Here is a 72,089-nt window from a genome sequence, read left to right on the forward strand (position 1 = left end):
GAGAGCATATCTTTAGCTACGAAAGAAGTGGACATTAAAATTTCCTAATGTGCATTATAATATGATTCCAATAAGACAATACCACATAATTTTTTACAGTACAAATCGAAACTCACCTGTTGGTAGGAAAGAGTATGGATTACTGCACCACTTACTTCCAAGAAGGAATTCGGGGTTATGGAATGCAAATCTTGAACCTAGACAACCAACACAAAACACATCACGGAAATAAGTATTTTTTTTATCAAATAATCGCATTAACTTTTTAGCATTTCACATATAATAATTACCGGCAGATAAGACTTTTGGACATAAATGAATAACCTATTAGTATTTTCTGGTATTAAACGAATGCAGATGTCCAATTTGAGGTTTATGTCTCAGAAGCTCACAAAACTAACATAAGTAAGACAACACTTCTGCCAAATTACCAGTAAATTTACAGTTACTGAAATGTCACCCCTTTGAATGGACAAATCGATCTTCTGGTCCACGCTATCATCGAGTATGGTTTCCAAATTCAAGAATCGAGTAATGACCTGTACCAAGTAAAGATGATTCTGTAAGTAATTGCAAGCTCGGTTTATATTGCTTTTAGAATTCTGATTTTCTTGTTTGTATTTTACTGTTTCTAATCAAACACAATATAAATCATCTAAGTTACAAATTCTCATGCTAGTGATATGAATGATTATACGAGATATTTCAACATTACCTCTCCATTCACTCGAACAAGAATATCACCCGGCTCCAACTGTTTATGGGCCGGGCCATCCGGTACCTGGAACATATAATCACATCGCCTTAGAAACCTCTATCTACGAACTTCATCATTAAGCATGTCAAGTCAAATAGGTAACAAAAAACCATATGCGCGAAGTCAAAAATGAAGTTCTCACCAAAGACTCAACAACAAGCATTCCTGTCTCACCAGCTGGTGATGCATGCCTAACCATCTAGTCAAGTCAGGGCAGAATTAAGTAAGTTTGCCTAACAAGAAAAATCACAGAAAAAACTCCAAGTAGTGTTTAATTATTAGAATTATTGAAACTACCTGAAGCTTCCAACAACAAACAGAAACCACACAACAAAATTGATGAAAAGAAAAGAAAGGGCACCTGTTCGGTTTCACTTTTGAGTCCAAATTTACGTGTCTCATTAAAGCCCTTATGAAGAAATGTCACCTACAAAGTAAATGAGAAAATAACTGTTTGAATAGGAAAGAATAGTATTTTGCATAGTCAATCATTTCTTCCGCTGAAGTAAAGAAAATTGTTTGCAAAAACGATATCCCAGTCCACCCATACAATAATGTAGAAATTTAGATTATAACAATAACCAGGGACGTGGTGATTGAAGTTGAACCAACTGACCTGAAGCGTACCACGAGGAATAGTTACAGCCTTCCATCCACATCCAGACGAGTCTTTACTCTTCTGGATAAAACTTAATGCCCTAACAACCTGTTACGTAATATAAACGATCGAAACACATTAGGCACAGTAAGGTAATTCATGTCGTGTAATCTATAACATCCCTAGCTATAATATATACATATTTTTTGAGATCTTCTACAACCAATCTTTCAACAATACAAGACCTGTAGGGCCTCATTGTACTTTTATGTTTCTCTTTCAGTAGAGATCTTGTTATATTCGGTTGAGGTCTGAAAACACGTGACCCCTCAAAACCCTCTACCACAAAATAAAGAAGTTGCGTTGCTAATGGAGAATTCAATAACAAGTCCCTAAATATATTAATTTGACATATGATAAAACAAGCTTTAAAACATACTCGCTCTAAAGGAAGAAAATATGCCGTAGCAGATTCGTTTTTCATTCCTCCAGCATTCATAGCCACTGCTCTTCCTTGCAAATCGATGATTGGGGAACCACTCGAACCACTCTTTGTCCCAGATGCAGCCTGTAAAGTAAAGAGGAACAACCAAAACGTAACAACTGATAAGCAAAAATTCAGCTCGACAAATAATGGCTTTTGGCATGTCCTAAAACCACAATACAATGCATAAGCCTTAATATCAAGTTGCTTACTTGCATGTAGAACGTATTGAAGTCATTATAACCATCACTGCACAGAAGTACAATTTCCACGGCATGTTAACAATAATATAAGATAAATTTTTCTAACTTCAAGTTTCATTTATTAATACGGGGCAACTATAACAACGAACCACATACCTTGTGTACTTAGGTGCATCCCTATCCAAACGAGCTATTGTTCCTGCCTGAATTGAAACCTAAAAATGTATTCAATTACTCATTAATTAATTGCCAAATTGGTTGTATAAGCAGCATATGACATTTGTAAGGAAAAGGTGTTATGTAGGAATCTCTTGAGCTATGAGCAGTCACTGCAATAATGCTAAAGACTCAACCATGAAGATAGATAAAGAGAATGAACTATAATACAAAAACATTCAACTTTTCAACTTCTGCTAATTTTGCCAAGATGCAGACAAATACACCTTCACTTTCCTGTAGTCCAAAGTTCCGAAAAGGTAGCTTACTCTCCCTAGTGATGCACACAAGAATGAGTGAAATACACAGACATTGACTTAGAGAGTACCTTTTCACCGCTATCATTACCCACAACCCTAATCTCTAGTCCTACAGAAGCAACTTCAGGTGCTAGAGGAATCTCCTCGTAGCTCAGAAATTTCACGGCTCCGGGATCATATCGAAAGAAACCAAAATCATGGACCTAAAAGAAAAATTATCTGCATTAGTCTAATGCAATTCCAACTTAGTCTCATAATCCAAAACCACCCAAGTATGATTACAAAACTAGAAAACTGTAAAGATAATAACAATTATAATAATAGGACACTTACGGGATCTCTATAAATAGGATAAACTGGAATCTCTTCCATGTTAACAAACATAGCTTCAACAACAACAGGGCCTACAAAGTTCAAACAAAAACAGCAGAATCTAATAAACAAGACATAAATGAACACCTGGAAGATTAACTAATAAACTTGGTGAAACAACTGAAATAAAAATAAATACAAATTTTGAAATCGAAAATGAACAAATTCAAGTAGTACCAGGTTTGACGACATGACGATTAGTAAGTATAATTCCTCGTTTCTTGTCAACAACAAACCCCGTTGCAGTCGACTCACCCTCACAATAAGTATCGAACGCTTTACAAGTTGTAACTCTTAAAACCACCACAGCTGGTATCACTTTCTCTACTGCTTTTTTCCAATCATCAGCACTTACAGAAGCTAAATTCTCTTCCAAACATGACCCCATTTTTACTCCTCTCAAGTCAGAAAATCAAGTTATCTATGTTCAAATCACAAACTGACCACCACAATGTTGAAATCAGCTCTCTGATTGTGGAATTGAGAGCAGCAGCAGTAACAAAGACAAAAAAAAACAAGTTGAAATTGAAGCAACAAAGAAGAGAGAGAGAAACAATTGGAGGTGGAGAGGGAAAAAAATGTATCATGAGATTTACATGTGAATTGAGCTTGTTGTTGATAACAATTGTTGTGTGGCTGCTGGAAAATTATGATAAAAAATCAGTACAAGATTCTTCGCAATAATAATTCAAATAATTTTGCAAGAAAAAGAGACAGAAATTTTGGAAAGAGAATAGGGGATTGTTTTAACTTCAATGTGAGTAGAAGAAGAAGAAGAAGAAGAAAAGATAAAAGTGGAAGCCATGACAAGGAGAGGAGACCGACCACCATGACAATGAAAGACATACTCGTATTATTTTGTTGTTGACGGAGACCGACTAGGATTGAAAGAAAGAAAGAAAATAAGAAGACGAAAGATGAATAAATGAATCAGAGGGGAAAAGATTTTTGTTTTGTTTCTTGGATTTTGGTTGGTGGGCTGGTGGCCCCATGTTGGACCGATAAACAACTACCCCCACTGTGTGTGTGGTGGGAACCGAACCGTGTTACTGGTTCTCAAAGTAATGCCAACACATCTCATTGTCTTTCTTATAGTACAAGATAAAAAGATCACAAAATGAAATTTAGCCCTTCCCATCAGAGTTTCGATTCAAAAGAAAATCATACGGGTTACTTGATTCAGGTGTTCATGTTAAGCAATAGACTAGCGAGAGTACAATATCTTATATCAAGCTTTGTCAAACAGAATATATTACTGGATACTTGCATCTAGTGTCTTGATTATCACAGGACGCCACGTTGATGTCTCTATGTCGAATAATGATGTTGATGTATTCAAATTATTTCAGAACGACTTTTAGAAGCAGAAAAGTAAACTTTTTGTGAAGTAAAATAATTTTACTTGTAACTTCTACTTCTACTTCTATTTCTGGAGAAGCAAAATCAGTTCTGCTTCTGATATTCAAACACGCTAGATGTGAAATAACTCAATTGTCTTATGTTAAAAAATCAGTATCCAACTAGTCCCCACACAATTAACTTGACTAGACACAACGGACAGTGTCTGAAAGTCCGCCCTAAAAGTTAAAAATTTTATTTTTATTTTTACTTTAGAAACGTTGGATGCTTGAAGTCACACCGAGCTATATTCAAATTGCTATCGTTATAGTGTTTGGCACTACACTACTGGAAATGGTTGATGAGCTGAAAGTCTTATTTTTGCTATATACATGTAAACCTCCTTGAATAAAAGTCCAAATAAGACATCTACACAATATTTTTAGCACCTATAGTCAGAAATGGTCTTATGAAATTTGCTATTAAAAGCAATATCATGTAGCTTCATCCATCGGGAGATCCCAAAATCTAATATTTCATGCTAGTGGCAATTCCATATTGGATAACCCCCCAACGTCACTGCTGATCACAAATTTAACAAGCTTCTCTTTGTTTTCACACGTTGATGTCTTCTTCACTCATGTCTTAATCTCATATAATTAGAAAGTACCAGAATCAAATAAGGAAAGCATACAACCAGAAGATGGGAGCAGTATCAGGTTAAGTGTTTTACTCTTTTTTATGTTAAGATCCATAGCATAGCAGAAAATCTGTCTGTACTCACCTTCCGGAAAATCGTGTGGCTCTCTTCAGACACATCTAATCCTTGGCAAGCCTTTTCTACGTCCCGGAAACAAGTAACGAGCTCTTTGTTGATTTTTAGGACCATGGCATGTCATTAGTTTCTAACTTTTTTGCAGCTTCTGATCCAGCCAAACAACCTTTAACACATAAAACTCGACGTCTTATTGGATCTAAGACAAACAAAACTGTGAATGAAGTAGTAGTCAGTATCGGAAAATGCATGAGATTTTATATGATTAGGATCTAGTCAATGTGGTAAAAAGATAGAAAGTACCAGAATCAAGTTCAATCACCTCCATATTGGTTGCCATGTACTCCGGCCAGTTTTTATACGAGTTCAATCAACAACATTTGATTTCCTTGATTTTGCTCGCAGACTTTTGGTCAAACCCACAAGGAACACTGAATCCCCTCGTAGTAAAGCAGGTTCTGTCACCGGGATGAAAAAAGAGCAATAGCTGATATATTAGAGATAAAAATACTATAAAGAAAAAAATAATCTTTGAATAATATATTGACAATTTATATCAAGAAAAAAATAATGTGCATGAAGGATACCTGTCACATGAATCAGATACAGGAGACGATAACTATCTACTATCGAGAATAATGTAAGTGCCTCACCTCACACATGACAAGTGTGGGCTCTAATACTCGTTCGGAAACTGAAGCATTAGCTGCTATACCCCCTCGATCACCTTTCCCGGTGATGTCTATCAACCTTCCTTCTGCAGGTTCGCGTATGGCGCAGTTCGACAACACAATGTCCTTAGTAGATGCATCATCCTCCGGATGTTGCTTCTTTGTTCCAGCATTAGATTCTCCTGGAGAGTCTATTTCTCCACCAACATGTTGATCAGTAGGCACACTCCTACGAAAACCATCTGTCATATCTTTGTTTGCAGCTTCAGCTCCAGGTTCTAACGTGCCAACCTCACGTGTAGTGAACAAATTAGTTTCAGATGGCGGGTCATTTCTGTAGCAGTGGCTTGAAGATAAAAACTTTGATGCAAGAGGCAATGCGGGCCTTACTGCGGCTTGTTGGTAATATACGACTTTCATATTAGCCATAAAATTAAAAATTCTAGAAAGTAGGAATGTTTGGTTCTAGAGAGAGTAATACTAAACTAGTTAGAGAAATTAAAGTAGAGTTAACCAATAATGCAACAGATTTCTTCCACACTATAAACATTCAAAATCAGGCAGAGGAGACGTAGATAAATTCAACAAATTAAATTAAAGATGACTTACCCTGGTTTAGCAACATACACAACACCACATTTGAATCGGAAATCAGATTACATATGAAAAGCAAGCATATATTACACAACTAAGATATTCATTTTTTTGATGCGGTCCTTGAGACACCGAATCAAACTTTGTATTGGAAAGCTACAACTTCTTTAGCTACAAAAGAAGTGGACATTAAAATTTCAAAATACGTGCACTTCAAAATGATCCCAGTGGGACAATACCATAATTATTACAAGTCCAAACTCACCTGTTGGTAAGAAAGCGCATGGATTACTGCATCACTTACTTCCAAGAAGGAATTCGGTGTTATGGAATGCAAATCTTGAACCTAGACAGCCACCACAAAAACACATCAACGGTTCTTGGCACGGAGTTCAGTATTTTTTTAATCAAATAGTCGCATCACAAGTTTTTTGCATTTCACACATCTAATTACTACGGGCAGAAGGGACTTTGGAGATAAATGAAAACCTATTAGTATTGTCTGGTACTAACGAATGCAAATGTCCAATTTGAAGTTCATGTGTAAGAAGCTCAAAAATAAAATGTGCCAAAGCACAACTGAACAAGCAAGGAAGCACTTCTGTCAAATTACCAATAAATTTACAGGTAGGGAAATGTCACCCCCTTGAATAAACAAATCGATCCTCTGGTCCACGCTATTATCAAGTATAGTCTCCAAATCCAGAAATCGAGTGATGACCTGTTCAGGAATAGATAGGTATCAAAATAAACATGATTCTTAAAAAAAATTGCAAGCTTGGGCTATGTTGCTTTTACAATTCTGAATTTCTTATGTTACTGTTTCTAACCAAACACAATTTAAATCGGGTCTAAGTTACAAATTGTGATACTAGTGGTTTGAATGATTACATAAGATATATGTTTTCAGCATTACCTCTCCATTCACTCGAACAAGAATATCACCCGGCTGCAACCATTTATCGGCTGGGCCATCTGGTACATCCTAGAAATATCAATCACCTCGCAATAACTTAACTATATAGTAGTAGTAGAAGTTATTGTGGAATTACAAAGAATGAGACGAAGAACTTTGTGATTACTTTTTATATCTTACCTATCGGAGATAAATCTCGAGCCAATCTTAGAGAATATAGTACTCAATACGATAGAACAAGTAAGATCAAAACATGCAACCACATAGAACATAGTTGGGTCCGGCTTCACAATCCCAATGAAGTCTTCGAGTCGTTAACCTATAATGCTTTTAGGAAAAAATTTGGTTAAAGGAAAATTGACTCTAGTACGCAACTAGTATCACAAAGAAGTGTGGGGATTAGGTTTTCCAGTTGCTAGAGTTCTCCCTTATATAGTTTTTCAAATCACGGTTTGCATTTTAAGTTAGCTTACTAATAAAGCAATCAATATTCACTGTTAGATGAAAACCTGATTTAAGATTCAAGCTAAGTTTGCTTTAAACCAAAGGAATATATCTCCACTGTTAGATGGTCTTAGCTTGTTACACACAAATGAAATGTACCTTAATTTAGATATGGGTAACCGTACCTAAACGTGTATATTGAGTTGGCTCAACAATAGTTAACCGAAGTTATCCATATGAACACTTTTGTATTAACCACATTCATCTAACACTTCTAGATCAAATGATAATCAAATGAATCTAATTGTGTTGCTCATAGAATTGTTCAATTGTTTATATTCTCATAGAAGTATATAAGACACAATTGAAGCAAAATCAGATTTGATTCAAGAGAATCAATTCATGAACATTTAGCCACGGTTTGCAAAGAATGCGTTCCTTAATATATAAATGTATTTGATCATGAGTATGAAATCATAATTACCGATTTTAGAACTTAACCAACTAAGTTTCCAAACGGGTACGCCAACTTAAGTTCCGGACTTTGGTCTTTTCCGATAGTTTGCGAACGGGTGCGCATACTGTCGTCCCGGACCTAACTCTGGTGAAATCGTTCACAAACGGGTATGCAAACTTGGTTCCCGGACTTTAACAGTTAAAACCGTTTGCATACTGGTATGCAAACTTGGTTCCCGGACCTGAATCATGCTACAACAGTTTGCATATTGTTATGCATATTGTGCTATATCCAGACAATGGTTAATTGTTCTAACTCCCGTTTCAATCATTGAAACATCCTTTGAAGACAACAATGGCCGTCTCACACATACCATTAGCTTATAAGTAATTTTCAAGTGATCGAATGATCAATAATAAACATTCCTAGTAGACATTAAATGATTGTCTCACACAAATCATGTAAGATGTTTCAAGGCAATTTTCACATTTTGACTCATTATTTAGTTTCCAACAAAAAAATTGTTTCTAACTAAACTCGTCAAGAATAATGATGATCGTAGCTAACGTAAAAAAGCTTTCTAACACATATTTCGAGAAAGATATAAGCGAGTTAAACTCAGCTCAAAATATCAAATGTGTATAATGTAAGAGTCTATATAGCTATACGACTTAGTCTCAATAGGAGATAGAATAGAATAAACTTCTGAGTGATAGATAAGTTTTAGTCTCCACATACCTTTTGTTGATGAAGTTCCTCCAAGTTCTCCTCAGTAGACCTTCGTCTTCAACCGATGAACGATGTGAAGTATAAAGCTCAACTACACGTTCTATCTTAATCCGAGACATAGCTATAAGTAGACTAGAAACCAAGACTTATGGTTTTGATCACCTAAACTTGACAAACAAGATTGAGATGGCAACAATTGCGAGTTCGACCGAGCAGTGGTCTAACCTTCTAGGATTAGAGTCTTTCCTCATGAATTGGAGTATTTTATCATCATCTCAAGAAGTGGATTCTTATTGTCTTTTATCGCTCGCATATAAATTCATATGAATCGGTTAAGTACTAACAGGCGATTAAGGGTTTTAAATCACTTATGTGGATTCTTCAATTGATGAAGTACTAAAAATTTCAAAGGGCTCGTTCTCTGTTAAATCTTTTTATTTGTGGTTGTGCTCATCAGCTCCTGACTCTCACAAGTTTTGTCACTCTAAAAAATTCTGGTCGCATTGGTGGCCTACCAGAGTGGGATTTTTTTATGTGTGGCAGGGTACAGTAAGATCTCGACTCAAGACAATATGTGCAAGAGAGGTTGGGCTCAATATTGGGTGAATCATTGTTACTTATTTTTGAGGGATAAAGAGTCTCCAAATCACCTCCTTATCCACTGCTCGGTATCCTGGAAGATTTGGAACGCGTTCTTAAAGGAGTGGTCTCTTTGTTGGGTGACTCCAATGGATGTTAGAACTTTGTTGAATGGTTGGTCCTTTAAGACGACTCCTGGTCGAAAAGCGACTGTTCTTAAGGTCCTTCTGGTTGCTATTATGTGGAGCTTATGGAAAGAATGAAACTTGCGAGCCTTCCAGAATATCAGAAAGACTGAAAAGGGTATCATAGACTCTATTAAGTGGACGGTAGCTTACTGGTTGCATGACAAATGTCCCTTTAAAAACGTGTCTTTGGATCACTTTATAATAAGGTGGAATGAGGTTATTTTCCACCCCCTTGAGGGAGCTGGCTCTCCATGGTGCTTGGAGCACTCCTGTCTGTTGGTCATTTTGTTTGTGTAGATTTTCTGTATGCAGTTGTTTTTATCTCGTTGTAGTGATGTTTTGGGTGGTCTTCCTGACCTTCCTTCTTTTATGTGAAAACTACGCCCACACCCATTTTTATATTTTTCTCTACTATGAAACCCACGAGCGCAAAACTTCATTCGCGCATCCATTTTTGAGAACGAAATTTATCTGGCACCCATATTATTTATAATTAGTTTTCTCCTCTCGCTTCTTCCTCTTCCTTCAGTCTTTTTTTTTCCGGATTTGTTTCTTCCTTCGTCTTTTATCTTTTAATCAAGAAAGAAGGCTTTTGTTCGATCAACATAAACCGATTTCGATCAGTCACTGAATAACATCGATTTTCATATTTATTTATTTTTTGAAATCCTTACTGTGATTAATATCATTTTTTTTATGTATATTCTTTTTGGATCTGATTGATGTGGATCGACAAGGAAACTAGATTCTGGTTCGCTCGGTGATTGATAACTAGGTTTTCCCTACCTGGAATTTTGAGGATTTTGTTCCTGATGCGTTAGATGTTTCTATATATGTAGATGATTGTCCTAGGGAATTCTTGATATGGATCTACTGTGTATTAGCGACTTCAACCAGGATGTGGGTTTTGTGCTGGTATTGATACCAATTTCAGGGTAAGCGACTGATTTTTTCCCCCTAATTTAATTGAAGTAGGATTACGACAACGACTACAATATCTTTTTGTGTATTCCCACTCATTATCTTAGCATTTCTTCGTACTTCATGTTGTGTTCACTCTGTAATTGCAAAATAAGCATGATGTCGATGATATTGTTTCGTTATTGCTTTCTGATGAATCGCTCCTTTCTTCTACACAGCGTGCACCTGTTGCCTACTTGGCTGTAGAACCTATTGGGACATCACCATCCTATTTTCCTGAACAGGGTTCCATCACAAGACAATGCGAACTAAAGGAATTCGGGAGATTACCAGTAAAGGTGTTGTAAGAAATGTCTAAAGCTTTGAGTGATTTGAGTGAACTTCGTTAAGGAAGAAGATTACCAGAGAATGAATTGTGTGTAAGAACTAGGGATTCAAGATTAACGAAAGAAGAAATGGAAGAAGGAATTGGCCCGTAAAATTAATTTTCAGCAAGACGAATGTGTGTGAGTTGAGTAAGTGATGAAATGAGAGGAGAAAGAGTTCCTGAATAACAAACATGGTCAAGAACGATTGAAGTGATACGAGTTAAATCGGAGCTACAAGTGATTTCACAAATGAAATGTGTTCCGCGACACAGTGCAATTGTTGTCCTATAGGGGGTAAGGTGTAAATTATTGTTCAGAATGGGTATTCCATTATGTTTCAGTGGTGTGTACAGTTAGGAGTTTCCTTGGTGTTCTGTTTTCATAGTAAAATTAATCAAAATGCCCGAAAACAGATTTTATCATCATCAAACATATTTATTAAGCTACCACTTTCTGGATTTTGTGATTTTCCATCTTCTTTCTATCATATGCTGGTGTAGGTGTTTGGTCGTAATGGTGAAATAATCTATCATGCATCCATGAAAATGGTGAAATAATCTGTTATGCATCCATGAAAATGGTTGCATAACCTGTTATGCATCTACAAAAGTTGTTGCATAATTTGTCATGCAGTCCATAAAATGGTTGCATAACACGTTACGCAGCAACCTTTTTGTTGGTATGGAATCCAACAAAAAAAAAGACTGCATAACTTGTCATGCACCTACAATAATATGTGCATAACTTGTCATGCATTCGTGAAAATGGATGTATAACCTATTATGCATCTGAAAATATGGTTGCATAATGCATTATGCATCAACTTTATTTGTGTGCACTAAAATCAACTAAAACAATGGCTGCATAACCTGTTATAGATGCATAACTTGCTATACAATCGACAAAATGGTTGCATAATTCGTTATGCGTCTGCTTTTTATGTTGGATTCAGGCATATACAACTTTTTAATGGCTGCATAACCAAAATAATTGATGCATGAAAAAAAAATGGTTGCATAACGTGTTATGCATCTTTTGTGGTGTATGCATATTGTGTTATGCATATTTTTTGGAGGCTGCATAACGAATTTGTAGTTAGTTTTCGAAATTTTTCCTAAAATGATGATCACCTCCGATTTTTTCGTGAAAAAACAAAAAAAAAATGATATTGTTGTTGGTACTCGTTGTGTAGCTTTCTTAAAAAGATTTCCAACGATATAAAATTTGTAAAATTCCAAGGCGCGGTTTTTTAGATATGTTATATCCAAGTTGCATTGCCAATTACACCCCTGAAAAAAATAATATGCATATGACTGAAAAAAATAGTATGCATAACAAGTTATGTATTGATTCTTAATAATTTCGGATAATTTTGGGTGTCACGGTATCTAAAATTAATTGTGGACCTGACAATAAAAATATTTTTTTTTTGGGCCTGCATCTAATTTTCCCACTTTTATTTGGTCGTGCAAAGTGAGGGTTCATTCTTCATGTATTTTTGACTTCTCTCTAAGGGTGCACACGGTACGGTTCGGCTCGGTTCTTGCCGAGACCGAGTACCTGTACCTTACACCCTTCGGTACCAAAAAAATGGACCGGTCCCGGTACCGAGTACCTCGGTTCCGGTTCCATTTTGGACCGGCCGGTTCCGGTCGGTACCAGTACCGGTTCCGGTTCCATTTCAGGGGGAAAAAAAAAAAACAGAAACCTACTGCCATGTTTTTTACTTTTTTACCTATTTTTCAATATCTCAAAGCAACAACTAATAAGTAGCAATATTAATGGCAAACCAAACAAACAATGTCTTGAAAATCTTAAAAAATAAGTAGCAGTAGTCACAGACACACACTAAGTCTTGAAAATGAGAAAATCTGATAAAAGAACAACTAGCAGTCTAGCAGTGCTGTAGTAGCCTTGAATATTGATCTTCTAATCCATGTCAGCAACACTTGTGGTGTCATCATTGTTGATAGGACCAAGTAACGCTGCAAAAAAAAAATAATAGCAGTTAGTAACCATTAGACTATATCTATTACTGCCAAACACAAGTAATAATGTAATATGTTACCTTCTTCAATTTCAACATCATCATCTGGTATGTAATCAGATAGAAGATCAAGTTGTATTGGCTTCCTTAGCCAGCTTTGTGTGCAAAGCAATGCCTCAACTGTCCTTGTAGATAAAGAGCTTCTACAAGGACTTAAGACTCGCTTTCCTGTGCTAAAAGCAGACTCAGAGGCAACAGAAGACACATGAATGGCTAATATGTCCTTAGCCATATGTCCAAGTATCTTATACTTTGTACTGTTGGTCTTCCACCAACCCAATAAGTCAAACTCCTCCTCATCATCTTCTCCTTCACCTTGTTCATACTCGTCAATGTAATATTTATCCAACTCTGTTTTTCCCTCATCATCATTTGGGCCTTTCTTGAACCTCTTACTCCTTGACATCAACTCTTTCATACGACTTGGCCCTGTCACTGGTTTACTTACCACTGCTTTGGCTTGTCCCTGGATAGAACTACTTGACTCCTCATGAACTGAATAAACATCCTTATATTCTTCAAATAGAATCTTAAAATCCAACTTAACAAGCTTCATAACAGATTCAACCTTAGAAGAACTCTTCCCATACAAGAGATCAAGAGAAAATTGTAGTCCTTTTTCTTTCTCTCTAGGATCTAACAACATGGCAAAAAAGATTGTAGGGTTCATCTTTGCATAATCACCCCAATATTTGTTATACTTCTTAAACATTTTTCCAGCCATAGTAGCAATAAAAGGATCTTCATCTACATTATCTCTAAACTCAACTAGTTGCTCATATATGATAACTAATTGCCATAAGAAAGTGTTTGTTGTTACCTTAGTCGAGGCTGAAAATGCGACAGTGGCATCAAAGAATACTTTCAAACATTTGACAAGTCCTCTGGCAAAGATCCAGTCCTCTTCACATGGAGCAGGTTTCCTCACTACTACCTTCTTCTTCTTCTTTTGTGCCTTCTTCTTCCCTGTCACCTCAACTTCTTCTTGTTCTTCTTCACTAAATTCTTCTTCTTCTTCACCAACATTAACATCAATATCAAAATCATTAGCATCAGGTAGATCTTTCTCACTCTGTTTTGGGTAATAAAACAACTGCCGATATTCCTTGTCATACCTTTCTAACCTAATAAATGCTTTTTCAAACACTTCTGCAGCCTGTAGCATCAAGAATGTGCTGTTCCACCTAGTCTTAACATCTAATATCAATGTTACCTTAGACTCTATTCCAACTAATTTTGCACAACGCTTAAGCTTAGCCAACCTAGATGGAGAACCTTTTATATACTTGACAACTGACCTGATTCTTGCAATTGATTTGTTGTAGACCCTCACAGCATCTTTTACCACAAGTGCAAGTACATGAGCTGCACACCTTACCTGAAAAGGTGAATTCAAACAAGTATTAGATATTTTAATAAATAAGTAGAAAGTAAAATAAATAAATAAGTCATATGACTCATATTCATATACATATACTTACATGCAAGTACTTAGCTCTCTCTTCTGCCCCTGTCTTTGAAACAATACTAGTCTTCAAATAATCCATTGCTACCTTGTTGGCACTCACATTATCCAAAGTGACAGTAAACACATCTTTAAGCTCCCAGTCTGACAAACACTTCTCTAACATATCACCAATGTCAATTCCTTTGTGACCACTAACCTCACAAAACATAATAATTCTCTTTTGATACTTCCACTGCTGATCAATAAAGTGAACTGTTACACAGATGTAGTTGAAATTGTTTGGTGAAGTCCATGTGTCTGTTGTCAAACTAACCCTCTGCTTGGTTGACTTGAAGTAATTTTTCAACTTTTCTTTCTCTAATACATACATGTATAATAAACATCTATAAATAGTCATTCTACTTGGCACAACAAATCTAGGCTCTAAGACATGCATCATTCTCCTAAAACCTTCACCCTCAACTGCTCTAAATGACATCTCATCAATTATAATAAATTCAACAACTGCCATTTTACATTTATCCTGACTGAAATTAGTACAGACTAACTGACCTTCATCCTCACCCAGTGCTGCAGGATTTAATGTCAGAGTTTGTTGTCCTTTTGGCTTTGGCTTGTTAGGATTCTGCTTGCATCTGTTGAAGTGCTTCCACATTCCAATTGTACCATTCTTTCCAGTATGAGCCAATATCACCTTCTTGCAGTAATTGCATGCAGCATCTTGAACATTTAACCTCTTGAAATAATTCCAAACGTTAGAAGTTATCTTACTACCACCCTTTTGAGTAGAAGTAGCTTCTACATCTACTGCTGCTGTCTCTGGCTGTGCTGCTTCATTTGTTGGTTGCATTGAGGATCCAACAACTGTATCTGTGGCAGTGGTAGGTGTAGCAGTTGTAGGTGTAGGAGTAGCTATTTCATGAGCTTGACTTGATGCATCCATGCCAGCTTATGACTGAAATGAAACAAGAAATGAAACAATAAATGAAACAAGAAATGAAATCAAACAAGAAATGAAATAAGAACTCAACTGAAGCATAAATGCATAAAACATTGTTCTAAGCATAACTGCATAAGCATAAGTGTTTCATTGTTTTGCAGACTTGGAGAAAAGATTGGAGAGTTAACTACAGTTCAGACTCTCTTTATTCAGGCCGAGTTATCACCTATGCGCAACAACATACACTAATCAACATGTATAATTTGAATGTATCCAAGTCAGTTGCACTTTTCAGTTAAAATAAGCCTGAAAATGTTTCTGCAAATTAACTGTCTATCGGATCTCAATGCTGACTATTAAGATCCGAATTTCAACAAAAATGGAAAGCTATACAGTATTACCTGGATGAAGAAAATGGATACAATTGCTTAGTCAAACTCCAAATCTCTAAGATAATCAAATGTATATAAGACTATATTATCCAAAGTGAGCCCAGTAGATCCTGTAAGAGAGTTTTTGGGAGATCCTTGTTACAATTCCAGTGGAATTAGAATTATAATAGAACTATTAGTCTATTACAGAAATTTTTAGGTAACCCTAGCTTTAGAATAGCATTTCCATCTTCACGGCTAAACTACTGCTCATGAATCAAAGATCTAAAAGCAAAAAAAATCATCCAAAAATGTGACAGAACATTAAAAGCATAGATTTAGTTTCAGAAGTGTAAAAGAAACAACATCCATATGAAGAAGAAAAAGATCTTACGGTGATTGCAGTGAATCCTTTAAGCCGCTACTCGCTATGAAGGTTTGGTGGGAGATGAAGAAAATCCTTTAAGCCGCTACTCGCTAGAGAAAACAACAATCCGTTAATATCAATCACAGATTCAGTGATTCACAGAAGAATTCTGTTCCATAAGAAAAAGGCATGTAAACTGCTATTTTGGTGTCAACTATAGACAATTGGGAAACACCCCTAACAGAAGGCATGTAAATCATATTTGTATGATATGATTTCATTGTTTTGAGAATAGGCATGCAAACTCACTTGATTTCACTTGAACAGAAGTGATATTTTTCTTGGAGAATTCTGTCATAAACTCACAATTGTACCAAATATTGGCGGAACCCTTGCAAGCCCTTGTCTGAGGCCTTGGGTTCAAGAAGATTACTTTGGCACTGTTTATAGTGTAAGGCTGCAAAAACATAAACAGTATCATTAGTCAAACACGAGACGGTTCAAGTCATCTTCACGGACTAATGAATTAAAGGACATCTCAAGATTCTCAAACCCTAAATAACCAGAAACACTGAATCGAACAGCTTTAGCAATAATAATCATTTTTGAGTAACACCCATATCTCAAAACAATAATTTTATATCAGACATAGTTAGAGATTTGAAAAAAACCCTAGAAATGAAAAATGAAACAAAAATGGTTTCAATCAAAAAAATAATAATTGAAAAGAAAAGAAAAAACACTTACCTAAATCTGGTTCCAGCAGGTTTGAGATCCACAAATTGAATAATGAGTTGCGGGATTTTAGAATCAGAACAAGAATCAATGGTAAATCTTTGGGGTTACTAATTTCTCCATTTCCATGGCTGGGTATATAATAGTTGGTAAGGAAATGAAATTGAACCTGTATGAGTGGATGAGAACGATGAGAAGAAACACAGTGAGGGAAAATACTACGAAGACAATCTCCAAGTTGTTTAGTCTTTTGAAGTGAAGGTTAACAGAGAAGATAGAAGAAGTTCTTCTCCTTCTCAGAACTCAGACACAGAAGAGGCGAAAAACAGAACTGAAACCCTAACCAAGTAACCAGTTAATGTTAGCTTATATACCCCCCTATAATCCAACGACTGACACGATCCCTTATCCCCTAAATCTAACGGTCATAATCATTCGGGAATTCGGTCCGGTACGGGACGGTTCTTGTATTGGACCGTGTACCTGTACCCCCAGAGCTCGGTTCCTATATTTTGGACCGGTACCTGTACCCTGTACCTCGGTTCGGTCCAAAATCAGGTACGGTTCCATCGGTTCCGGTTCGGTCCATCGGTCCGGCTCGGTTCCTGTGCACCCTTACTTCTCTCTATACCGATCAAAAAAAAATTTGATGAAGTACAAAAAAGGCTTCGAATTGTGCATAAGAATCACCAAGTGTTCGCAAAACGAATTAGAGTTCGTTTAAAAAGTTAAAGTTTGTTCTGCATGTTGCTTGATATCTAGCTTCATATGTATAAACTCCCATAAGAAAGATAGACGTGCCTCACAAAGTTTTGTAAATGGGTCGTCTTAGTGATAGGGAACAGATAAACCAACATCCATTGACATGAACCTAACATGCCACTGTGATGAGAAACACCAACCCCAAATGTACCTGGGAGTGGAGATAATTTGGACTCAGCTATACATCTCTTTATAGCACTATATCAGCAACTGCTGGCATTTTTTTGTTCAATTAATTGTTTCGGCAAACTTCCTTCATCTTTATAAATACTATCCATAACACAAGCAATCAGTATAGAATTCAAAATATTGAGAAAAACATGTTGACATAAATTTTTATAGACTTAAGGATTTTGGTTTGATTATGTGAAGATGAGCATAACGTGTTTGATAGAATTTCTGACAGAATTTCAGAAGAGATTTTTTTTTTAAAGGTTGTCAACTGTAATATTTCGATAATTTTGGTTTGAGTTATAATCGGTCTACATCGTTGTTGGTGTTGAGCTGCAGTTTGAAACAGGACTACACAAAAATGAAATTAATGAAATTTGAATTTTGAAATTATTTTAGTTTAGGAATTGGAATTTCAAAGTGTAAGGGTATATAAGCGATACTATAATTTGGACTACCATGCAATCCAATTATCCCAACCAAACACACGTTTTTTATTAAGTAATCCATTCTTTGGAATTCAATTCTAGGAATTGGATCACCCTATAATCCAATTCCTGGAATATGAAAATCTTGAACCGAATGCGCTGTTAATTTTATTCGGAAGGAAGCTTGACCAGACTCACATTCCTATACTTAAAGATGAAGGTTGCTGTTACTGATTCTCAAAGTAATGCTAACACATCTCATTGTCTTTCTTTAACAAGATAAAGATCACAAAATGAAATTTAGCCTTCCCCGTCACAGTTTCTATTCAAATTTTCATTGGAATATATGGCTGTGCAGTAAGCCATTGTACAAGAGAAAGTCAGTTGGTAATTTGATTCAGGTGAACATGTTTTCGAGGCATTATACTAGCGAAACTTGCAACATTTTCTATCGAACTTCATCAAAAAGTTTAGATTAGTCTACCCTTGCATTTAGACATTTAGTGCCTTGATTATTCCACGCCGCCACACTGCTGTCTCCATGTCGAATTTCAATTCCCATGCAGGCCAGTAATGAAGATCCTGCTTGAGGCTGTACATTTTAGAAGTCCCATTTAAGAGCACCGCTCTGACACGAACAAACTCCCCGTGCTCCAGCCCCTGTATGTTAGTATTAAAGTTACACAACTAAGAACATCTCGTGTAAAAGTGGGAAAATAAAAATAAATAACTATAAGTATAGGATCTGTTCATAAGGAAAATGAACACCAATCTAGATTCGTACTCGACAAACGGAATTCTGGAGATTAAGTCATGGTTAATACTTTTTGCAGTTGGTTTCTCAAACTGTTTAATAAAGGGGGCAGATATAAGGGACCAGGAGAAGAGTTTGGATAAGCGTCAATTAATTCTACATGAACATGAAGTCGAAATACATATTTCTGTGAAGTTGGTATGGATTTTGTAGATATCATATGCAGGATAGTAAACCAAAACGCACCTTTATCACTTCGACAAAAGAATCCAGATCAGGAGTGAGTTTCTCATTGACTTCAACTATCCACTTCCTCGCCTCGAGACCATATGTACGTGCTGGACTTCCACCAGAACTTCTGCAGAAAGAGGTGACAGTTTATTAGAAAAGGTAACAAAGCCTTACAGTTGACTAATAGAACCGATAAAATTAAGACGGGACAACTCTTACCTAGACACATATACACATCGCCCTTCTTCGGGATGAAATCCAAGTGCACGAACAGCGGGGTGAGGTTCCTGAACAATACACCCACACCAGCTCACTATTCGCGTGGTGCCGTTGCCATCTCTTACATCGGTCCCCACAATAACCTCCTTCACTTATCCCTGCCAGAAAATAGAAGCAAATTTATAAATAACTCATTTAACTATTCTTGCCTTGCACTTACCTCAAATAAGGAAAAGCATACAATCAGAAGACGGGGGCAGGACCAGCTTAAGTGTTTTACTCTTATTTGTGTTAAGATACATATGGCACAGCAGAAAATCCAACTACTCACCTTCCGGAAAATCGTCATACTAAGTGTGTCGTGGCCCTCCTCAGACTCGTGTTCAATTACTACTAAAATTCAAACTAACTAAAGCATTCAACAACAAGTAGAAACTACAAAACAAAATCAATGAAAAGAAAAGAACGAAAGGCACCTGTTCTGTTTCACTTTTGAGTCCCAGTTTGCGTGTCTCATTAAAACCTTCATGAAGAAAAGTTGCCTAAAAATTAAATTAGAAAGCAATTGCTTCAGTAGAAAAGAATAGGATACTGAATTGTCCTTTCTTTCTCCCGATGAAGTAAGCAAATCATTTGCAAAAATTATTTCCCAGTCCAGACATACAACAATGTAAAACTTTTCATCAATGCAGTAACCAGGGACGTGGTGATTGAAGTTCAACCGACTAACCTGAAGTGTACCTCGAGGAATAGTAACAGCCTCCCATCCACATCCAGACAAGTCTTTACTCTTCTGGATAAAATTTAATGCCCTAACAACCTGTTATGTAAAAAAAATGATTGAAATGCATGAGCACAACAAGCTAACTCTTATAGTCATATAGCTATAAAGAACTTCTGAGACCTTTTATCACCAATTGTCAATAACACAGGATGTACAGGGCCTCGTTATGCTTTTTTTTTTCTCTTCCAATAGAAATCTTGCGCTCTAAGAACATATGACGCAAAGAACACCGCCACAAAATAAATATAATGCATAACTAATGAATAATCCAATTACAAAACCATAAATGTTCAGGAGGCAACTTCATATGTCAAGCCAAAAGTAGTTCAAGATAAACAAGCAGCAAACTACGTTTCATTTACCACAAAGCTGGAATATGATAAAAAAAAAACTTCAAACATACTCGCTCTAATGGAAGAAAATATGCTCTAAGAGATTCGTCCAGACTTCCTCCAGCGTTCATAGCCACTGCTCTTCCTTGCCAATCCACGACCAGGGAACCGCTTGAGCCGCCCTTTGTCCCAGATGCAGTGTAAAGTAAAGAGAGAAACAACCAAATCATAATGACAGATAACCAAATTTCATCTCCGCAAATAATGGGTCTTGACAAGTCCTAAAACCATACTGCAATGTGTAAGTCTTAAATATTAAGCCGCTTACTTGCATGTAGAACGTGTTGAAGTCATTGTAACCATCACTGCACAAAAGTACAACGTCCACAACATGTTAAAAATATATAATACAGCTTTTTCTAACTACAAATTTCAGTAATCAACACAGCAACTATAACAACGAACCACATACTATGTGTACACAGGTGTGTTCCTATCCAAACGAGCTATTGTTCCTGCCAAAATTGAAACCTGAAAATGTATTAAATCACTCATCAACAGATTGCTAAATTGGTTATATACGCAGCATATAACTTCTGTAACGAAATGGTGCTATGTAGAAATCTCTTGTGCTGACTATAAGCAGTTGCAACAATGTGCAAGGCCCAACAAAAAGATAGAAGCATGTAAACAAAGAAATAGAGGATAAACTAGAATATAACAACATTCAACTTTCTCTCCCAACTTGTTAACGTGCAACTGCTGCTAATCTTCTTTCTTGAGACGAATACAAATATACCTAATTTTTCCAAAGCTTACTTTCTCCCTAGTGATGCACACAAGAAATAGACAGATGCACTGACTTAGAATGAGTACCTGTTCACCCCTATCATTACCCACAACCCTAATCTCTAGTCCTACAGAAGCAACTTCAGGTGCTAGAGGTATCTCCTCGTAGCTCAGAAATTGCACCGCTCCAGGATCATATCGAAAGAAACCAAAATCATGGACCTAAAAGAAAAATTATCTGCATTAGTCTGATGCAATGACAACTTGGTCTCATACTATAGTAACAGTTAGAATGATAAGACAACTCCTCACCGGATCTCTATAAAGAGGAAAAACTGGAATCTCTTCCATATTGTTAAACATAGCTTCAGCAACAACAGGGCCTACAATTACAAACAGAAACAGCATAATCTAATAAACAAGCTACGAAACAACATCAATGCAGGAAGATCAAATCTTAAGTAAAAATGGAAAACCAAGTAGTACCAGGTTGCACGACATGACGATTAGTAAGTATAATTCCTCGTTTCTTATCAACAATAAACCCTGTTGATGAACCTGAACCCTCACATTCAGTATCAAAGGCTTTACATCTTACAACTCTTAAAGCCACCACAGCTGGTATTACTTTAGCTAACGTTGTTCTCCAATCATCAGCACTTGCAGGAGCAGATGTCAAAATTTCTTTCCCCATTTACTTCTCTGAGTGTGCAATTCAAAGAAAAACAATTCCAATTAGGTTTAAATCAAAAAAAAAAAAAAAAAATGAAGTTAGAACACTTCATTCATGAGATTTACAAGTTTATATAACAACTGTTGTGGGTTAACTTTTCATGTATAGTTTCGTACAAGTGCAAGCAAAGCTGCCAAGCATCCATTTTCAGCAAAGATTCTTGTGCTGCCCCAATAAAAATTCAATTCTGCAATAAATAGAGACAGAAATTTGGTTTTGGAAACAGAATCGATTGACAACGAGATGAGAAGACCACCACCAGTAAGTAAGACATTGATTGTTGTAGTGGACATATTGATTTGTTGATAGTGATACTTAGTTGATGAAAAAGAAAGAGAGGAGGAGGATGAATAAATTTATTGAATTGATTTTCCCTCTCCCTATCGATTTTTTCCTTTTTGTTTACCAGTTTTGTTCCGTTGCCGGGATTTGAACCCGGGTCCTCTACTAGCCTGTTTTAGAAATAGAAACTGAATGTGACACTGCGCCTGCCAGTGACGTGGTGATGTAACCCAGTCGTAGTGGGATCCATCGGCACGGGCCATATACTAGCAAGACTGTGAATGGGGGTATCAATTTGCTTGGGGTGTACCAATCCAAGATAAATGTTATTTTGTCTTATTTGTATTTTGGTACATCCCAAGTACACCGCTCCCCCCTATTAGCAACCTTGATATACTAGTGGTAGACAGCTATACAAGTCGGTCAAAAAAGTAGTTTTAGAAATATTGCTTTCTTTAATGATACAAGTAGAGTGTACGATCGATGCACGTCATTGAATTAGGTGTTACACAATTGATAGTGGCATGAAAAATTTCATAACTAGTATGAAAGATAGAAAAGTAGAGAAAGAAGGGAAGAATTTTTATTCAATGTAAAGAACAAACAAATATTACAGCCTTTATTTATAGGGATAGATACAAGGATATCCCGGTAATAAATGGGATTTACCCTAGATACATAAATATACGTTTATAACACTCCTCCTGATGACAATTGTGTCTAAGTCACAAAATATATCAGGAAAGTCAAGAGAGAAAAAACCTGAAATGTGTGAGACTCAGAACGTGTTGGACACGCATATGGTGCCTCATTAAAACCTTGACAAGTAAACCCAATGGGACAAACCTTGACGAAGGAAAGAGTACAACGCGTTTAAGTCCTAATAATGCTCCCCTTGATGGATACTTCAGCGAAATCTTGGCCTACAAATCTTTAAGTCGACGCATTCCAATCTTGTGAACTAATTTCTTGAATAGAAGTTGGTAATGCCTTAGTGAAGAGGTCTGCTAGATTGTGATTTGAACGTACTTGTTGGATATCAATCATACCATCATTTTGTAGATCATGTGAGAAAAAAACTTCGGACTGATGTGCTTTATTCGATCACCTTTGATGAATCCTTCCTATAGTCGTAAAATGCAAGCAGTATTGTCTTCGTATAATATTGTTGGTGAATTTTTATTTGAAGGAATTCCACATGATTCTTGAGTATGATGTATTACTGACCTTAACCAGACGCTCTCACGGCTTGCTTCATGGATTGCTAGTAGTTCAGAATGATTTGTAGATGTGGCTGAAATTGTTTGCTTCACTGACCGCCAAGATATAGTTGTATATCCATAAGTAAACAAATACCCAGTTTGTGATCGTCCTTTGTGTGGATCTGAAAGATAACCTGCAGCTGCGTACCCAATTAGTTTTGACTTAGATTTATAAGGGTAAAATAGACCTAAATAAATAGTGCCACTAAGATAATGTAATAAGTGCTTGATTTCGTTCTAGTGTCTTTGAGTTGGAGCAGAACTGTATCTAGCTAACAGATTAACTGAAAATATAATATCTGGCCTTGTGCAATTTGCAAGATACATAAGAGCACCAATTACACTTAGATATGGCATTTCCGGACCAAGAAGTTATTCACCATCTTCTTTAGGTCGAAATGGGTCTTTATTCACGTCAAGTGATCTCGCAACCATAGGGGAACTCAGTGGATGAGCTTTGTCCATATAAAATCGTTTTAAGACCTTTTTTGTATGAGTAGACTGATGGACAAATATTCCATTTGGGACATGCTCAATTTGCAAACCAAGACAATACTTAGTTTTACAAAGATCTTTCATCTCAAAATCCTTTTGTAAGTAAGCAGCGGTTTCAGTGAGTTCATTTAGAGTTCCAACAAGATTTAGATCATCAACATGTACTGCAATAATAGCAAACCAAGGATTGGATTTCTTAATGACAACCCATGGACAAATAACATTATTAGTATATCCCTATTTCAGTAAATATTCACTGAGGCGATTATACCACATTCTTCCAGATTGCTTTAATCCATATAGAGCTCTTTGAAGTTTTATTGAGTATACACTACGATCTTTGGACTTGCCTGCTTCAGGCATACGAAATCCCTCGGAAATTTTCATATAAATGTCACTATCAAGTGACCCATAAAGATAAGTTGTAACTACATCCATAAGACGCATTTCAAGATTTTCTGAAGCTGCCAAACTAATAAAAAACTGGAATGCGATGGCATCCATCACTGGAGAATAAGTTTCTTGATAATCAATACCTTGTCTTTGTGAAAAACCTTGTGTAAAGAGTCGAGCTTTATATCTCACAATTTCATTTTTCTCGTTACGCTTTCATACAAATACCCATTTGTATCCGGCAGCTTTTACATTTTCAGGAGTTACAACAATAGGACCAAGAACTCCACGTTTTACTAATGAGTTGTACTCTGCTTGGATTACAACCTCCCACTTAGGCCAATCTTTTCTACGTCGACATTCTTGTGGTTTAGGATCATCAATATTTTCAATGACATCCAAATCAACTGTAAAAGAAAATTTACTATCAGAAATAATGGTATACATTTCCCAATTTTGTTTTGTACCGACATAGTTTATAGAGATCTCATTGTTTTGAGGTACATGTTGTTAGAGCATTGCTCGGTCGAACTCGCATGCGTTGTTATCTCAAGCATGTTTGTCAACGTTAGTGACCAAAACTATAAGTCTTGATTTCTAGCCTATTTATAGATGTCTCGGACTAGGATATAGATAGTGTGGTTGAGCTTAGATCTCTCGGCGTTCATCTCTTGAAGACGAAGAACTACTAATGGCGGCTTTTGGAACTTCTTCGACAAAAAGGTATGTGGATACTTGAACTCATCTATCACTTGGAAAGTCTATTTCTACTATCTCCTATATTGAGACATAAGTCGTGTTACGATATAGTTTTCTCTATACACATTTGAGATTTCGAGCTGAGTATATCTCGCTTACATATTTCTCGAAATATGTGTTGGTAAGCTTTCGCTTCGACCAAGTTCATCTTATATCATGAGAAAATTACCGAGTAACATCTTACATGGTTTGTATGAACAATCATTTGATGTAGGCTTGGAATGTTTCGATAATGATTATTTCAATATCTTGAAAATTGCTTTGTTGCTGATAATGTGTGAAAACGGATATTGTCATTATAGAAGAATGTTTAAATGATTGAAATAAAGAGTTGAGGATGTAACCATCTTTGGATATAATCATATATAGTGTGTTCGCACATTAGTGTATAAATCCATAAATCGGGAACCAAGAGTATGCATATGTGTGTATATGAAATTGGTGAAGGAGACAAGATAAGTATGCGTACCCGTACACATACTGGCGGAAGTTTTCGAATCGAAAATATCTGCTGAGTTTGGGAATTACAAACTTCTAAACTAGTCACCTTAAGTATGCGTACCCGTACGCATACTGGCGGAAGTTTTCAAACCGAAAATTTCTGCTGATTTTGGAAACTTAACAAACTCAAAATCCGGTTGCTTAAGTACGCATACCCGTAAGCATACTTAAGATGGTTACTTTTTCAAATCGGTCAGTTCATGGACTTAATCATTTAAATCATAAGGAATGCAATCTTTGCAAACCGTGGCTATAATATTCATGATTGATTCAAGTGAATCAAACCGATTTGGTTTCGATTGTGTTTTCTATGCAATTGAACAACTCTTTAACTAGTTTCATTTGAGTCATTTGAACTAGTTATGGTTAAGATGAATAAGGTTGATATGAGAGTAATCATATGGCTAACCTCGGTTAACTATCTGTGAACCAACATGGTGTACACGTTTAGATACGGTTACATAAACCTAAATGAGGGTACATTTCATTTGTGTGTAACAAGCTAAGTTCGATCTAACGCTTGAAAGATATTAGCTTGGTTGAATCAGGTTTTTCATCTAACAGTGAATATTGAATACTTTGTTACCTAGGTAACTTAGATTCCAAACCATGATTTGAAAACTATATAAAGGAGAACTCTAGCAACTGGGAAACCTAATCCCCACACCTCATGTGTGTTACTAGTTGCATAACTAGAGTCAATTCTCCTTTAACCTTAGGTTTCTTCTCGAGACCCTGTAGGTTAACGACTTGAAGACTTCATTGGGATTGTGAAGCCAGACCCAACTATTATCTTTGTAGTTGCATGATCTGATCTTGTTGTTTCTATCGTGTTGAGTGCAATTGAAATAATTGGCTCGAGATTTTATATCTCCTATAGGCAAGATAGAAAAGTAATCACAAACACTTCGTCTCATCGTTTGTGATTCCACAATAACTTGTTTCACAAATGATTAAGTTTATTGTGAGGTGATTGATAATTCTAGGTTGTTCTTCGGGAATATAAGTCCGGGTTATCAATTGGTTCATGTTCACCTTGATTTATCAAAAGATGGAACAAAAACTCTTGGGTATTTCTGTGGGAGACAGATTTATTCAATCCTATAGACTTTTCTGTGTGAGACATATTTGTCTATCAAGTCTTCGACTTTGGGTCGTAGCAACTCTTGGTTGTGGGTGAGATCAACTAAGGGAATCAAGTGTGTAGTATCCTGCTGGTATCAAATACGTAAGGAGCGCAGCTGTACCTTGAATCAGTGTGAGATTGATTAGGGTTTAACTACAGTACAGTCGGAAGTTAATTGGTAGTAGGCTAGTGTCTGTAGTGGCTTAATACAGTGTGGTATTCAATATAGACTAGGTCCTGGGGTTTTTCTGCATTTGCGACTTCCTCGTTAACAAAATTATGGTGTCTGTGTTATTTCTTTTCCGCATTATATTTTGTTATATAATTGAAATATCACAGGTTGTGCGTTAAGATCAATCAATTAGAATATCCAACCTTGGTTTGTTCATTTACATTGATAGACACTTGAACATTGGTCTTTGGTACCGTTCAAGTTACTCCTCTTATTCAATCGGGCTCGCAGAATTCTATTTGTTGATTGTGGATTGAATTAAGAGTTAGAGATATTAAACTCTTTGATATAATTTATTCTAGATTGAGTCAATTTGTCTAGTTGATTCTTTAGAAAGTGTATTGGAGTAAGTCCTCTCAGATTGCCAAATGAATTGTTGGGTGTGGTTGTTAGACCCCCGCATTTTCAATTGGTATCAGAGCATACAAACACATTAAATACCTAATAAGTTTGTGTTTGTAGCGATCTAAGGATGGACGATATAGTCTCTGATAAACGCATCACCAGAAATAAAAGTTTTGTTCCTATAAAGTCTATTAAAGAGAAAGATTTGTCAATCTCGAATATAGATGAACCTTGGGTTCCAATGAAACAGACGTACGTTGACAAGTGTTTCTATGACTACCTTACTGACGAGTCCTTCTCTGAAGTTGAAAGGAATGCAGCCAAAGAGAGTTCAACGATCCTAAAACTCTTTAGGATCCAGGCTGATAATTTCAATCGTTTGAAACACAAAATCAATGTCCTAGTTGGTATGGTAAGTGAGCATGACTCTCGTTTAAAGATTCTTCAAAAGGAAATTCTCAAAAAGGATGCTTTGAAAATTGAACATCTCTTAAGTGAAATCTCCATTCAAGAGTGTTCAAATGAGTCCACCATACCAATTGCTTCTAATTTAACTATAAAGGAATCAGTTTCAGAAGTAAAAACGAAAACCCTTCTTGAGAGATGTGCCTATGTCTTCCACATCACACAGAAGGAAGAATTCTCCAAATGATGTTAAGACTGTTTTATCTAATCACTCAAGTGATCAGAAAGTGTGTTTCTTTTGTGATTCAAAAGAACCAAGTAAACAAAAGAGGAATTCTAGGTTGAATGACAATTCTATTATTCGTCTTAAACACACCTTAGATTTAATTCTCAAAGGTATAACTGACATCCGTATGTCTAAACCAATTGGTTTTAGTACTCACCCTGTGTACCCCACCAGGAAAGTCAATTCAATGTGTTCCCCAAATGTTCAAACACATAACAGTCTTCCTAATCCATTCCGATCAAGAAGAACTCATGGTTTTTCTTCTTTCAAAAAGGGAGATTACGTTGTTCATGATGTGAGAAAGATACCAGGAAGAAAGCAAAAAGGGAGGTATGGAAGACAACTTAAAAGGGATAATTGAAAGATACAAAGATATCATCAACAAGCTGACTAGTCCCTCTGAAAACTCTCCAGGTAAGAATCAAAACTATGTGTCATACTTTGATGATAACGAGTTTTATGATAACTTTTCACATCATAATGGTTTTCCTCCAAAGATCAGGAAAAAGAGGCTTAACCATAAGCAACGTTCATTTGATTAGCTCAAGGCTCATACTTGTGCTAATTAATCACAAGGTTGAATTCTCACTCTCAATAAAAATCCTGACACAGTGAGATATTTTTTCAGGTATACTTGATGACAAAACGTGTTTCTGAATCTCCAGCTATCTTCTTATCGTTCTTAGCTGGTTATCAATTATAAACACTTTTTGCATAAGTATCCTTTTGTTGTTGTTGTTTTTAAAAAAAAGGGTGTCAAATTGTTGTGCTCTAAAATTTTTTCTTTTGAGAAATAAATTTATTTTAGAGGTGAGCTTCTTACTCATTAAGAAAATATGTGTTATATCTTCTTCGCAACCGTTTGGTATAAGGGTAAGTCTATGTACGTGCATGTATCTCTTTTCACACAGGCACGGACTAAACTTGGAAACCCTAAACTTTAGTTCTTATGTAACCTATAAATACCAAACCTTTTATAGAGCAGGCATACTTTTGTTATGCTCTCTTAAGAATGGGATCATCTTCAGGAACTTGTTATTTTCCAATAGGATTTCTCAACAAGAGGTTTGGTCTCACACTCAAGGAGAAAGAAGAAGGAAATCTTGTGGAAATTGATGACACATCTTCTCAATCTCTTAATATCTTGTCTGATATTGAGGATGATGAAGAGATTTCTAATGAAGTTGTTCAAAACTTTATCGAAAAGTTTAACGATGCAAAATTGTTGCTTGTTAACACTCTAAAAGAGCTAGATGGGTTAAGAACCGAATTGATAAAGGTCACCGTCGAACTCGCTCTAATAAAGACACGTCTTAAGGATCGTCTCAATGCCGTGTCTGATGATGGTGTCAATTCTGTCTGTCACAAACTTGAAGGTCTTGGAACCAGTGAAGCTTCCGTACCGGAACTCTGATTATCGCTTGTGATTTCTCTTTGTTTTAGAGTTATTTTTTATTATGTCTAGTAAATCTTCTTTTTTATGTTTTTAGAAGAATAACCATTATTGTGAGTACACATAGCTATGTCCAACGATTTTCATCTTCATGTTGTTAGATTTATTTATTTAAATTCCAAGTTTTTGGAAGATGATTTTTGCAATTTTAATCTTTGTGATTTTATATATTGCAAACTGTTATGGGATATGTTGTTTACGTCCGTGAACCTGTGACTGTCCCATACTTGTTCAAAAGTTATCTCTATTATGTCGGTATGAATGTATTGATAGAAGATAGAATAAACTTTTGACATTACAAAAGTTAAAGCCTTTTATGTCATTGTTTTGATGGAAGAAAGGATAAAACTTTTGTTTACAAGGATTAAGCCTATTGTATGTCATTGTGCAAATAGTGATGGAAAATATGATGAATCCTTATCCATTCTGCAGTATTTGGTCGATCTCCGATCCACATTCTTGTGCATATACTGTGTTGCTCCGTAAGTTCTCTTATGTTTGAGCATGACCAACTAAATTGATCATTCTATTATGGTTATTTTAGTTGTTGCTCTGTAATTTCTCTTATGTCGAGCATGACCAATTGAATTGATCACGTTGTGGTTAATTTAGTTGTATAATTCCGATTGAATTAATTATGAGTTTTCTTGTGGTTAATTTAATTGTGCATTTCGATTGGATTAAACATGAATTCTTTTATGGATAATTCAATTGAATACTTTGGATTCAAATTCATGTTTTCATGGGATTTGATTTTGTCCAAAGAAATCCTTCTTTTCTTGTGAAAGTAAGGTCGCCTTTGTTGTTCCTTCGGGGATGACATTTTATGGGGGAGAGTTCATATTGAAATTGTGCTTGATTGCTAAATCTTTGTGGGGAGTGCGGCTGTGGAATTTTAGGGGTTATCTTGTATATTTATTAACTCCTTGATGAATGCATTTAGTTTCGTCTTTATGATGGAATATAAATAAGTTGGTATGGTATTTGCTTTTAGTCATGAAGTATCTCCGTGGAAATTTCATGAGGATCCCACTAGTTTTCGTACCTTTGCCAATTTATATTGACAAAAAGGGGGAGAATTAATGTGTAGTGTGACACTACAAATACATATGGTTTACGGATCGTTATGTAAGAGGGAGTGGTTTTCATGTTAAGATAAAGTATTGACTAAGGGGGAGTGATGAATATCACCATAGTATTGTTGTCAAAGTTGTGATACAATTGGACTTTGATGATGTGTAATAATACTATGACATTGTATAACAATGATTGAGAGCATTTTATTTTCTCATTGTTATAGCTACGGATCTTCAACAACTATGATGCTGAACTTACAACCTTTAGGATCATGGAGTACTTGAAAGTAACGAAGATTTCGAGTCGCGTTGAAGATTCCAAGGAGATCAAGCATGTGGATGGGAAGCTACAATTTTTATCTATTTTGTAATCCATATGTATTGATAGTTTTGTCACTAAAATTGACAAAGGGGAAGATTATTAGAGCATTGCTCGGTCGAACGCGCATGCGTTTCTATCTCAAGCATGTTTGTCAATGTTAGTGATCAAAACTATAAGTCTTGATTTCTAGCCTATTTATAGATGTCTCGGACTAGGATATAGATAGTGTAGTTGAGCTTAGATCTCTCGGCGGTCATCTGTTGAAGACGTAGAATTACTAAGGGGAGCTTGTAGAACTTCTTCGACAAAAAGGTATGTGGAGGCTTGAACTCATCTATCACTTGAAAAGCCTATTTCTACTATCTCCTATATTGAGACATAAGTCGTGTTACGATATAGTTTTCTCTATACACATTTTAGATTTCGAGCTGAGTATATCTCTCTTACATATTTCTCGAAATATGTGTTGGTAAGCTTTCGCTTCGACCAAGTTCATCTTATATCATGAGAAAATTACCGAGTAACATCTTACATGGTTTGTGTGATACAATCATTTGATGTGGGCTTGGAATGTTTCGATAATGATTATTTCAATATCTTGAAAATTGCTTTGATGCTGATAGTGTGTGAAAACGGTTATTGTCATTATAGAAGAATGTTTCAATGATTGAAATAAATAGTTGAGGATGTAACCATCTTTGGATATAAGCATATATAGTGTGTTCGCACATTTAGTGTATAAATCCATAAACCGGGAACCAAGAGTATGCATATGTGTGTATACGAAATTGGTGAAGGAGACAAGATAAGTATGCGTACCCGTACGCATACTGGAGGAAGTTTTCGAACCGAAAATATCTGCTGAGTTTGGGAATTACAAACTCCTAAACTAGTCACCTTAAGTATGCGTACCCGTACGCATACTGGCGGAAGTTTTCGAACCGAAAATTTCTGTTGAGTTTGGAAACTTAACAAACTCAAAATCCGGTTGCTTAAGTACGCATACCCGTAAGCATACTTAAGCTGGTTACTTTGTCAAATCGGTCAGTTCATGGACTTAAACATTTAAATCATAAGGAATGCAATCTTTGCAAACCGTGGCTATAATGTTCATGATTGATTCAAGTGAATCAAACCTATTTGGTTTCGATTGTGTTTTCTATACAATTGAACAACTCTTTAACTAGTTTCATTTGAGTCATATGGCTAACCTCTGTTAACTATTTGTGAACTAACCCGGTGTACAGGTTTAGGTACGGTTACATAAACCTAAACGAGGGTACATTTCATTTGTGTTTAACAAGCTAAGTTCGATCTAACGGTTGAAAGATATTAGCTTGGTTGAATCAGGTTTTTCATCTAACGGCGAATATTGAATGCTTTGTTACCAAGGTAACTTGGATTGCAAACCCTGATTTGAAAATTATATAAAGGATAACTCTACCAAATGGGAAACCTAATCCCCACACCTCATGTGTGTTACTAGTTGCATAACTAGAGTCGATTCTCCTTTAACCTTAGGTTTCTTCTCGAGACCCTGTAGGTTAACAAATTGAAAACTTCATTGGGATTGTGAAGCCAGACCCAACTATTATCTTTGTAGTTGCGTGATATGATGTTGTTGTTTCTATCGTGTTGAGTGCAATTGAAATAATTGGCTCGAGATTTTATATCTCCTATAGGCAAGATAGAAAAGTAATCACAAGCACTTCGTCTCATCGTTTGTGATTCCACAATAACTTGTTTCGCTAGTCGATTAAGTTTATTGTGAGGTGATTGATAATTCTAGGCTGTTATTCGGGAATATAAGTCCGGGTTATCAATTGGTTCCTGTTCACCTTGATTTATCGAAAGACGGAACAAAAACTCTTGGGTATTTCTGTGGGAGACAGATTTATTCATTCCTATAGACTTTTCTGTGTGAGACAGATTTGTCTATCCAGTCTTCCACTTTGGGTCGTATGAACTCTTCGTTGTGGGTGAGATCAACTAAGGGAATCAATTGCGTAGTATCAGAGACGTAAGGAGCGCAACTGTACCTTGAATCAATGTGAGATTGATTAGGGTTCAACTACAGTATGGTAGGCTTTTAAAGATATTATATTTAAATGCAAAAAGATCCCCGGCAGCGGCGCCAAAAACTTGGTAGGCCCGGGAAAGCGTATAAAAAGGTCCTACAAATTATAACCGCAAGTGCACGGTCGTCGGTTGTAGCTCGTGCAAGTACGGGTCGATCCACAGAGATCGGGTGTGTTTCGGAAGTGTTTTAGCTAATTGGGTTTCTAGTTTGCTTTGGGCTTAGAAGCCTTTTGGAAACTGTTGGGCTTAAAGTACTAATGGGTTTGAATGCCCTTTGAATGAATTGGGCTTAGTGGGTTTGTTAAAAATAAAATGAACTGAGCTTGGGCTCAGTTATCTTTGAAGTGCAAATGGGCTTTGGGCCTTTGATTGAGCTTTGGGCTCAATTTCACCTTAACAGTGAAATGGTCTTTCACAGTAATTGGGCTTTGGTTATGGTCTTCTGATGAGCCCAATTTGTGCTCTGGGCTTTTGGTTTTAGAAACTGGGCTTGGTTACTGAGGATTGGGCCTTAGACTTCACTGAAGTGAATTTGGGCTCAGTTGAAGCAGTGGAAACCAGGTTGCAGCAGCAGGAGCAAGAGCTGCAGAGGAAAGTAGCAGTGAAGCTGCAGTAAGGAAAAGAAAGCAGCAACAGCAGCACCAGTAAACAAGAAAACAAGTAGCAAGTCTGCACAGCAGGGCAGCTGCAAGGGAAGGCAACAGCAACTGCTGACAACAGAAGCAGTGCAAAAGCAGTGGGTAGCAGGGAAAGCAGCAACACATGATAGTGAACTAAAGATGAACCAAAGTGGAAGCAAATCAGATAACAAGGAGCAACAACAATGGAACAAAGCAAATGAAAACTAAACAGCAATAATCAGTGAACAAAAACAAAACAAAGCAAAAGCAACAGTAAGCAAAACAAAATAAGATGAACCAAGGCTTAAGCCAAGGGCAAGGATGTGGTGAAGAAACTGAAAGGAAGCAATACTAGGCAGAACACAGGCATTCCTATAGAATGGGTTGAAAACTAGCTTGCTATAAGCACTAGCTTCTCCCAATACTCAATCAAAGTGCAACCTAAGCATACAACAAGAATGGCAAGAAAATCAGCTTGCTATAAGCACTGATTCCTTGCCATTGCACAATCAGCACAAAGCTTTTAAGATATCTAGCCTAGTATTCCATCATGTAACTGACAGTGACAGGAGCAACAACAATGAACATGTAACAAACATCAACAGGAATGGATAGCATTAACAGGATACAAGTATTAACAATGAACATTTAACTAACAACAAGTTTAACAACAGAACATGAACATTAACTATAAATAACTAACAATGAACATGACTGAATTTTGACTGAAACATGGAACTGAACATTAGCAGCAAATTGAACTGAACATTAACTGAAAAGTGAACTGAACTAAAGTTAACCGTTAACAGAACTGAAAGTTCTGGATGTGGGCTAGTCCCAACATAGTTTCAACACTCACCCAATGTCCCAATTTATAGTCAATTACATCATTAGGGCTTTCCCCCAATTTTCACCCAAAACAGTAGAACTAGGGTTTGGTGAAACTCACCTAATTCGTTGGAATTGATCGCCTGCATGCTAACCCAATCTTCTTCTGACTCTACTGCTGCTTTCTCACGCTCCAATTACTCTACTAACTCAACCTAATTCATCAATTTTTCTTCTAGGTTCTCAGAGAAAGATGAGAAGAGAAATTAGTGAATTAGATAGGTAGAGGGGTAGGGGATTGATGGGAGAAGGATGGGTGTAGTTGGTTTGGGCAGGTGAGGTGGTTGTTGCGAAGGTAGAGCAGGTGGAGAAGGTGGTGGTGGTGATGGTGGTTCGGCAGGGTATGGTGGTTGCAGAGAGGGGGGTGATGGTGGTATATGGGTTCGATAGAATGGGAGAAGGGGGTTGTTTGGTTGGGGTTAAATGGTTCGGTTGCTAGGGTGTTAGTCGGGTCCATCGAGTTCGATGTTTCGTGAGATGGGACGCGAGATGCGAAGCTGGTAAGTGGATCGGATGGTGATGCGGAGTGAAGCTTGTAGCGACCGTCAGATTATATGATACAACAAAATCAACGATGCCAGATGGAGTTAGGTGTTGTAGCGTTAAGCGGAGATATCAAACTTTGATGCACAGCAAGGGAGCGACCGTTGGATTCAACTACCATCTAATCTGAAGGCTTGGAATTTCAGCGCTGTGGTGCTCGGCAGAGACATCAGATTTTGATGCTCTACGAAGGAGCGACCGTCGGATGCTTCTGAGAAATGATCTGATGGCTGAGAACGGAGGCGCTTTTGTGTGTAGAAAATGAGGTTGTGCGCACCATTCTTCGTGGCTTCCTTGCGTAATTTCTCCCGGCTTTTCACTACTTTTCTGCTCTTTTCGCTCCGCGACTCATCCGAACTTTATTTATTACCTAAAAATGCAAAATTAATTAATAAAAATATTTATTCTTGAAAACAATGAAAATACAGAATATGGGATAAAATGTAGAATTAATGCCCAAAAGATGAGTTAAAATGCCAACAAAAAGGGATAAATATATACAATATTTGGCACTCATCAAATACCCCCAAACCTGAATTTTACTTGTCCTCAAGTAAAACAAAACTAAGGAAATCCTAACTATACCACTGTCGCTGGTCTCTCGAATGCATTTAGCGTATGCACTAAGCCTTTTAAACCACTAAGTGTCCATAGTGGACGAGTTGAAGTCTCGTGAAGGTTTACCAGAGGTGTGCCTACAAAACCTAAGGACAAAATATGAGCTCAGATTCCATCAAACGTGACATGTGCAAAACAGTTAAGCTCACAGCAAAATGGAGATGTCAATCTAGCTATCGAAGGCACAATCCTAGCACTGATAACAAATAAGGACATGTGATAAGAGTGTAAAGTGTATCTACACATGTGTAAAGAAAGATCTGAAGTCATGACTACTAATCACCAAGAGATAGTTTCTCAGGCTAAGAACTGAGGTCGAAATCTAGCTAGCTGTCCGGACTTTACGAGAATTGTGAATGAGTTGGAGGTATTTCACAATTACTCGCGTTGTACATCAATGGCATACACCCTCCTTGCTTATTACAACGAAACAACAAAAGATGACTATTTACATGACTCTTATTTACATTGACAATTCTCTTTTTATTTTTGGAACAAGAGAGATGATGGAATTGATAAATACTTGATTTTTTTTTGTATTTTCTGATATTTTTTTTTTTTTTTTTTTTTTTTTTTTTTTTTTTTTTTTTCTTTTTTTTTTTTTTCTTTTTTTTTTTTTTTTTTTTTTTTTTTTTTTTTTTTTTTTTTTTTTTTGAACAAGGAAACACTTTGATACATATACAAAAGGAAACAAAAATTACATGACACTTTGCAAGAGGTAGCCCTTTTTGATGCACCCAGTTAAATTCGATGGTTGTCTTTCTTAATGTAACCTCCACCTTCTATCCCAACCAACCAAAGAACAAGCTAGTCAAGTTTCGTTCAGTATTCTAAAGTGATTGGCAATCGTAACTTCCTATCAACACCTTGAAGATCGAGGCCATACATGTATTGGTAGATCGTGCGCGTGCAAATTTCTTATCACTATGTGAATTGTGCTAGAATCAGGGTGCCTAAATATCTAGACTAAGACTCCTAATAATACATATTTGCACAAGAGTCAACATTTCAAGGTAAATGAGCTCCATTTTTTTATGATTTTTCATTTTTAATTTTTTTTAATTTTGATTTTTTAATTTTGATTTTTTCAATTTTTTTTAATTTTTCAATTTTTTCAAAAAGAAGGAGTTCGTTTTCAATTATGCAAATTATCATGGTATCTACTCTATACCCCCAAACCTAAACTAAACATTGTCCTCAATGTTTCAAAATATGGAAAGAATTAAAATGCAACATATGGAAAGGGACATGCTGAGTAGAGTAAAAGGAGAGAGAATACCCGATTTCGGCGAAAGCAGAATTAAAACTCCGTTATTCAAGGCAAAAATCCAACATATTTCAGCCGAGATCATATTGGATTAGCAAATATATACAAAAGGAACAAAAGGGTTTTTAAAATTTTATCTACTGGATTATATACAAAAATTCACCATACACTAACAATCTAAAGAGTTGAGGATCAACCCAAAAGACGAAGTGTAGAGACAAAGGAAGTTTCAAAACACTAAAATTGGACTTAAATGGGAGTGAGAGTGAAAAACCGAATGAATTACCCCTAAACCTAAATTTTTCAACAGGTTTACTTTTAAGCACAAAATCTTTAATTTTAAGGGTTCAGGATTCAAAAGGTCTAACTCATAATGGACTGTTTTCGGGATGGGCAAACATGCAATTTCCAACTGTGGCTCTTTAAAAGTGTTATATTTTGAAGCAAAATAGTCCAAGAGGACTTGGGAAGCACACAGTTCCAATCCTAGATTAGGAATTTTCAGAAAAATGGTTTGACAATATGGGTACAAACCAAATCTAGGTTGGGTGGAAGGCCACCAATTGTGACTTAGGTAGAATAGGCATATCATTATCAATCAAATCAAAATCTCTAACTCATCTACACATGTCACATCATGCTCACAATCATCAATCAATTGCAAGATTACAATCAGAATTATCAACATCATCAACAGATTTATCTCATGTATCGGCACATCAGGGGAAACATCACATGGAATACTAGAAGAAATATCATGCATTAAGGTCGGGGCAGAGAAGCCTAATGTATTTGAACCCAAAGGTTCCATAACATTTTCAGTATAGACATGTTCTTCTAACATAACATCATAATCATCATCATCATCATGATAGGATTTTGCAATCTAGGATAATTTTCAATCCTAAGGTCGGAGCTATTACAAGAATAAAACTCTAATTCATGGGGATGACTCATATGTGGTGTTGTTCCTGTTTCCCTAACGGATTCCCATTGATGGGTTTTCTCTGCAATCTCGGCTAAAAAATTCCATGCATCATCCACAGATTTATCAATAAACTCACCATTACACATAGACTCAACCATGGTTCGAGATTTAAAGTCTAGTCCCTCATAGAGGATGACGACAAGTCTCCACTTCTCAATTCCATGGTGCGGACATTCACTCAACAAATCATTAAAACGTTCAAAATAGTGAAAAACAGTTTCCTCATCCAATTGGACAAAACAATTGATACTTTGACGAATAGCGATGGTCCTATGATGTGGAAAAATTTTTGGAAAAATTGATTAGTGAGTTGTTCCCAAGTGGTGATTGATTGTGGTCTCAAACCGTAAAACCATGTTTTGGCCCTTTCCTTTAAAGAAAATGTAAACAAACGCAATTTCAGAGAGTCTTCGGACAAATGATCAGGTTGCATAGTCCGACAAATTTGTTCAAACTCTCTTACATGAGTATAGGGGTTCTCAGAATCGAACCCTCGAAATATAGGAAGTATTTGTATCATGTTTGCATTTATTTTAAAAGGGTTATTGGTTTGAGGTAAGACAATACATGATAATGGAATTTGTATTGATGGATACATGTATTCATGGAGAGCACGAGGTTGGTCCATTTTGAAATGACAAAAGCCCACTATTTGGTTTTTAAAAGGGTTTTTGGATTTTTTTGGGAAAATTTGGTTTTGGTGGGAGATATTGATTTGGTTTGGGCGCCCGCTTTTTTTTTTTTTTTTTTTTTTTGCCGCCCTCCTTTGGTTTTTTGTGGGAGCAAGCCCCTGTGCAAGCCTCTGATGAAATGAAGGCTGCGGCCTACGAAAATCCAAGTTTTAATTTTGAAAGTTTAATTTGGCCCAGTTGGTTAAGGCCCGAAGTTTGTTTTAAAACTTTGGTTTCGAGGTCCACTCTTGAGTGGAAGCAAGTCCACAATCAGTTATAAGCTCAGCTGGGTTTAAACCCAGAGTCCAAAATATAAGTCCAATGGAAAAATTTAAACAAGCCCACACAAAAGAAATACAAGCCCACAAATTAAACAACAAGCCCAAAAATAAATTATTACAAACCCAAAATAGAAAAATAAAAAGCCCAAAAAATTGGGTTAATTATTACAAGCCCACAATTAAATAAATTTGGAAGCCCACAGGTTGGGTTCTCTCAATGAATGGGTTTAGGCTTACCTTTTTAGCACAGCCCAGCTGCTCTGATATTGTTGCAAAAACCCAGTTGGGTTTTGGTTCTTTTCCTTGATGGCGTCCCAGCAGAGGAAAAACAGGTTCAGAACAGCAGGTCCAACAGCAAATGAAGTGAAGCAGATGCAGATGCAAATGCTATGAAGTGAAATGCAAAAATAGCTAATAAAACAACAAGAAAAACACAGCACCAATCCCCGGCAGCGGCGCCAAAAACTTGGTAGGCTTTTAAAGATATTATATTTAAATGCAAAAAGATCCCCGGCAGCGGCGCCAAAAACTTGGTAGGCCCGGGAAAGCGTATAAAAAGGTCCTACAAATTATAACCGCAAGTGCACGGTCGTCGGTTGTAGCTCGTGCAAGTACGGGTCGATCCACAGAGATCGGGTGTGTTTCGGAAGTGTTTTAGCTAATTGGGTTTCTAGTTTGCTTTGGGCTTAGAAGCCTTTTGGAAACTGTTGGGCTTAAAGTACTAATGGGTTTGAATGCCCTTTGAATGAATTGGGCTTAGTGGGTTTGTTAAAAATAAAATGAACTGAGCTTGGGCTCAGTTATCTTTGAAGTGCAAATGGGCTTTGGGCCTTTGATTGAGCTTTGGGCTCAATTTCACCTTAACAGTGAAATGGTCTTTCACAGTAATTGGGCTTTGGTTATGGTCTTCTGATGAGCCCAATTTGTGCTCTGGGCTTTTGGTTTTAGAAACTGGGCTTGGTTACTGAGGATTGGGCCTTAGACTTCACTGAAGTGAATTTGGGCTCAGTTGAAGCAGTGGAAACCAGGTTGCAGCAGCAGGAGCAAGAGCTGCAGAGGAAAGTAGCAGTGAAGCTGCAGTAAGGAAAAGAAAGCAGCAACAGCAGCACCAGTAAACAAGAAAACAAGTAGCAAGTCTGCACAGCAGGGCAGCTGCAAGGGAAGGCAACAGCAACTGCTGACAACAGAAGCAGTGCAAAAGCAGTGGGTAGCAGGGAAAGCAGCAACACATGATAGTGAACTAAAGATGAACCAAAGTGGAAGCAAATCAGATAACAAGGAGCAACAACAATGGAACAAAGCAAATGAAAACTAAACAGCAATAATCAGTGAACAAAAACAAAACAAAGCAAAAGCAACAGTAAGCAAAACAAAATAAGATGAACCAAGGCTTAAGCCAAGGGCAAGGATGTGGTGAAGAAACTGAAAGGAAGCAATACTAGGCAGAACACAGGCATTCCTATAGAATGGGTTGAAAACTAGCTTGCTATAAGCACTAGCTTCTCCCAATACTCAATCAAAGTGCAACCTAAGCATACAACAAGAATGGCAAGAAAATCAGCTTGCTATAAGCACTGATTCCTTGCCATTGCACAATCAGCACAAAGCTTTTAAGATATCTAGCCTAGTATTCCATCATGTAACTGACAGTGACAGGAGCAACAACAATGAACATGTAACAAACATCAACAGGAATGGATAGCATTAACAGGACACAAGTATTAACAATGAACATTTAACTAACAACAAGTTTAACAACAGAACATGAACATTAACTATAAATAACTAACAATGAACATGACTGAATTTTGACTGAAACATGGAACTGAACATTAGCAGCAAATTGAACTGAACATTAACTGAAAAGTGAACTGAACTAAAGTTAACAGTTAACAGAACTGAAAGTTCTGGATGTGGGCTAGTCCCAACATAGTTTCAACACTCACCCAATGTCCCAATTTATAGTCAATTACATCATTAGGGCTTTCCCCCAATTTTCACCCAAAACAGTAGAACTAGGGTTTGGTGAAACTCACCTAATTCGTTGGAATTGATCGCCTGCATGCTAACCCAATCTTCTTCTGACTCTACTGCTGCTTTCTCACGCTCCAATTACTCTACTAACTCAACCTAATTCATCAATTTTTCTTCTAGGTTCTCAGAGAAAGATGAGAAGAGAAATTAGTGAATTAGATAGGTAGAGGGGTAGGGGATTGATGGGAGAAGGATGGGTGTAGTTGGTTTGGGCAGGTGAGGTGGTTGTTGCGAAGGTAGAGCAGGTGGAGAAGGTGGTGGTGGTGATGGTGGTTCGGCAGGGTATGGTGGTTGCAGAGAGGGGGGTGATGGTGGTAGATGGGTTCGATAGAATGGGAGAAGGGGGTTGTTTGGTTGGGGTTAAATGGTTCGGTTGCTAGGGTGTTAGTCGGGTCCATCGAGTTCGATGTTTCGTGAGATGGGACGCGAGATGCGAAGCTGGTAAGTGGATCGGATGGTGATGCGGAGTGAAGCTTGTAGCGACCGTCAGATTATATGATACAACAAAATCAACGATGCCAGATGGAGTTAGGTGTTGTAGCGTTAAGCGGAGATATCAAACTTTGATGCACAGCAAGGGAGCGACCGTTGGATTCAACTACCATCTAATCTGAAGGCTTGGAATTTCAGCGCTGTGGTGCTCGGCAGAGACATCAGATTTTGATGCTCTACAAAGGAGCGACCGTCGGATGCTTCTGAGAAATGATCTGATGGCTGAGAACGGAGGCGCTTTTGTGTGTAGAAAATGAGGTTGTGCGCACCATTCTTCGCGGCTTCCTTGCGTAATTTCTCCCGGCTTTTCACTACTTTTCTGCTCTTTTCGCTCCGCGACTCATCCGAACTTTATTTATTACCTAAAAATGCAAAATTAATTAATAAAAATATTTATTCTTGAAAACAATGAAAATACAGAATATGGGATAAAATGTAGAATTAATGCCCAAAAGATGAGTTAAAATGCCAACAAAAAGGGATAAATATATACAATATTTGGCACTCATCACAGTACATGATTAAAGATTTTTCGTGGGGGTTGTAGTTGTAGTGGTAAGGGGTATCGTTCAAACTCGAACTTGTGAATGTGATGGATTTTTAGATTTAAAAATATATATACAAAAATATAAACAAATTGGTAGAGAGTTGCTGGGACTAAGGACTTGGCCAATTCTCATGCATATGGTACATTTTATTTATCCTTAAAAATTATCGCTCAAAACATAAAATGTAAGGACTCTTATTTTGCCAATATAGATTCTCAGAATATTAGTTATAAATCGTAAGCATGGGACATCAAACATTTAAGCAAGCATGCCGCATCAAATAAAATGATAACTAATTAACCAAAATCATTTTTCAATTTTAAATCAATGCAAAAGTCATAAAAAGAATAAATTAAATTTTACCAGAATGACGAAAATCGCCTCCTCCGTTGTCCCAATGTTGGGTTTAGCTCATCATGGTGAAATACCTCTCAAAATATTTTATTAATCTCAATTGGTGTTTACAATAAAGAGAAGAAGAGAAAATGGTGTGAAACTGTAATCTGCGACGCACAAAAGGCGTCCAGAATAAACGATAAAACCTAACTGCTGTTGTCTCTATGGTTCTAGACCCACACCTACGACCCATGAGCCACTGTCGTTGTCACTGTTGAAGAACGACTGTTTCTGAGAGTCTGTTCTTCGTGTTCTTCATCTTCATCAGCAGCATAAAACAACAGCAGGAAGCTTTATGTTCATGGTGATTTCTTGCTCCTCAGTTCTCCTCAAGCCCCCAAACTCTATACAACCTCTCTAGTACTCCAAGGGAACATATTTATACACCTACAGCTCATTGAATCTCCCTCAATTACTCCATATAATCTTCATTACTCGGTGTTTAAAGAAAATATCTTCCGAATATTTTCTTCTCTGAAATGATTCTCCACGCGTTATAAGCTGTATTTATTTCCTTGTTTAACAACTACACACTCCTTCCTACTGCTCGGGACATCAATCATGCACTTAACACGCTAAAAATCTTCTCCAAATCACGTAATCCCGTGAATTGTTCTTATTATGCTCGTGCTGCCCTGATTTCTTCTTGTGAGTTATTTAGCCAAATTTGATCGATCTAAAGACCCATAACCTTCCTTTCTAGCTCATAAGAAGATACCCAATGAGTTTCAGCCATTGAATCGGCCTGCCACTACTTCATTTCTTCGATCGAAAATTCTCCTGTGCTGTGAACATTTTTCCCGCCAATATCGATATTCAAATGAAGAAGAGGGGTGTCCCCCTATCCTGAACTGGGGTGCGAATAGCATCTGCCTTGGGGTGACCTGGGGGTGCCCCTTAGTAATTAGGTTACCCCTTATCCAAAAGCGAGAGTCCGAATAACGCTTGTCCTCCGGGTGCCAAAATCAACTTTTCGAGCCGAATTTTCCAAAAATATTTATTTCCAAAAAATACCTACAAATACATAAAATAACAAAATTAGTACAAAATCGAGTGCCAACAATATATAGTATTGAGATCAAATTAGACACAAAATGTGTCTATCAAATACCCCCAAACTTATTATTTGCTAGTCCTCGAGCAAAATTTATTCTTGAAAAGTGACCGAGTTAATCTCGGGTGGGTTTATCAGAGGTGTACCCACAAAAACCAATACTCCAGACCCTAGCTATCTACGCAGAATCTTGGAAAGCACTAAAGAACCTCCTTGGTTGGCATACAATTATTCACTCTAAGAGGAAGAACCCTGATGCGAAATTCCAATTGTTGTACACGAGTTTGCACTCAAGCATACTAAAATTCATATAAGTGACAGAGCTCTACTAAGATAGTTTCACGATGGACATCATACTCGGAGTCAGACTAATCACATGAAAAGATTAAGAAGATGGAAAAAGAAATATGTAGATGGTTGAAAAGCAAACGGTGTTTCCCATATCTGTCTGAAGGCCTCTGCCAAGATGAACCTAACCTAAATGACTGAGATACCGGTCTGACTAATATTAACACACTGGCATATACAAGGGAACCAGTGGTAAATAACTTAAATCTAGATCAACAAACTGGCAAATACAAGGGAACCAGCAGTTGACTACACATAACAATAACCATTTTTTTTTAAAACTTAACGGCATGAATAGACCTTTTTGATCCAAGCGCATGCTTCTTTTCAGCAGATTACACGATAGTTCCCACGGGTCCTGCATTCCACGCTTGCTTAGGAGATGGAAACAGGGAGAACACACGCATATTGCTATCCAAGTGTTAATACTTATTCCGATTGGTCTAACTGGTCCGGTCTTTTTTTTTTGGAAAAGGTAACTCAGTCACTCTATTTCACTCTAGCAAAGGTAATAACTTGAATCGTGTGCCCCACCAAATCACTTGAAATAAAAGAAAACTAAAAATAGAAAGTGAAAAGGACTCTACGAGATATGGCGAAACTATCATGTTAATTCTAACACCTGAGCTCTGTGCTTTTATGAATAGACTCTATAGATGTTTCCATCTAGTCAGATTGGTTCCTCAGCTCCTAAAACAAAAATGCTTCCATCCACTTAGATTAGTTAGTGCCTCCTACCTCAATACGCATAAATTTCTAGGCTCTGGAGTTTATTTATTGCAACTAAAAAGTTTCTCCCATACCCCCAAACTTAAATCTAACATTGTCCTCAATGTTCTAAAGATGAAACTAAAAGCATGAACAAGGAGAAACTGTTACCACTTGAAGCAAAAGAGAGTTAAGGAAGGATATTACCGTGTTGCATGAGATTGGGTTACCTCCCAAGAAGTGCTAAGTTTAAAGTCTTCAGCCAGACTTAGGAAAGGATTAGTCAACTCGAACCATAAAGTAACAGTCGAAATAACTGCGGGTCTTTAAAACCAAAAAGAGCTGACCAAAAGAAACTGCAATGAACCAAGAAAGTGAACAAGACTAGCAAGCCCTTACCTAGTTTCCTGATTAAGAAATTTATATCTAATTGTGGTTCAGGTTCAGGTTCTATAAAAGGGTCTACATAGAAAATTTCCATTCGTTGCGCTTCTTCATAGGTGAGATCCGAATCATTAGGTCCTAGAGTATGGAAAAACTCAAATATGATCTTAGAATCACAAAATAATAATAACCTAAATAACTGAGGATCCTCTAAGTCAATCAGGTTTGACTTACATAATTGACCACGGTGAGAGTAGTGGTCATTCTTAAGCAAATGTGTCGATTCTAATTTCCTAAGGCATTTAGGTTTAGTCTTACAACTTAATATTCGACACATTTGGAATATAAACATTCCCACAGTTGGAAGAAAACTATTTGGTGGGAAAACAAAGTCAATCTGGGGATCATAGCCTGGGCAAACCACATCAACCAGAGGATGGGTTTCTAACGACTGAACTCCTTCATGAACATCATTAGGCTCGGGAAAACGAGTATGAAGGCAATCTTGTAAAATGGTCGAGGCACAAATATCAAGTCCTAAGTGTATGGACTTTCTGAGAGTTACAGGTAAGGCACTAGGGAAGTGATAATCACCCCCAAACTTAGAGTTTTCAGTGTCTCTAGATAGACCTCTAATTATTTCTTGAATTTCCGTATCTTCAGAGTCCTTAAAATATTCAAGAGATTCTTCTAAGTTATTATCAGGTAGTGCATCTTTACTCATCTCTACGGGTCTATCTTCTTCTTCCAAGACTATTGTTTCTAAGTCGTTAGACTCTAAAACAGTATTTTCGAAATGAACCCGTTCCTCTAAACCACTATCGGCTTCGTAATCAAAAGGAAAATCTACATCGTCTAAAGCGGTGGTATCCCTAATCAAATCCTCGTCCTTTTGAATAGGTGAATAATCATAAAAATTATTTGGATTTGAACTAGAAATAATATAATCACTATACAGCTCAATTGGATTACTAGACTCTTGATCACTATGCCTACATATTTCAGATTCTTCATTACTGCTATCCTCATCATCATAGTACGAAGATGATTGAACCTTATCTAAATAAGTAGTGTCTTTTATTCTAACCTCGTCCTCTAAATTAGGCAAATATTCACTATTTACATCAAGGGTAAAATTGGAAACACTATTTTGGAAATTTAGATCTTTTAGAGAAGTTCTATTCTGGGTCTCTAACAAAAGATTTTGGGCCGACTCACATGAATTCCTTATGGTATCGTGTATAGAAGGTTCACTCATGGGTGCATTTTGTTTATTCATTTCTAACACAAACCTATTTGTATTCTCAGTTAATTGTTTGAGAGACTCTTCTAGAGGAAGAATAGGTTCAGAAGGATCATAATAAGGACTAGTTTTCAATAGTTTGATTGTATCCTCTAGAGACGAAGAACTAGTACTATAATCTTCTTGCTCGTAAGACTGATGCATGTGTGGATAGTAATTGAGCTCACCAGGGTATGACCCATATCCTTCCAAAGGATGGCGTTCCCAACCACTATTCCCAACATGGTCATAAAAAGGATGATGTCCATATTCAAATTCAGGTCGATACTCATTGTATTGGCTTCTATCATACCAGTTCGACATTCTTAATTGCAAGGGAATTCTACACAACCACAAACAAGGCCGACTCGACTCCACCAAAACAAACCTAAAGATTTCTAGCAAACAAAAAGCATGATGGCTCCACTTAGATTGTTTCTAGACCAGCTTCTATCTTTCGAAAGGGAATTCGTTGCAATTTGAGAAAACCCCTCTGGAATCAATCCGAGTCAAAGTAAGTTGAACTGAGGCGAGGGAAGCTCAGTGGATCTTTGATACCCAAGGCCTCACCGCTATCACAAGGCGGCGCAGTCACGCATTCAACTCACAGAAACCATCATGAACTTTGGAGTGTGCTTATAGAGCAACCAATATTTTTCGAACGAGTTTCCTATTAAGCTCGTTACCCTATCGGTCTCGTTCTATTCCAAATTTTAAGCTTGGGTTCGCGTTAGGTTTCGTTTTCCTAAGGCGGGCAAGAAGGGAGCGGTGATGAAATCCGAACCCTTATCTTGTATTGGCCAGGCCTTGCCCTTTACTAGGAATTTAAAAACAGTCCAAATTCGTCCTCAATCAATGAATCACCTTAAGGAATACAGTAACTCGCTTACAGGAGATTCGCGAGTGTTTCGATGGACTTACCTCCCGTACCAGACGGGGGATGAACCGTTGAAGTCGACTCGGGCCACGACTCCTATGTCATGTACGAACCCGAGGGGCCGAGACGATATAGTAATCGTCGTCCTTCCCTGCACACAGTTTATATAATTATTATTATTTTTTTTAATAATAATACCCTTCCGTAGGGTTAAAAAAAAGAATAAAGTCCAATTGTCCAGAATAAAGTCCAAATAAAAAGTCCAAAAATTATGAAAAATAAAGCCTATTTACAAATTCTAAAAAAAATAAATAAAATCTATATACAAAAAAATAAAAATAAAAATTAAATCCTAAAAAAAAATTATGTCTTTTTTTCTTTTCCTTTAGATTTTAGCTTTTAGCTTTAAGCTTTTTGTTCCCAAGTCCTTAGTATTCCACTTCGAACCTGTAAATCAAAGACACAAAAAGAAACGTAAAAAGGAACAAATAAAATAATAAAAACCTAAAAATTCTACCTAAGCACAAATCCGCGTCGGCGGCGCCAAAATGATTAAAGATTTTTCGTGGGGGTTGTAGTTGTAGTGGTAAGGGGTATCGTTCAAACTCGAACTTGTGAATGTGATGGATTTTTAGATTTAAAAATATATATACAAAAATATAAACAAATTGGTAGAGAGTTGCTGGGACTAAGGACTTGGCCAATTCTCATGCATATGGTACATTTTATTTATCCTTAAAAATTATCGCTCAAAACATAAAATGTAAGGACTCTTATTTTGCCAATATAGATTCTCAGAATATTAGTTATAAATCGTAAGCATGGGACATCAAACATTTAAGCAAGCATGCCGCATCAAATAAAATGATAACTAATTAATCAAAATCATTTTTCAATTTTAAATCAATGCAAAAGTCATAAAAAGAATAAATTAAATTTACCAGAATGACGAAAATTGCCTCCTCCGTTGTCCCAATGTTGGGTTTAGCTCATCATGGTGAAATACCTCTCAAAATATTTTATTAAGCTCAATTGGTGTTCACAATAAAGAGAAGAAGAGAAAATGGTGTGAAACTGTAATCTGCGACGCACAAAAGGCGTCCAGAATAAACGATAAAACCTAACTTTTGTTGTCTCTAGGGTTCTAAGACCCACACCTACGACCCATGAGCCACTGTCGTTGTCACTGTTGAAGAACGACTGTTTCTGAGAGTCTGTTCTTCGTGTTCTTCATCTTCATCAGCAGCATAAAACAACAGCAGGAAGCTTGCTGTTCACGGTGATTTCTTGCTCCTCAGTTCTCCTCAAGCCCCCAAACTCTCGACAACCTCTCTAGTACTCCAAGGGAACATATTTATACACCTACAGCTCGTTGAATCTCCCTCAATTACTCCATATAATCTTCATTACTCGGTGTTTAAAGAAAATATCTTCCGAATATTTTCTTTTCTGAAATGATTCTCCACGCGTTATAAGATGTATTTCTTTCCTTGTTTAACAACTACACACTCCTTCCTACTGCTCGGGACATCAATCATGCACTTAACACGCTAAAAATCTTCTCCAAATCACGTAATCCCGTGAACTGTTCTTATTATGCTCGTGCTGCCCTGATTTCTTCTTGTGAGTTATTTAGCCAAATTTGATCGATCTAAAGACCCATAACCTTCCTTTCTAGCCCATAAGAAGATACCCAATGAGTTTCAGCCATTGAATCGGCCTGCCACTACTTCATTTCTTAGTAATTAGGTTACCCCTTATCCAAAAGCGAGAGTCCGAATAACACTTGTCCTCCGGGTGCCAAAATCAACTTTTCGAGCCGAATTTTCCAAAAATATTTATTTCCAAAAAATACCTACAAATACATAAAATAACAAAATTAGTACAAAATCGAGTGCCAACAATATATAATATTGAGATCAAATTAGACACAAAAATGTGTCTATCAGTACAGTCCGAAGTTAATTGGTAGTAGGCTAGTGTCTGTAGCGGCTTAATACATTGTGGTGTTCACTCTGTACTAGGTCCCGGGGGTTTTCTGCATTTGCGGTTTCCTCGTTAACAAAATTCTGGTGTCTGTGTTATTTTTTTTCCGCATTATATTTAGTTATATTGTTGAAATATCATAGGTTGTGCGTTAAAATCAATCAATTAGAATATCCTACTTTGGGTTGTTGATTTACATTGATTGACACTTGAACATCGGTCTTTGGTATCGTTCAAGTTACTCCTCTAATTCAATCGGGCTCGCGGATTTCTATTTGATGATTGCGGATTGAATTAAGAGTTAGAGATATTAAACTCTTTGATATACTTTATTCTAGATTGAGTCCAACTGTCTAGTTGATTCTCTAGAATGTGTATTGGAGTAAGTCCTCTCAGATTGCCAAACGAATTGTTGGATGTGGTTGTTAGACCCCCGTATTTTCACATGTGCCTCTTTAGGTGTAACTAGTTCATTAGTATTAGATTGATCAAAGATTTCAGATATAGTGACTTTTTCTGGAATGCCACATTTTGATTTATTTTTCTGTGGAACTGAATCTTTTGCACCAAGAGGTCTTCCAGGACGCTTTAAGCATGTTTTGGACTCATCATGATGTCCATCTGGGATATTGACTCTTGCTGGAGTATTTGCAACAGGTATATGTGATTTTGTTACCCTACTTGTATCAGTAAATGCATCAGGCATTTGATTTGCAATATTTTGCAAATGTATGATTCTTTGAACCTCAAGTTCACATTGTTTTGTACGAGGATCAAAGTTGGCTAATGATGGTGTATTCCATGAAATTTCACGGTTGTTCCTCAAGTTTTGGATTTTCTCCCCCTAACGACGGGAAATTTGATTTATCAAATTGGCAATCAACAAATCTTGCTTTTAAAACATCTCCTGTTTGAGGTTCTAAATACCGAATGATAGATGGAGAGTCACAACAGACATATATGCTGAGTCTACGTTGAGGAACCATTTTCGCTCTCTGTGGTGGAGAAATGGGAACATACACATCACAACCAAAAGTTCGAAGATGAGAGTATTTGGTTGATGCCCATATACGAGTTGTACAGGTGAGTTTTTTTGATAGCTGGTTGGTCTTATACGGACCAGTGCTACAACATGTAATATTGCATGCCCCCATGCTGAAAATGGAAAGTTAGACCTTAAGATTAATGGTCGGGCAATCATTTGTAAGCGCTTAATAATGATTCCGCTAAGCCATTTTGAGTGTGCACGGGAATGATGAAGTGTTCGACATCAATGCCAATTGACATACAATAATCATTAAATATTTTAAAGGTAAATTCACCAGCATTATCAAGACGAATAGTTTTAATAGGAAAATCTGGAAACCGAGCTCGTAGCTTAATAATTTGTGCAAGAAGTCTTGCAAATGCAACAATACGAGTCGAAAGTAAGCAAACATGTGACCATCATGTTGAAGCATCAATAAGAACCATAGAATAACGAAATGGTCCACACAAAGGGTGAATTGGTCCACATATATCACCTTGTATTCGTTGCAGAAAATTAGGTGATTCGATGCCTACTTTCATAAATGTTGGCTTAATAATCAATTTTCACTGATAACAAGCAATGCATGGACAATCATCAAATGATAAGACTTTTAGTCTATTTAGAGGATGCCCATGTGAGTTTTCAATAAATCGACGCATCATAGTTGATACCGGGTGACCCAAAAGGTCATGCCAAAGTTTAAAAACACTGGGATCAGAAGTGTTAGAACACTGCTCGGTCGAACTCGCAAGCATTGCTATCTCAAGCTTGTTGTCAAGTTTAGTTGCAAAACTATAAGTCTTGATTTCTAGTCTACTTATATCTAAGTCTCGGATTAGGATAAAAAGTGTAGTTGAGCATTAGACTTCACGGATTTCATCGATTGAAGACGAATAACTACTAAGGGGAGCTTGTGGAACTTCATCAACAAACGGTATTTGGATACTTGAAATTATCTATCACTCAAAAGTCTATCTACTTTATCTCCTATTTGAGACAAAAGTCGTATAGCTATATAGACTTCGATTATACGCATTTGATATTTCGAGCTGAGTTTAACTCGCATACATATTTCTCGAAATATGTGTTGGTAAGCTTTCGCTTTAACCAAGTCCATCTTGTATTCTTGACGAATGTCAAAAAATGATCATGTGAAAATCACCTTGTAACATCTTACATGATTTGTGTGAGACAATCATTTGATGTAGACTCGGAATGTTTCTTATTGATCATTCGATCACTTGAAAATTGCTTTGAAGCTAATAGTTTGCGTGAGAAAACTATTGTCGTCTTCCAAGAATGTTTCAATGATTGAAATGGGAGTTTAGAACAATTAACCATGATTAGATATAGCACAGTATGCGTACGTGTACGCTAACTGCTAACTGTTGCAGGTTATTCCAAGTCTGGGAACCATAGTATGCATACTCGTATGCGTATTGGTTGGTTAATGAAAGTCTGGGAACTTAGTATGCATACAGGTATGCGTACTGGCATGAGTCTCAAGTTCCAAAAATTCAACTGAGTTTTGGAAGGTATGCATACTCGTTCGCATACTGGAAAACCCAAAATTATTCCGACCACTTAGGTATGCGTACCCCTTTGAATACTTGAGTAGGTTATGTTCTAAAATCGATTTGTTCATGAACTAATACATTTATATAATAAAAAATGCAATCTTTTGCAAACCGTGGCTATAATGTTCATGAATTGATTCAAGTGAATGAAAATCGATTTTACTTCAATTGTGTCTTGTATACTTCTATGAGAATATATACAATTGAACAACTCTAGAACTAGTTTCATTTGAGTCATTTGAACTAGTTATGGTTAAGATGAATATGGTTGATATGGAAGTGTTCATATGGCTAACTTCAGTTAACTATTGTTGAGCCAACAGGGTGTACACGTTTAGGTACGGTTACTCATATATAAATAAAGCCACTTTTCATTTGTGTGTAACAAGCAAAGTTCGATCTAACGGTTGAAAGATATTAACTTGAGTCTAATCAGGATTTCATCTAGCGGTGAATATTGAATGCTTTGTTACCAAGGTAGCATTGAACCTTGATTTGAAGACTATATAAGGGAGAACTCTAGTAACTGGGAAACCTACTCCCCATACCTCCTGTGTGATACTAGCTGCGGCTAGAGTCGATTCTCCTTTAACCTTAGGTTTTTCCAAAACCTTGTAGGTTAACGACTTGAAGACTTCATTGGGATTGTGAAGCCAGACCCAACTATTTTCTCTGTAGTTGTGTGTTATGATCTTGATGTTTTCTATCGTGATTGAGTACTATCTTCTCTAAGATTTGCTCGAGATTTAATCTCCGATAGGCAAGATAAAAAGTAGTCACAAACATCTTCGTCTCATCGTTTGTGATTTCATAATATCTTGTTTCGCTACCTACGATTAAGATTATTGTGAGGTGATTGATATTTCTAGGTTGTTCTTCGGGAATGTAAGTCTGGTATATCAATTGTTCTTGTTCACCTTGATTTATCAAAAAGATGGAACAAAACTCATAGGTATATCTGTGGGAGACAAATTTATCTATTCAATAGACTTTTCCATGTGAGACAAATTGGTTTATCAAGTCTTCGACTTTGGGTTGTAGCAACTCTTAGTTGTGGGTGAGATCAGCTAAGGGAATCAAGTGCACAGAATCCAGCGTGGTTCTACAGGCGTAAGGAACTCGATTGTACCTTGATCAGTGTGAGATTGGTTAGGTCTCAACTACATTCTAGTCTGAAGTTAACTTGGAGTAGGCTAGTGTCTGTAGCTGCTTAATACAATGTGGTGTTCAAATCTGGACTAGGTTTTAGGGTTTTTCTGTGTTTGCGGTTTCCTCGTTAACAAAATTTCTGGTGTCTGTGTTATTTCTTTTCCGCATTATATTTTCTATAGAATTGAAATATCATAGATTGTGCGTAAGTTCGATCAATTGTGAATCCAACCTTTGATTGTTGATTAAATTGATTGACACTTGGATATTGGTTTTTGATACCATCCAAGTTTTTTCTTATAATAATCAGGCTCACGGTTTTCTATATGTTTGATTTGCTGATTACATTAAGAATCAGAGATATAACTCTTTGATATACTTTTCTTAAGATTGAGTCTGACTGTCTAGTTGATTCTCTTGAAAGTGTATTGGAGTTAGTCCATGCAGCTTGATAAGCGAAATATTGGGTGTGGTCGTTAGACCCCCGCTTTTTCAAGAAGTCTTAGGATGACTCACAACATGTGATTCAATTAAGATAGTGTGATACAATCCATAAGACAAATACGAAAGCTTTTCTAGGACTTGTTTCTTACCTGAGATAATGGTAGTAATGCATAGATACTCTTTGTTAGCATCGTTTTTTGTCCCAATATGATACCCATTAAGATGAATGTCTTTAAAACTCAAAAAATTGCGTTTAGATCTTGTTGAAAATAAGGCATCTTGGACATGGATTTTTGTACCATTAGGGAGCATTATCAATGCTTTTCCATGTCCCTAAAAAAGATTAAAATTCCCTGAAATTGTAGTAACATTGGTCGTAGCAAACTTTAAATGAGAGAAAAACCTTTTGTTACGAAAAATTGTGTGCGTTGTTGAACGGTCAACAAGACATATATCTTCGTCACTTATTTTCGGCTTTCCATTAGCAATATCCATATCCTTTTCAGAAAAATAAAGATAATAATATAAGTTATAGAGAATAAATACTAAGAAAATAATTTCATTATTTAAGAGAATTTCAATAACTAACACATTAAAATCAACTGACTAAAAAAACAAAAATCTCTGGAAAAAATGACTAAAACACGTCACTTATTCAAACCAAACGTACTACTCAATCTACTAATAATAACTGATTATAAAACCGATAAACTCAGATATCTTCGAGGAAGGAATCCATGTCTTCAAACTCATTTCCATAATTCTTGAAGTCAAAAATATCAAGATAGGAAATATCCATTGGTATATAATATTGGGCAAAATTGGTTTCAGCCTTTTTTTCCTTTCCTTTAATAGACGCATGATAAAGATCAACAAGGTGCCTTGCAGTACGACAAACATTTGCCCAGTTCCCTGGTGAACCACAACGGTGACAGACAAATTCATGGTGCTTTGAATGGCTTTGCGATCTTTTGCCTTTGTGTTTTGGGAACACATTCTTCTTCCCCTTCTGATGGTGGGAATTATTACCAGCCTTCTTTTTGTTGTTGGGATTTTTAGGACCTAACCAACGTCTGTGTCCTTTCCCACAGCTTTCAGAAGCATTGCCACGACTTTCTGTGGAGTTCATCTCTTAAGCAGCTATTGAACCTGCTGGGTGACTTTGATGCTTCTTGAGTAATAAATCATTGTTCTGCTCAGCTACTAGAAGGCAAGAGATGATATCAGAGTATTTCTTAAACTTCCTTTCACGATATTTTTGTTGAAGCATGGAAGGTGGAGTAGGTCTTCTCCAAAAGATCAGCATCATTAATTGTTTCTCCACATAGTTTTAAGCGAGAGACAATCTGAAATAAAGCCGAGCTATATTCACTTACGCTTTTAAAAATCTTGTAAGTGGAGGTGCATCCACTCATATCTATCTCTTGGAAGGATGACTATTTTTTTATGGTCAAACCTATCCTTCAGCTCTGTCCACAAAGTGTACGGGTCTTTCACCGTAAGATATTGGGACTTCAAACCTTCGTCTAAGTGATTACTAAGGACTCCTTATTGTCCTTAGTAATGGTCTTATCAAGTGAGCTAACACCCAGATGTACCTCTACATCTAGAACCCAAAACAAGTAATTATTGCAAGATATGTCAAGGATTTTGAAGTTCACCTTTGAAAGAGTCGACATGAACTGAATATTAATAAAATAAAAGATGATCAATAATTTATATATATAAAATTAGTGAAACTAGAAAAGAAAAAAAAAGAACTCCTAATACAGTATATGCCTTTGGTTATTTGCATAAAGTCCAGCTTATAGAACAATCTATAATACAAAACAGAATGGTTTTTGAGCTTGGACGGATGGATAACATTTTGAGAGACAAACATTTCATCCGACCATCCCAATCTCATCCCAGCAAAAGACATTCGACGGATATGAAATTGTAACCTATTTTGTGATGAAATTTTAATTGATTACTTTCCTCATAATCAGGGTCATAAACTTCATATTATGAATGTACAATGATTTGATTTCTTCATTTAAATAAAATAAATGCAATAGGAATATCTTTTAAGAGTATTCTTTATGTCTTTTACGGTTATAAACACAATACAATTTATTATTATCTTTCTACAAAAATTAGGCAAGCTTTGTCAATCAAGTAGAATTGAAAAAAATAAAATACTCTGGTAGGAATTTTTCTACTGGTCAAGTTACGCCCTCCCTCATTTTGTATGTTTAGGAAGAAACCATACGTGGATCAAAGAGTTATTTTTTCAAGATAAAATTTATAACACGTAAGAATTTTTTATCAAATAAGCCAGATAACAATTATTTACATTGTTTTTTTAGTAAAATGAATTGGTATTAAAATGCAAGCTTTATTAAATGGATTGACGATACAATCTTAAAAATATCATATACTAATCCAAGTTTCAACGGGCTTATGCCGTTTTAGTTGTGATCATCAAAAATAAAATAAGATAACACGATAAAACAATTTGATAGCAAGATTCAATTTCAGTAATTACTTTTAAATAAACTGCACTTTAGACCAATTTTAAACAATATTTATATCAAACTTCCAGGTTCATAAGTTCTTATATGTAGAATTCAGTCTAACAAGACATCAGAACCTAATTAAATATAATCCTTAATTAGATAATGTCGAATTACTCTTTTTCTATATGTTTTTATTAGATATTTATTATAACTCCATGTTAGCCTCATGCCATGCCGTTACAGCACGGGTTATTTCTAATAACCGTTTACATAAAGAAATAAAACCACATATATTCTATTACGATACAAAGGTGCGACAACATAAACTAAGAACACCGCTTGCATAAACTGTTGATAACAATTAATTAAAGTGCGATACATAATTGATAAGAGACGATACATAACGTACAGAGAGAAAATGAAAAAAAAATTGTGATAATATAAATACTAATTAATTGTAGTATATTTTCACGGACACCCGAGTTCCCTTTACAAAGAAAGAAATATGGACTTTTGCAAGTCTTTTAACTTCTGACTTGGATAGATGTGAAAATATCATTACATTATTTGTGATTTACTTTCACTGAATCAATAAACTTATCACATATTATTTTGTCTAACCAAAGGAGACGGAGAACATATAAGAAAAAGAAAATAATACTATTTGCAACAGGACAAATATCACATGAAACTATAAGGGGATTGTAGACCTGCTACAGGTTAAAAATAATAAACAATAACCTAATGATGTAATCATTGAATCGTAAAGATATTCATAAAGATAAAGAGTATAGAGATTCAAAAAGAATCATAAGAAAAACTGCTAAGAGCTGACACCTTCACATGCCTAGCATCTTTTAATGATTAGGCATTCGGTGTATAAACAGAGAAGAAAGCAATGAAAATAAATAAATAAATAAATAAATAATAATAAAGAAAACGATTGATAAGATACCCAATATCTATCAAAATAGAGTATATGGGTATTTAGACTTTCAAGGATTTTAATTGTTTATTACCCTTGATTGTATTGTTTTGTCTATGGAAGAGACAAACCAATAACGGTGCAGAGATTCATAAAAAAAATAAAAATAAAAGTAAAGTGATCAAATCAAACAAAGAAAAAAAAAAGGTTTAGCAAAAATATTTACCGATCAGTTGGTGGAGTAACACGCTGATAACGTAGTGTGAAAGATAGAAAAGTAGAGAAAGAGGGGAAGAATTCTTATTCAATGTAGAGAATAAACAATTATTAGGGCATCTATTTATAGGGATAGACACAAGGGAATCCCGGTAATAAATGAGATTTACCCTAGATATTATTTACATAAATAACTTTTATAACAATAACATTTTATACCAAAAATCCAGTGTTAGTATTTATTTATTTTATATGTGGGTTTTTCAATTTATAAATTTTTATTTTATTTGTGGATTTTTCAATTTATAAACTTTTATGATCTTTAGCGTGTGAACTGGGAAGATAATTTAGAAAAGTGAGAACTACATGAAAAGACGATGGAGAAGGAGTGCATTTTTAATTTTCCAGGTCCTTATATATGTTTATTATTTCAAACACACCCCTAAATAACAGAATATCTAACAGAAGCCTTTTTCAAACTAACAGATAAGATATAAATACGGATGATATCTGATGGCTGCCGTGAATAGTTCACATGGGAACAATTTTCGAAACTGATTCAGATCTGATGGTTGAATTTTAAATCGGGAAGATCCGACAGCTACGAAGAGTGAAATTTAAGATTATGTTACTCTCATTAAAAAAGGGGAGATATCCATTTTGGCGGAACAAATTTTTTAAATGAATTCAACTTTTATAAAATGGATGGAGTTTTTTTTTTTTTTTTTGAAGCATGGATAGATCGAGGGATAGACCGAGAAAAATACACCATTGGTCACGGTTACAAGGAGATTAGCTTGTGGTTCTAGTCACCATTCTCGAGTATTAAAGATCCATAAATAGATTTGACTAGGCAATTTACCACTTTATTACATGCTCTAAGAACATATATATATATATATATATATATATATATAATTACTATACAATTCTAGTTACATTGTATTTTGTATATGTTAATATAGTGTTTAATAGAGGAGATGATTTTCGTGGTGGAAAAGGCAAACCTGCATTCAACATAGAGTAGTTTGCATTGTATTTTTACATAAACATGGAGTTTTATTAGCGACTTATGTTTTTATAAAGAAATTATATGTAGTATTCCTAATTTTCTGAATCCCCGGATTAGAATAGTGGAAACCCAAAAAAAAAGTACATGTTCCTTCATTGTTGAAACCCGAAAAAAAGTACATGTTACTTCGTTGTTAACTAATTCATTGATTTGTTAGAGAACGCGACTAATCACTGGTATACACATAATCATCCAATATTAATATTTTAAGGTCAAAGTCAAGCATCAACCTTAATTATATTTATTTTATTTATCTTTTTTTTAACTCCAATTAATATTAATATTGATTTGTTGAAACCCAAAAAACAATACATGTTCCTTCGTTGTTGACTAATTCATTGATTTGTTACTAATCACTAGTGTACATATAATCATCCAATATTAATATTTTAATGGCTAAGTCAAGCATCAACCTTAATTACATTTAAATTTTTTTATCTTTTTTCAATATGGTGTGGCTTTATGGTGACAGAAGTCATTTAGATTTTTGGGTCCATCACTCATAAGGCATAAAAGTTAAGCCTTATTGGTGGTCCATCACAATGGAACTACATAGCTAGTATTAGAATACTGGGCGAGTGATTAGTCGCGTTCTCTAACAAATCAATACGGAACTATATAACCATATTTGCCCATGAAAGATCTACCAACACTGGACCGACCACTTCTGAATTTCCTATTATACAACAAGTCATTGATAGTTCTTGTTAGAGCATAACTCGGTTGAACCCACCAAGCGTTGGTATGTCAAGTTTGGTTGTCATATTTTAGTATCAAAACTCATCTAGAGTCGCTTGATTAAATACTAGAGTCAACTTCATTTAGGTTAGACTAGAAAGTCTAGGAATATTGAGACGTACAAGTATTACTCTAAATACCTGAAAAATGTAAATAAGTAACGACTACAACGAAGACATCATCCTTCCACTTGAGGATAATAATATTGACTTGACTTGTTTCCATTCCTAACATATCTTTTAAGTTGTATTATATTGAAATATAACATGCGAAGATGTATATATAATACTCTAGTGATTAGACTTGGTCATATCATTATGATAAAAGTGTCAAGGAATCTATTATTACGAAGTATAAACACTTATCTTTTGGAATTTTGTAAGTACGACATCAACATAATCTTTGTATTTAGTTATTTGATTATGTGTAATCTATAGGTGTTGATTTCATCTTAGGAAACAATGTTTTATAACATTATTTTAAAGAAAGTATATATACAAACTTGTTTCGTGATCGAAAGGAAAGAACAATTAGTCACGTTCTTTATTGAATATTTTTGAATGATCAATACAAAATGACAAGGTAGAACCTGTCTTAACTTATGTTGAGAATTGTGGTATAACCGGAGTATAGGTGCTTTATCATCTTGCATAAGGATCATAACAATTAAAGATCTTTGGTTAGTTCCAAATTTGATCATTAGAGGTTGAAAGTGCTCTGTGAATCGGTCTGACTCGGGCGACCGAATCGTTTTTTTTTTATTTTAAATTTTTTCTTCGTTTTCCGTGATTCTTAATTAATTCAGGTATTTCTCAGGTAAAATAAATGATTGGTGTTCATCGAAAAGATGAATCTAACCAATAAATAACGACATCTATGTCGGAAATCCATCAATCGGAAACTGTTTTTTCTTCTAAAACAACTCCAAAAAAATTAGATCTCAAAATTCTAGTTCTTCAATGGATACATATGATCATGGTGAAGATCCATCATGTTATATTCCTGATGATATTATTGATGATTGTATTGGTGAATGGACATTTAGTTTGATTGGCAAGCTAGATTTTGTTAAATTGAAGTTCGAAGTTGCCAAAACTGTTTTAAGACAACAATGGAAAATTAAAGGTATGCTTCAACTCATTCCAATATGCAAAGGTTTCTTCATAATTAAATTGGATAATGAAGATGATAGAAAACTTATCTGGGGAGGTTTTTGGTCTGTAGAATCTCAAACTTTAAAAATTCGTCAATGGGAACCTAACTTTGATCCTGAGAAACGAAAGTCTTCTTCTGTCTTTGTTTGGGATCAATTACCTGGTTTAAGTATAAAATATTGGAAGGAAAGTATTGTTCTACAAATTGGAAGAGCTTTAGGTAGACCAGTAAAAGTTGATGAAAGTACTTTAAACAAGAAAATTGGGTATTATGCTAGTGTATTGGTTGAAATTGATTTATCTAAAGAAATACCAAGCAAAGTATGGGTAAAATCTAAATATGGAGGTTTTGAGCAAGCAGTTCAGTTTTCAAAATTGCCTAAATATGTAATCATTGCAAAACAGTAGGATACCTTGTTGCAGGATGTAGACTCAAGCAAAAAGAACAAATGCAGCAGGAGGAACCTGTTATAATTCAAAAGGAACAAAATAAGGTATGGAGAAAAGTTAATTCAAAGCTTAAGAAACCAATCCAAAATGGATTTGATATTTGTGAAAATTTAGTTGGTCAAGAGGACTCTCAGCCTGAGGCAATAGTTGAAAAGGAAGTTGTAATTATTGAAGAAATATTTTCTCCAGTACAACATTAAGAAGAATGTTCTAAAAACATGGATCATACAGTAAACTCTGATAAATTTCAAGTGCTTCAGAATTTGGATGATATTTTTTTAAATTCAGTAGAAGAATTCCCTACTCTACCAGTGGAAACAGTAATTCAAGCTATATCTAGTTCACCATCAATAAATTTTGTTATCAATGTGCTTCCACCTTTGGGGAAGGGAGGTACAAAATCAGTTGAGCAGGTAGCTGCAAAACAAAAAACTGGTAAGACGGTGAATGTTGTCACAAGACAACAAGCAGCAAATTCAGTTTCAAATGGAGGTAAAAATGGAAATTTGAGAAGATCTTCTTCTCAAAATCAATCTTCTAAATGAAAGTGATCTTTTGTAATGTCAGAGGCTTTAGAAGATCTAAAGGCAAAGACAAACTGAAAAGTTTAGTGAATTCTTTAAGTCCTATTATAGTTTTTGTTGCTGAACCAAAGGTGAGAGTTTCTACTGATTTCTGCAAAACGTTTAATCTTCCAAATATGCATTACAAGATTATTCATAATTCTTTTATAACTAAAAAAGAAAATACTAGATGTTTTAGAGTGCCAATATTAGTTTTCCTACTGTTGTTTCAAGTACTTCTCAGGCTATAACAATGAATGTAGGGGGAGTATTACTTACTGGAGTTCATGCTGCATGTTTAACTGCTGATAGAAGAGCTTTATGGACTGAGTTAGAAAAATTGAGTTCATTAAATCTTCCATGGTTAGTCATTGGAGACTTTAAAACTGTCATGTGTTTGGAGGAGAAGAAAGGGGGAAGATCTCCACTAACTATTTCCATGAATGAGTTCAATAATTGTCTACATGTATGTGGATTAATTCAAGCTCCTAAAACTGGTGTTGAATTTTCATGGTGTAATAATAGGGCAGGATCAAAGAGGATTGTGTGTAATTTGGATATAACAGTATATAATGTTAAATGGCTAGATATCTATCCTGGTTGGAGCTATAAAGTTTGTGCAAGAGGCACATCTGATCATAGTGCTTTATTGGGAATGAATGATGTCATGCCAAAACCTAAAAATGTTCCTTTCAGAGCATTAAAGGTTTGGCTTAGTCATCCTGAATTTTTGAAGATTGTTAAAGAATCATGGGAAATGGATTTAGATGGTAACCCAACTTTTATATTCCTCAACAAACTCAAAAGATTGAAGCAAATAATAAAACAATGAAACTGGAGTGTTTTTGGTGATATTAGAGTGAAGCTACAAAATGCTGGGGAATAAGTTGTACAAGCTGCTATCAATTCAAATAGGCAACAAGATGACACCAGTTTATTGGATAAACTGGTAATAGCAAGAGGTAAGAAGGATATTTTGCTACAACAGAGCAAAGAAATAGCACAATAGAAGGCTAGAATCAAATGGTTAAAAGAAGGTGCATCTAATACAAACTTCTTTCATACTTCTATCAAAATCAGACAAGCTCATAATGCTATTACAGAATTGTAGAATGCTTCTGGAGCCATTGTTACATCTCAACAAGAAATATCTGATACTCTTGTTGACCATTTTGAAGATAAATTTAAAAAGAAACAAGTATTTTTTGCTGAAGAAATTTTTGATAATGTACCAAAAGTAATAACTATTGAATACAATATCCTTCTTAATGTTGTTCCTACAAGTTATGAAATTAAAAATTCAGTGTTTAAAATGGATCCAAACAGTGCTCCTGGCCCTTATGGATTTGCTGGATGGTTCTATAAACAAGCATGGGATATCATTGGTGAAGAGTTAATATCAGCAATTCAATACTGTTGGAGTAGAAGATTTATCCCTAAAGGTATGAATACAAATTTCCTTATGCTTATTTCAAAAACTCAAGGTGCTAAGAAATCCAATCAGTTTAGACCAATTGGTTTAAGTAACTTTTGCTTTAAGATCATAACAAAAATACTTACTGCAAGAATGAGTATTGTTATAGATAAAGTAGTATGTCCACAACAAGGAGCCTTCATAAAAGGAAGAAGTATTCAGAATCAAATTGCTTTAGCTTGTGAGATGATAAATGAGATGGAAACTACAAGAATAGGTGGTAATGTTGGCTTAAAACTAGACATAACACAGGCATATGATTCACTCAGCTGGGATTTCTTGTTTCAAGCAATGTCATGTTTTGGTTTTTCTTCTCAGCTAATTCATTGGTTACAAGTGTTATTTCATTCTACAAAAATTTCTGTAATGGTGAATGGTGGCCCAGCTGGTTTTTTCTCAATGGGTAGAGGGTTAAAACAGGGTGATCCATTATCACCAATTCTCTTTGTGATTGCTTAAGATGTTCTAAGTAGAAGACTCACCAATATGGTGCAGGAGAGGAAATTAATTCCAATGGTGGTTAGAAATGGCATCTATCCTTCACATATATTCTTTGCAGATGACATCTTCTTGTTTTGTAATGGCCAAAAGAGAAATGTGGAGAAATTAATGAAGCTGTTACAAGATTATCAACTATCTTCTAGTCAACTTGTAAGTATGGAGAAGAGCAAGTGTTTTGTTGGAGGTATTTCAGATGGCAGGAAAATCCAAATTGCTGATATTTGTGGTATGAAACTCTCTACTTTTCCTGATAAATATTTGGGAGTTAATCTGATACCAGGAAAAATAAAATCTTGTCATATATGGAGCTGTGTAGATATGCTACAAAAAAGATTCCTAGTTGGATGGGTAAGATGTTATCATTCCAAGAAAGACTTATTTTGGTGAAATTTGTGTTAGGTAGCATGCCAATATACAATATGTCGGCATATAAGTGGCCCAAGAAAGTTCTAAATGAAAGTGAAAGAATAATTAGGAAATTTTTTTGGTCAGGTGGAAAATTAATAACTGTGAAATGGGAAGAGGTAAATTCACCATTAGCTGAAGGAGGCTTGGATTTGAGAAATCTAGAAGACATAAATAAAGCACTTTTAATGAAGTTAGCTTGGAGAATGCAAAATGGAGATGATGAATGGGCAAGATTTTTTCAAGCTAAACAAGGTGATTGGATAAATTACTATAAAAAAATTTCCATATGGCCTGGTATAAAATGGGTTCTTGAAGACATTTTTGACAACACAAGATGGCTAGTTGGAGATGGGAAAAGCATTCCAGTTTGGGATGATATATGGATTAAAAAATCAACTTTAAGTTCTCTATATCCTGATAATGTTTATATGGCACAAAATACTGACATGAAGGTGGAGCATTTATTAAGAAATGGTGAATGGATAATTCCTTCATAAATAGCACATATGCTTGATGCAAATGAACTGCCAGTAGTTGATGGTGAAAAAGACAGAAGAATATGGATATGGACTAAAACTGGAGACTTTACAGTGTCATTAGTAGTAAACTGTGTAAGGAAGAAATTTCCAGTGTTACAATGGCCTAAAAAAGTTTGGAATTCATCAATTCATCCTAGTGTGTCAAGTAACATATGAAAGTTGATGAGAGGGGTTTCGGCAAATGATGAGATAATGAAGAACAAAAGTTCTCAGTTTGCATCAAGATGTTATTTTTGTAAACAAGCAAAAGAATCCACAGATCATATATTGTGGCATTGTAACTTCAGTGAGAAAATATGGAAATGGTTGGGTGGAGTTTTTAAATTCTTTAAACCTATATCACTGGAAGATGTTCTCTCAATGGCCAAGCAAAAAAGTCCAGCTGTGAAGGAATTATGGATTTCTGCAGCATTCATTACAATGAAGGAATTGAGTTTCCTCAGAAACAAAACAATTTATGATGGATGCATGCCTAATGCAGAAGTTCTGAAAAAGAAAATTATACAGTTTACAAAAGAATGTGAGGTGAGAATGAAGGGACATATGTGGAATATAGTGGAAGATCTTCAAATTCTCAAGTTTTTGGGAATGCAATGTAGGAAAGTGAAAAGAAGCTTTATTCTGGAATGTCATTTCTCACTGCCTACTACAAACAAAATCTTACTATGTTGTGATGGTGCTTCCATACAAAATCCAGGAGAAGCAGGTTATGGATTTATTGGCAGAGATAGTGCAGGTAACTTCTTAATAGTTGTTGCGGGTGGAATGGGAATTGCAACAAACTTTATGGCTGAAGTTTTTGCAGTAATAAATGCTTTGGAATGGACAATAAGTAAGGGATTTTTCCAAGTATGCATCAGAACTGACTCATCTGTCGTCATTCAGTCTTTTGTATCCATAAAAATACCTTGGTATGTGGTTACAAGATGGAATAAAATCCTGGTAAGGCTGATAAAATTACAATTTGTACATAGCTACAGAGAAATCAATTTCTCTGCAGATAGTCTGGCCAAGAAGGGTGCTACTTCAAACAGAGGTGAGAAGAGGATTTATTTTGTCTAAGCCATCTTTTACGTTAGAATTAGAAATACCAAATAAGGCTTATTATAGATTTTGTTGAGTTATAGATGGTTGTTTGCCTGTAAACATCCATCTTGAGAAAAAAATTTGGCTATTTTTTGTATTCTTTTTTGTTATCAATAAAAAGTTCAATTATCAAGCAAAAAAAAAATTATGGTATAACCGGTCATGGCCTATAGGATGTATTAAGTTGTAATCGTTCATAACCTACTTTGTGGAGCAAGGTGTAACCGGTCACAGGATACGTTGGGAAGTTAGTTGTAATCAGTCACAAGATACCTTTGGAATCAAGGTGTAACCGATCACAAGCTAACTCGGGAAGTAAGGTGTATCACAAGCTTTCTCGGGAAGTAAGGTGTAACTGATCACAAGCTACCTTCGGGAAGCATGGTGTAACCAATCACAACCTACTTTGGGAAGCATGGTGTAACCAGTCACAACCTAGTTTGGGAAGCATGGTATAACTTGTCACAACTCACATTGTGAGTTCCGTACAACCGATCCCAAGGAGCAAATCCGAGTTTTCAATCTTCACATATATCTTTATGTTTTGTGTGAAATTGGAATTGGGGTTTGCTGAGAGAAACTTCTAGATGTCGACATCATTTGAACATGTACATAACTCTTATCATCAATTTTTCAAAGATATTCCTTGATACTCAAGGTGATCCCAAACTGAAATATCGAAAAGCATTTAATTATGATTTTCAATTTTGTATGCTTTTATTGCCAACAATTAAAGTATTATACTCTAGAGAATATTTATTAGTAAATGTGCAATACTAATAATAGAAGTTTTCTATGAGAGATTTCGGAAATACTTGGTTAATATTTATTGGAAATAGGAAAACCAAAATTAGGTACTTTATTGCATATCTTGAGAATATTTTCGGTTTTGGAATTTCCTTGTTGTCCAAACAACCTTGGTCTATAAATACTTGAGTGTAGTCACACGGGGAGTGATGTGTATAATTTAAAATTATTCCTTCCACCTAGAGATGACAGTGAACAACGTTATTTGATGTCCTCCATCATGGCCTTTATGAAGGAATAGTTTAGAAGTCTGGTGGTTTCTAGTGAACATGATGTAGAAGACCATAAAATATTTACTAAAGTTGTCGAACATGTATTGGGAGATTCTAAACCCTGAAATCTTGTGTGGGAAATTTCCCTGAGGTTTAGACAGCTTACCAAATTCCAAAAGGAAGAACATGGTTTCATATGATGTGTGTTTACCATAAAGCCCTCTATGAGCTCGTGATCACTACTCGCATGGTTGACACCATTACCACTACTAATAATATGGTTTTTGTGTTTGATCGTGAGAAATTTAAACACACATCTTATCCTATGCTGACCAACATTTCTTGACTCCTTTGTTTTATGATCTCTAAAGTTATGAGTTTTGTGTTTGATCGTGGTAAACCCTTGAACATGGATTCTACACTTTCCATGGACGAATTTTTCCCAAGAAGGGGGAACTGATGTAGGATATTTATCCTTAGTTTAGAAGTAGTAGTTCCTTGTTTAGTATTTCTTTATTTAAAATTTCTAGTTATTTTAGGTATCTAGTTTAAGCCTACAAGTAAGAGTGCACGTGCGTTGCACGTCGACAACAAACGTCTTTCCTATCCTATATTTTTGATACGAACTTGGGTGTTGTTTATTTTTCTCACTTGTCTTTTCTTAAATTTTTCGGTCCGTTCAAACAGGCTAAATTAACTGTGATATGCTTAAAATACTAAATCCAATTCTTATGCGTAGGATAACCGGTGCAATGATGGCGCAACATTTTTACAAATCACGTCACATTTTGTTCTTTCTTGTTACACCTTATTATTTTCATCAATATTATTTTCATCCAACACGAATTATTTATCTATTCTTCTCTTGTTTAATTTTGTCTATTTGTATCTTCAACAATCCTTCTATTGCATTCTTCCATATCGTTTTATATTAATAAGCGGATAAATCCATGTTGGTGGTTATCACACAGATTTTCAAGCTTCACCATCTTACCTGATGCTGCCCCTTGGACCACATGTGTTGATCAACACACTCATGATTCCCTCTGATCCACCCGTATACTAGAATATTCTCTGCCATAAAAATGTATCTTTTCTTTTATGATCCATCAAAAAAAAACCTGACAAACGTCATTTTTTTTTCTGGAATGCCTGCCCTGCCCTCCCCAAATTATCAACTAAGGTGACCTCTAGGTGATCATATGATTCATATCAACATTCGAAATTAGAAGAGTGCGGCATTGGATTGCATGTTTTCCAAAACTAAAAATTGCTAATAAGGGTACTAGTTTACTAGGGAGTGTACCAAATTCCATAATAGATAAAATATTTTTCATCTTTGAAATGGTACGCCCCCAGGTAGATTGGTACCCCTAGCAGCCAAGCCGACAATGTTTATCCTCTTCGTGCAGCAAGCATGGTAAAGCTTTTCCTCTGATTTAAAAATAAAAAATAAATGTTTTAAGATACCGTGTTAAGGTCTGCAATAACATAACTAACCTCCAAAGAAATTATCGGTGGGGGGAAATGAAAAGGAGTTTAACGAAAACAACAAGAAAAAAGTTTATTATAAAAATTATGATTCTATAACTAAATCTCCTGAAGACAAAGGATTAGGGATCAAAAATGTTCAAAACTTCAATTTTTCAATGATTGCTAAAATGGGCGGAGACTCAAAACCCCAAGTCTTTATGTGCCATTATTCTTAAACCTAAGTAGTACCATTATAATGATATTCTCGGCATAAACTCTGTACCAATTAGAAATGATAGATGGATCTGGAAAGGTTTAACTGGTATCAACCTGAAAAAGTGGGGGTCTAACAACCACACCCAATATTTCGTTTGGCAATCTGAATAGACAAAGTCCAATATACTTTCAAGAGAATCAACTAAACAGTTAGACTCAATTTATAAAAATTATATCAAAGAGTTTTATATCTCTATTTATTGATTCAATCCGCAATCAGCAAATAGGGATTTGCGAGCCCGATTGAATATAAGAGGATTAACTTGAACGGTACCAAAGACCAACGTTCAAGTGTCATTCAATTCACTCAACAACCCTAAGGCCGGATACAAGAACTAATTGATCTTAACGTACAACCTGTGATATTTATATTATATAAATAAAATATAATGCGGAAAAGAAATAACACATACATTAGAATTTTATTAACGAGGAAACCGCAAATGCAGAAAAACCCCGGGACCTAGTCCAGAATAAACACACACTGGTTATAAGTTGTTACACCAATTTCCTACTACCTATTCGGACTAGATGTAATACCTTGTTCAGAAATTGTAAAACTCCTATCAGAATATCGATTTTCTTTAGAAATTCTTCACATAAATCTTCTAGAAGAACCGAAGGTTCTCTTTAGAAGATACTCCAACACGATTGATACGATTTGATATTTTGTTTGCAAAAAACACCGATTTGATTTCCCTTTAGATGTAAATCAAGGTTTTGGAAATCTTGTGTTTATTTTGATAAAAACAATTACTAGGTAAAAGTAATATCAAAACAAATGTGTAGATTAGGGATTATTATACTCTTCGATAAAGGAAGAGAAACCTAATTATTCTACCAAAAGAACAACTAGAATAAATCTAGAGATATCTTGTTTAAAACTTCTCAAGAATTTTTACGAGATGCCTCAAAAGAAGTTTTTCTTTCTAGTCTCCGATTTCGACTAACAAGTGTTGGTATACGATCCGAAACTGAAATCTATCAAAACCTAGGGTTTATGATCAACAACTCTTGAATGGTTTTATATCAGAAGAGAAAACCTTAGAATAGACAAGAGGTGAAAACCCTAGATTACAAGTTGTGTGATCAATCATGAAGATTAAATCCAACTCGGCTTTGTGATCCCCAATACAAAGACTTTTATCTCACTCTTGTTCACGAAGAACAAAAGACATGGAAACAACCTGCAAAGCTTACACCAATCTTCCAAAGGGGGATGAAAACGTGTAAACTCATGACCCTTTATTTATAGTGTAAAGTTAGCTTGAAAACTAAGCTTAGGGTTTAGGCTATTTTCCTTTTTCAAGACTCTCCTAATTATGGGAGTCTTTCCTAAGTTACAAATATTATGCATAAATAATTAATTAAATAATTAAATAGCAAATATTTATTTATATGAATAAATCACATTCTAACTTAGGCAGGAATTAAAAGTTATCTCAAACACTTTAATATGGTAATCAAATATGTTTGGAATAATAGCCATCTTGCCTAGACAAGGAAACATCACCAACTTGACCAAAAATAGCTTTTAGTCACGAATTGGGCCCAAGTCCATGAACTACTACAAACAGCCCATGGATTGTTTCCTACTAATGAACTTTAATAAATAACTCATAACTTCATCGTTATAACTCGGAATTGAGTGATTCTTGGATCGTTGGATTCATAAGCTCATTCACTATAACATGAGATTCTTTACAAGAATAAAGGTTATTGTCTCCAAGGTCATGAATCAAATAACCTCAACTATATATACATAAATGTACATTTACCGTCATCGGAATTGTTCCATAGAGTGAGCATATATCTTGATAGATTACAAAGGTAGAATTTAAAAAGAATCCAAATGAAATCAATCACATACCTTTGTTGATGAAGTACTTGTTGATGTCTTCTTGTAGTCTTTAATCTTCAATCTTCATCCTTTAAGGATAGCTTCGATTCAACTTCTTAGACCTAATCTAGTCTGAAACTATCTTTAGTATGCTAAATCAAGAATGCATTTTGGCAACTAAAATTGACAGCTAACTTGACATACCAACGCTAGTGGGTTCAACCGAGCAGTGCTCTAACAATCTCCGCCTTTGTCAATTTTAGTGACAAAACCGTTTTACATATGGCTTGTACTTGTTAAAAGCAAAAACGACAAGCTTGATTTCCTTGGTTCTTCAATATTCATGTGTTCATCTTGTACTTGTTGAAGATCCATCATAGTATTATTACACAACATCAAAGTTTCATTGTATCACAACTTTGACAATAATATTACGGTGATATGTATCATTCCCCCTTAGTCAATACTCCATCTCAACAAACCACTCCCCCTTACATAATGATCTCTAAAACATATGTATTTTTAATGTGAACTACACATTAATTATCCCCCTTTTTGTCAATACAAATTGGCAAAGGCACGAATACTAGTGGGATCCTTATGAAATTTTCACGGAGACACTTCATGACTAAAAGAAAGAAACATATCAACTTTGTTTAGACGATATCACAGAGTCGAAACTTAGTGACTTCATCAAGGAGTTTATTAAGATACAAGTTAACTCCTACATGTTCCACAACTGCTTCCCCTTCAAAGATATAGCAATTAAGCACAAGTTCAAAAGAACTCTCCCCCATTAGATGTCATTCCCGAAAGAACAACAAGAGTTACCTTACTCCGGAGATAAGGATTTATATATTGGATTTTAGAAAACCCACAAGGAGATACGAACTAAGAACCAATCATTGAAAGTCTCTCAAGAGATCAAGTTACTGAATAATAAAACTATCTCATGGTAATAATACACAATATGTAATCATGAAGATCAAATATTGTGATCATCTTTTCTAAGATATAAACTTGTATGAACAAGAATTGGTATGCTTAGAAGGAAGAATAATCTTTTAAGGATTTACACCAAGAATGGTTACCATAAGAGTATGAAAAATATTCTTTGACAATAAAAACCAACATCCATGGCTTTGATAATTGCTTCTAACCTGTTATATTTAAGAATTCTAATCACAAATCAAGTTAGGTAATTAAGACTCATAGACGTGGTATCTAACCATATTCATCTTAACCATAACTAGTTCAAATGACTCAAATGAACTAGTTAGAGAGTTGTTCAATTGCAAGAAAATCTTATGTAACTACAAGACACAATTGAAGCAAAGACGATTTGATTCACTTGAATCGGTTCTTGAACTTTATATCCACGGTTTGCAAAATGCATTTCTTAGTTTATATAAGTATTAAGTTCACAAACAATCGTCTTTAGATATAACCTAACTCAAGTTTGCAGACTAGGTTCACGGACTTAAGTTACCAGGCAGAGTTACCAAACTCCAACAGAAATTCTCGGGTATGAGGACTTCGCCGGTTCGCGGACTGGTAATCACGCAAGAGTTTGTCAACTCCAACAGAAATTCTAGGGTTTGAGAACTTCGGCAGTTCGCGGACTTGGCTCACGTCATTCTTCCGGTTCTCTTGATCAACAAAGTTCGCAAACTTTGGTTCAAGGAATAGGACTTATACATAAATGTGTTTCCACAACAATGCTTATGTCCATCATTGGTTATGTAATCTAAACTCTCATTCAAATCATTGAAACATTCTTAGAGGACGTTATGTAGTTGTTACACCATTTCTCGTCAAAGCAATTTTCAAAGTGATTGAAACATATCATGACTTTCGTCACTAGGTAAAGATGAACTTGGTTGAAGCGAAAGCTTACCAACACATATTTTGAGAAATATGTAAGCGAGTTAGACTCAGCTCGAAACAATAAATTGTTTCACATATCCAGAAATTACCCAACAAAATATGTGCGCCCCAATTCTTTTGCAATCCTCACCGCATTTAATAGGGTTTCATGGTGAGGATGCACTTTCAACACAATCAGGTTGTGTTGAGGTGAGCAAAATCTTGCTCACGACGGGTATTCGAAACAAAATCAAACATGGAATCTAGTAATTTAACAACTTCCTTGAAACTTTCAATAACTGTTCCATACCTTTTTAAGATGTTATCCCTTGCCGAACTCTTGTCTGGGAGATCCTTCTTAATAGTACTTGTTGCTTTATTGGTCTTCTTTGGTACCCATTTCTGAGCAGCTTTTGGAGCAACGTATTTCTTTTTCTCCCTAATATAATTATGGAACTTATTGGGGGGAATACTGAAAAAACTGATATTATGAGACTCAGTTTTTCTCTAATTTGGAACATCATATCTTGTCATCTTAACAGAATAAGATCTGGTTTTATCTCGTTTAAGAAATCTGCAATTCCTTTGCAAGTGATCTGCTTTTCCACAATAAAGACAATGTTTAGTAGAATGGAAAAAGTTGTGTTTAGTGTTACCTGAATGTTTATGTGCTTGCTTTGGAACTTGACAGGATTTCCTTTTTTCGTTATCAGCAGTTGATAGAGATACTTTATTTTTGTCAGCCGTGGAAGGTTTTGGTTGAGAAGAAACTTTAGCTTTGACAAATTT

The 72,089-nt window shown here is 35.7% G+C and overlaps 2 protein-coding genes and 1 long non-coding RNA gene across 6 annotated transcripts in view; 1 reads left to right on the plus strand and 2 right to left on the minus strand.

The window, feature by feature from the left end:
* The window catches only part of LOC113345322 (protease Do-like 7), an 8,751-nt gene extending 4,991 nt beyond the window's left edge, over positions 1-3,760 (minus strand). Inside the window, exons 1-12 of one of the 2 annotated variants that reach the window (XM_026589111.1) lie at positions 3,068-3,760; positions 2,852-2,922; positions 2,587-2,721; positions 2,199-2,257; positions 2,052-2,088; positions 1,795-1,923; positions 1,374-1,463; positions 1,119-1,184; positions 900-956; positions 716-781; positions 432-539; positions 117-197 (exon numbers count right to left, since the gene is read on the minus strand). In XM_026589111.1, the coding sequence (XP_026444896.1) occupies positions 117-197; positions 432-539; positions 716-781; positions 900-956; positions 1,119-1,184; positions 1,374-1,463; positions 1,795-1,923; positions 2,052-2,088; positions 2,199-2,257; positions 2,587-2,721; positions 2,852-2,922; positions 3,068-3,278 (1,110 nt within the window). In that variant the 5' untranslated portion in view covers positions 3,279-3,760. The remainder of the gene's footprint in view (positions 1-116; positions 198-431; positions 540-715; positions 782-899; positions 957-1,118; positions 1,185-1,373; positions 1,464-1,794; positions 1,924-2,051; positions 2,089-2,198; positions 2,258-2,586; positions 2,722-2,851; positions 2,923-3,067) is intronic. The other variant, XM_026589112.1, reaches the window with a different exon arrangement.
* A 6,045-nt stretch (positions 3,761-9,805) lies between these two features.
* On the plus strand, positions 9,806-11,336 carry LOC113345189. Its single transcript, XR_003358042.1, has 2 exons — positions 9,806-10,516; positions 10,721-11,336. It is a non-coding gene; the product is annotated as an uncharacterized LOC113345189 (long non-coding RNA).
* Positions 11,337-18,393: 7,057 nt separating this feature from the next.
* On the minus strand, positions 18,394-22,390 carry LOC113345188 (protease Do-like 7). Of its 3 annotated transcripts, none has more exons than XM_026589002.1 (12): positions 22,118-22,390; positions 21,755-21,970; positions 21,581-21,651; positions 21,356-21,490; positions 20,952-21,010; positions 20,808-20,844; positions 20,551-20,661; positions 20,094-20,183; positions 19,840-19,886; positions 19,364-19,521; positions 19,160-19,271; positions 18,394-18,819 (listed from the first exon to the last, which is right to left on the minus strand). In XM_026589002.1, the coding sequence occupies exons 2-10, from the start codon at positions 21,960-21,962 to the stop codon at positions 19,512-19,514; spliced, it is 768 nt and encodes a 255-aa protein (XP_026444787.1). In that variant the 5' UTR covers positions 21,963-21,970; positions 22,118-22,390; the 3' UTR covers positions 18,394-18,819; positions 19,160-19,271; positions 19,364-19,511. The 3 variants fall into 3 exon arrangements, with proteins under 3 accessions (XP_026444787.1, XP_026444786.1, XP_026444785.1); XM_026589001.1 differs by having other exon boundaries at positions 19,160-19,268; positions 19,840-19,905; XM_026589000.1 differs by having other exon boundaries at positions 19,840-19,905.
* Positions 22,391-72,089: the final 49,699 nt, after the last annotated feature.

This window comes from Papaver somniferum, unplaced genomic scaffold (assembly GCF_003573695.1).
Source record: "Papaver somniferum cultivar HN1 unplaced genomic scaffold, ASM357369v1 unplaced-scaffold_81, whole genome shotgun sequence".
NCBI lineage: Eukaryota > Viridiplantae > Streptophyta > Magnoliopsida > Ranunculales > Papaveraceae > Papaver > Papaver somniferum.

What these genes read in the sequence shown, in the direction of transcription:
- LOC113345188 (XM_026589001.1), bottom strand. Translation starts at nt 21,962, where the DNA reads ATGGGGAAAGAAATTTTGACATCTGCTCCTGCAAGTGCTGATGATTGG. An exon ending in GTAATGATAGGGGTGAACAG is followed by an intron (nt 21,011 to 21,355) that starts GTACTCATTCTA and finishes ATACATTTTCAG; the next exon opens with GTTTCAATTTTGGCAGGAAC. An exon ending in TCAACACGTTCTACATGCAA is followed by an intron (nt 20,662 to 20,807) that starts GTAAGCGGCTTA and finishes TCTGGGACAAAG; the next exon opens with GGCGGCTCAAGCGGTTCCCT.